The sequence below is a fragment of the Antrostomus carolinensis genome, unplaced genomic scaffold, assembly GCF_000700745.2.
Source record: "Antrostomus carolinensis isolate BGI_N321 unplaced genomic scaffold, ASM70074v2 scaffold11899, whole genome shotgun sequence".
Lineage (NCBI taxonomy): Eukaryota > Metazoa > Chordata > Aves > Caprimulgiformes > Caprimulgidae > Antrostomus > Antrostomus carolinensis.
Genome location: NW_010340682.1, coordinates 1 through 67,699, shown reverse-complemented (window position 1 = coordinate 67,699; position 67,699 = coordinate 1). Strand labels below are relative to the sequence as shown.

Here is a 67,699-nt window from a genome sequence, read left to right as displayed (position 1 = left end):
CCCTGTGAGATAAGCCTTCCCCACGTTTGAACACATTCCCAGTGTTCTTCGTAATGCCTTACAATCCTTTCCTTCAGATAATATAATGTCCAATTCTTCTTTTTTCTTTTTCCACCACATGTCTAGTATTGCTGAAGATGGGGAATATACGAGTAGCTTTTTTTTTTCCCTCTTTTGTCCTTAAGAAGTTGTACCAAATCTTTTATGACACTAAACAAGTAAATCTATTACTATACTAAATAGTGACCACTGTTGTTACCCCATAGTATTGTCTTTCAATGTAATTTCCGAACAAGTTGCCTCTCTGCTGTAGCAGACAGTATCAGGAAAGTGTTACTCCATGGTAATTAACAGGCAGGAAATCTTGCTCGAATCCCATGCCCATAATTTCCTGTGAGACTTCTTAAATATTCGGAACAAGATAACTAATGTGAGTAACAGTAACAGAACAGGCTACAGGAAAGTTTTTTTAAGAGGCTGAAAACATAAAAGCAAGTTTTATTGTAGACCTAGACATTTGCTGTTAGGTTTCTGAAGTTGTTTCTGTATTTATGCCTGTTCCCTTTGTGGAATGTTTTGCAGTAAAAAAAAGTAAATATGGGAAATGCTTTCAAAGTCCAAATTCTTACTGGCATTATTGGGAAGTCCATGTTTACCTTGTTAGCTCATTTCTTCTAAGTCAGACAGTTCCACTGGAGCAGACAAATAAAAATACAGACAGAAGTGGGACAACAGGAGCAGGTATGGAGTTAGATTCCATAAATTTTTCTCTTAGGTAACCAGTTGGGGATGCTAAGTGTTCTAGATCTCTCTTGTGACATTTGATGTTGAACAAACCTAGTTTGGAGAAAAGGGCCTCCTGCAGACACCTCACCTGATATGCATAGAGTGTGAAGGACTGAATCTAGAGCAGGAGTGAGAAGGTTACTGACTGTCAGATGATGCAGAATGTGTGGGATTTCTGGTCTTTTTGTGGGTTATGTTTTTGGCTTTTGTTGTTCGGTGGGATTTTTTTTTGTTTGTGGAGCTTTTTTGTTTGGTTGGGTTTCTTTAAAGCAAGAATGTTGTTCTTGGGATGGTGAATGAAATGCTTATTGGTTTTGAACAGGGATACTCAAGTGGCTTTTCAAGCACATGGAGAAACCCGAACAGTGCCATCTGCACAAACATTATTCTGCAGCATCTCACACCTGGAGCACAGGGATTAAAGCAGGTTACAAGAAAAAGAGAGATGTACACTTATAGTGTTAGTTAGTATTTAATGTATCATAGTGCTCGATTTGTATTTAAATACTCTCAGATTTTTTTTTCTCCCCGCACTCAAAATCAAAGAAAAGTTACACCATAAACAGGAGCCTCGCAGAGGAGTTAAATACTTATAATACTGGGAAGCTCCAGATGCATTATTTTGGCAAGAAGTAGATTGCTGCAAAGCCGTCCAACAGAGAAGAGAAGAGAAGAGAAGAGAAGAGAAGAGAAGAGAAGAGAAGAGAAGAGAAGAGAAGAGAAGAGAAGAGAATAAAGTGTCATGGTCCTTTAACAACGTGTATTCGGATACAGGAACTGAAGATAGCTTTTTGAGGTTTTTTAGGAGCCATAATGTGAGGTGAAACCTGTCTCCCTAATAGCCATGTTTCCTCCTGTGAGGATACTGATCAGTGAGCTTTTGGGGCTCCAGTAAAGGCATGAACAATTTTCTCCTGAGCACTTTGTAAACAGTCCTTCATGAGGACTTTAACAATCCTAACTAGATCCCAGCCTCTCCCCGGCTGTCTTTCTCATGTTTTTATAAGTCTTTCTGTCAGTCATTTACTACTCTCATGCCCTGCCTTTCTGTCTGGCAGCTTTCCAGTCTTAAATACATTTGACCTCAGCAGGTCAGTACTCACCTGTGACCTTACTATTTTGTCCTACTGGCTGTTGTTATCTTTCTTCTTCTTTATATTTTAATAAATTAAGAAAACAAACCAAACAAAAAACCAAAAAAACCCCCGACCCAACGCCCAAAACCGCATTCACATCCTATCCTCTTTCTACAAGTTCACTTCACTCATTTGCTTGCTGTTTAAAGCAGAGGTCTCTTTTCATTTATCTGTATTGCTCCAGTGGATTTGTAAGTTGCTTTTTTCCTTTGTTACATTCTACTTAACTGTTTCATACTTTACTCCACCAGTGGTATGAGTTTTAGATGTTTTTTTAAGTGTGGGGAAAAAATGATTGTGTATCAGAAGTCAGCTAAACAAGCAGGGTCAGATGTTCCTGTGAAGAGCTGAGAGCATCTTTATTTAAAGTAAACATACAGATAATTGAACACTTTTCCTTTCCCCAGTAAAATAATGGGTAATTTCACCGATATGAAATGAGGAAACTGCCTTAGCCTGCAGTGCAACGTAAATTTGAAAAATAAATTTTAGCTACTCTTTTGCAGAGCAAGAAGATTTCTTCCTTCCTCCTTTTATATTGTGTTTCAAGTGAAGCTTTTTTAAATATGACATTTTAAGTTATTAACTGCACTTTGCTAACGGGAAGTGATAAATCAGATACAAAAACACTCATGTGGGGTGTGATGTCCATGTTTTATCTTTCCAGTTCCACCATTTTATTATTTCTGCTAGTGTGGAGAACAAATGGGTGGTGATGCTGGCAGATTCTTGAAGATTTTGTGATCACTCATACGCTGGATAAAGGACCATAAATACAGGAAAACAGACTTCTAACATTTTTTGGTTTCCTTTCTGACTATTTTACTTCGGATATGTTTGTTGCTTAGTTATTTTGCTTGCAGAGTATATTGTATATCTGAAAGGAAATATTAATGTAAGCACACTCTCTGACAATGAAAATGTGAAATACGCTCAGGGTAACTTTTGTATGTAATAGGAGATTGGTGTTTATTTTAAGATAACGAGATTTCATACTCTCGGAATGGTTCTGACTTTCTCTGTAATTAACAGCAGTTATGTAAATACAGGTATTCATGCAATATAATTTTATACAGAAAAATAACATATATAAGTATTTCCTAGAGGAAAATGTTTGACAGTAATAGCTTCCAAATTATTTAATACATTTCTACAGAAGACATGGTAAGGTTATCCAGCATTTATTTCTGAAGTAATTTCAGACTGAAATATTTTTGTCATATTTTCCTCTGAAACTTTATGAAAATATTTGCTTCCCACATTAAACTTTCCTGGGAAACTCTGATCCAGTTGTGTTCTGGTTGTATTATGTAGTATACGACTAAAAATTCTTGAAATCTCATGTCTTCATTTCTAGTATCACACAGAAGTTGCTTGAAATAAGGTTTACTGCAGTGGATTAAGAAATCTTCAGCTAAAGTGAACCATCTTTTTCTCCAGGTTTTGTCAGTCTCTTGTTTAGTTTTCACTTCCTGTGTGGTAAAAATTACAATGTCTGAGAAGCAAGAAGACTTTGTCTTCAAATGAAATTCAGCTTTGGCTTAGAAGGTAGAATAATGTTAAGCAAAAGAGTTATTTTAAAAAACCAAAACAAAATGCAACCCCTTGGGGTTTTTTTTCTTTTTTTTTTTTTTTCACAAATATAATGTGTTTTATATTGTGAGATGTATTGTCTGATAGAGTTATTCACATAATTTCTTTCTGCTCTTTCTGAAAGAGTATTTGGCTTTTTTTTTTCTCCCTGGATAAAGTAGGTATAAAGTCTGCACATGAAAAGTTGATTACATCAGTTCAATCGCATGCTTACCTGTTTCAGACTATGGGCCCATACAGCTCCACTGTTAGACTTACTATTTGCTTCGGGTGATTACGTAGAGATGAGGCATGAGGCAGGAGTCCAGGGTTTTGCTTCTGGAAGAGGAGGCTGGCAAAGTGAAATCTAAGCATGACATTAGACATGTTATGTTTAAATTTTTTTCCAATAGCTTTTATAACAATCAAACTCAAGGCTGTAATTGTGTGCTTCAGCTTTGGCAAAAGAAGTATACAGAACTTCACTGTAGAGTGTTTAACGTTGTGGTGGACCTAAGATACTGGGTAGATAGGAACATTATTTATTATGAGCAAGTCACTTCTGTGAACAGTCTCAAACGTGACAAAAGAGAGCTTAATATTGTGTTGGAGGAGTAGTAACTACCAAGCGTTGCTTTTAATCCTTCCTAACATTTCTTTCTTCCGTGTCTCTCAATTTCCTTAGTCCTTATCATATATAAGAGTTTGTGGGCACTTGGCTGGGGCAAGTGTTGCTGTGGAAGAGCTGTTACGATTAAGATTTTTGCTTGTTAATTAAGGTTCTTTCATTATTATGACTTCCCATTTTTTCTTCATGTGTCCTATCAGCCAGAGTTAAAATTTGACTTATTGTTTAGTTGTTAACCTTCTAAGCCAGTTTGTAGATACAGTGTAGTTGCATGTACATATTTTTCTAGTTTGGAGTGTTACTTAAAAACTTCCAAAATCCAGATTGTGTCCTGAGTTGTTTGTGTTTGGAGATGCTGCTGTCTATTTTTAGGTATTTTTTTGTTTGGTAAGTGGTGCCTGCTGGTTTGAGAACTTAAGCTCTGTGTACATATTATTGGCTGTACAAGCAGGTAGATGAGCAATCTTGATGTGTGAAAACGTTCTTTTCATCTTGTCTCTAGTCTTTATCCAGCTGTTTTTTTTTCAACCGTATACAAAAGACTGCCAATTGTACATGTTGGATGAAAAGGTAACTGCCTGTCACTGGAGCATAAAGAAGCTTTGGGCACACCTGCCTCCCTCCTCGACTCCAGTACAGCCGTGTGCTGGGGGGAGGAACAGTGGGGATGTGCCACAGAAGAGCTATTGACACAGTCATTATCTGAGCCTCATAAATGCTATAATGGCATTCGGGGTTAATTACACTACTTCATGGCTATTTTGGTGGTGTTTTCTGCTTATCCAAAGAACAGAAAAACACAGGGATGAGATTTAATGTTGAGTCATTATCTAGTCTGTATCTGTTCTTAACCTACAGAGATTTTACTCTATATGTTGCAGAAGAAAAGCATCACCTTGACTTTGCAAAGTCTGACTGCAGACTTGTTTTTCTAACTGTAGCATTTGTAGGGCTACCCTATGTCATATTGCATTTGTGAAGAGCTTTAGAACAAAGTGGAAATTAGATTTTTATGTATGCCCTGCTATTAGTGCCTGTTTAGTCAATTATGATTATTTTTGAAGGTAGCTCAGTAGTTTCTTCTTTACTATTGGCTCTTCTCAACTTGGTGTTTGGAACTGGAGAAACATGGTAGCACCCATTACTCAAGACACCTTCAAGTATCATTTAAAGCAGAAATCTGCTGAGTATGAAGACACTGAGTAGTTTTTACACCCACAGGATTCACTAAGTATTCTCTCAAACTACACTGGCAACTTGTAGTTGTGCAGGAACAGGATTTGTGCCCCATGTAAGAATTTTAAGAGTTCTTCTGTTGTGATAGCACTTTTCTGCAGTTTACTAAAATACTGCTTCTGAACTGAGTGTACATGCAAAGGTAGCGTCAATTACCTGTCTGCTTTTTCAGTAACAGAAAATAATGTATAGTTTGGATTGGAAGAGGGGTTTTTTGTTGCTTTTGTTTTTAACTGTTTATTTTTATTAAGGGTACCAATCAAGGTGATACTTCATAAAAACTTACATTTCTGTGTCTTAAGCCATGACAAAATATGTACAAGTATCGTTTGAGAATAAAACTAAGGCCAGACTAATTCATTGTACATCTGAAATTGTACTAACTGAACCTAATTCATTGTGCATCTGAAAGCTAAACTCACTTCTTAAAGGTACCCATCACAATCAAGTAGGAAGAATCTTGAGCAATTTTAAGCTCTTAGAGGGTAAACTTTTCTTTTCTTCTCTCTCTCTTTTTTTTTGACCCTCACTCAAAAAACCCAGGTAATCAGGTAAAACTGTGATTCGTGGGACATAATGTTTTTGAGAAACTTTTAATGTACATTTTAATATAATTCCTTTGACCCTATGCATTTTTTTTAAAGCTGCTTTCATTCAGGCTTGGGATTGAAAGAGGACTTCTTGAAAGCTGAAATCTTTTGCAGTAAAACTTTAATTGTTTTTTTTATCATAAACCTAGAACTCATGGGTTTCCTTTAGTTGGTTTTTTCCTCCTTTTCTTTCTTTTACTTTCACTGTTACTTGAACTTTTGAATACTGCCTTGACCTTTGAAAAGTTGAAAGAGTGAAAATGAAGGATTGAAAATAAAGCCATTTAAAACAGTGCAAAAACATACTGGATATGTTAAGTTGTCTTGCAACCAGCAGTCTGCAAATAAAAAGGGCACGGGACATGAAATGTAGTGACATTTTTCAAAAATATTGTATGGATTTTTTAATTTAGATTTGCAGTAACAATTTGAGGAGGAAATTAACTTCAATACTTACTCTCTTTTTTGAAAAAGCTGGACTATTTTCAACCACTTGCTGCTTCATAAGCAGTTTTTGAAAACTCTTCTGCAGTAACAGAAGTTAAGTGGTTCTTTGATGATGATGGAGGAGCCCATCAGTACTGGCCTGGGACATCACTAAAAGACATGAAGAATGTTTGACTAGTGTATGTATGTACTGTGGTGTACATGTATGCTCTTTTATTAAAGAAAGTTAGAGTTACTTGTCTGATTTAAACTTATTCATAAGGGAAGGTGTTGAAGGATATGTATGAGGAAATTGAGGAATGCATGAATAGAGAGATATTCTTAGAGGCTGCAAAGGAGCCTGAACACGGATAATAACTAAGGTATTTCTGCAAGGGAGAACATAAGACCATACAGCTGGTTTCTAAAGTATGGTCAGGAAGTTTCTAAGGACCCTTTTGTGATTTAGAGGGGGTATTTCTATTTGGGTATACTTGTTAGTTTTTAGAAGCATGTTCTTTTAGAATTTGTGTAATGATACTCTGTTGTGTATAGTATTTTTTCTGCTTCCAGCCCAAGTCTTCCCACTCTTATAGAGGAATCTGAACACCTGTTGGCATTTTTCCAAGCTGAGTCTTGGCATTTTTTTAATTACACCTGTGGCTAGTTCTAGTGCCACTGACAAGGAAAACAAATTGTGCGACTTCATTATTAGACTTACTGTGAAAGGCCTAATTTCAAACAAAAAGTTATTCTGCAGGCAATATTTATAAATAAAACCACGCTAATCAGAGAGGAGCATGGCAGTACAGCCTTGTAGCTCATGTCCTTGTGTGATAAACAATGACTTGCACTGGCTGCCCTTGCCGTAGCAGAGTACTCATTCACTGCACTGCAAAATGTTTTAAACAGCACCTCCCTCCTGTGAAAAATTACAGAACTTTTCCTTATCTCTCAGAAAAGAAATGTACATTTTAAAATAGTAGATTTTTTAGGATCTAATATTAATGATTGAGAGAAGCTCTAGCTGTCTCACTGGCTCCGTCGTTTCCTGGTTCCAGTGGTGTGTGTGTTCCAGCTTTTACTGCTGTGTTTCTGCCTATCTGTCCCTTTTTGGATGCTCGTCATCTTTTGTGGTCTTCCTGTAGAGCTTCCTGTATGCTGCCGTCTGATGATACCGTATGAATCAGCAATGTGGGTGATGTTTTGCCCATCTGACAAGTAAGAAAACTGCAAGAACAATATTTTTAATTTTTCTTCATTGAAGTCAGTACTAGTCAGAGAGTTACTTTTTAAATTTGCATTGGTATTCATTTCTGTGATCCAGTACGTCTGGATAAATTGAAAAATTTATCATCTACTGACCAGGATATGAAGTAGAAAACAACCCTTTATGGATGCATCCCAAGCAGATGTTATAACTGTCTGGGTGTACTGAAACAGACACCATCTACAGAAACATTGCGAACATAAAATGCAATCAAATTCTGGCTGTTCAACATTTTAATGCAATTTTTCATTGTGTCCTGCATTACTGGTCCAAACTACATGAAAATTAGATTTTACAAATACTTTCCTCTTGCGAAAGAAATGAAAATTAGATTTCTCATATGAAGCCACAACAGTGAGAGGAAATTTAAGTAAATATGCCTTGGAGGAGGTTTGGTAGAAACATGTGTGAAGGGAGTGATACAGTTGATATGTAAGCTGAGTTGTCAAGAACCTACTTCTAAAGTAAGTGGTAATCCCTGAAGATAATTTTGTTTAGTAATGCTTCTCCTGTGTTCACATGGTCTTATTAAGTCATTATTCTTTGAACCTGGCATAGATAATTCTGAATTGGGTACCAAATAGGCTTTTTCCTTAAACTTTTTTTTTTTTTTTTTTTTTGGCCATTCTGGATTTGATGATTACATCTCTTTCTTTGTGGTTTGTGTTTCTCTTATTTATCTTTCACCTTGGGTGTTTTCCCTAGCAGTTTTATTCTGCTGAAGAGTATAAGAGGAGGATAAAAAACAAGAACTGTTAACAGTACTGGGTTTTTTACTGGATTCGCATCTTCCTTTTGAACTTACAGACTTTTTGAAATTTGGTGAGTTTCTCAGGTGAGTCTTAGTTTTTCTCCAGCAGTATGGATTGCAGAATTAATCAGGTGGGACCATTATTTGACATAGCTTCATACAGCTGGACAAAATGTGGTTAAGATGGCTGTGGAGTACCAACTTCCTGATTTAGTTGCATTTTCCAGCACTCACTTTGCAGAGACGAGGTTATACCAGCTGCAGAGTTCCAGAGAATTTTGCTACAGTGCTTGTTAAAAATAAGTATTTCTAGGTGGCTGAGGAACCAAACAAAAACCAATACCATAATTTTGGGTCTGCAGTTGGCAGCACTGCACAAAATACAAAACATCTCTTCTACAAGCGATGTGAAAAGAAGGGACAGTAACTGTCTCTTCCTTACGATGAGCAAAAATGTAATGCATGCTTCTACTGTGAAGTCATTTTGTCTTAGAAACTGGAGTTCATAGACACTTTTAAAGGCTGAATAAAAATGTGCTTAACCAAAACCCCACCATACCCAAAATTCAGACATCTGTATTCATCTCCATCTGCTAATTATACCTCAGTGTCATCAGCAGATGAATGTAGTGGAAGTAACAAGGATAAATCTTCACTGTTATGATATGTTACGGGTGCCAGCAGTGTCACGGTTTATAAATAAAATCAGTAACTGAGCAAAGCATTTTCCTTTGCACTTTGTAGATATTTTTTTCCACAGCACAACCAATTATAGAATAACGGAAAGGCTCACACCTTTTAAAATGTTTCTTCTGTGTTGAGGGAATCTTGCCTTTCTGAGCATTAGTCTGTGCTGTCTTTTCTCTTCTTGCAACATCTTGCTGTGCAGAGACTTGTGCTGTAAGAGACCAGTGGGTAGATCTGAAATGTTAATAACTAGTCCTTAAAATTAACTGGAAAAGTGCTCAAAGCTGTTCTTGGGAGGCTGTTCAATGGTAGAGCTTTTCTGCCCTCCTTTTCAGTGTGCTGGATTGTGGCTCCATCCAGTGCCCTAGCCTCTGCACCCCTTGCCCCGCTTGCAGGAGCTCTCTCATCATGAGCTGTCCCAGAATGACCCCACACCCAGTGTACAGCACGGAGTCATGAATGGAGAGCAGCGGCAGCGTGCCCAGCACATGCCACCGTGCATCACCATGAGCTACAGCTACACAGTGTCTTTGAGCTAGCTTCTCTTGCCCGTGTGGGTGAGCTGTGGTAGGCTGTAGGGATCCAGTCTTCAATCCGTCTCACTTTCACTGGCTCATGTGTTCACAAGAAAGTCAGTTTTAGTGGAAGTGTTGAATGTGCTTGCTAAATCTGAGTAATTTGATCTAAATATCCTACAGTAATGCCTTAATTTGGTTTACTCGCTTAATACTTCATTTTAATATCTAGCATAGCTGCCAATAAGTACATTGGAACAGCATACCTAAGAACCTAAATATGGATCTTGGATAGGATTCTACAGCATTTAAATTAACATTATTTACTTTAAAGATAGATATTTTAAGCAAACGAATTTGAGTATGGCGATTGTCTCTCTCTCTTTATTTTTTTTCTGCTTTTTAATCTCTGTACAAAACAAAACTGTTTCCTGCCTTTATAACATTGTACCAAAGTGCTAATCATACTAGTTTGGGGTTGCTTCAAAGCCTATATGATTGCAGAAGTGAATACTGGAATTGTGTTTGTGGCTCAGTGCCTTGTGCCATTGTGCAGGCATACAGAAATACAGGCTCTGCATACACAGGAGCTGGTTCAGGTAATTGGCTGCAGGGTTTTTGTATATACACTACCCATACCCAACCTCAGGATCTCCGCACTTACCTTCAGCCCCATGCAGTATTTATGTTGTGAGTGTACAGAGATGTGGTTAGGCCACCATGGACTTTGATGAAGTAGGAAAGCAGAGCAGTATCCGCCAGACCCATTAGCAGCTGATGAAAGTTAGGTCAGCCTGGAGGATGTTCTAGCAAAACTTGGAGTAGTGCCTGAAGCTAAAAGCTTCAGCAGTCAGGAGAGTATAAAGATGATGCATCACTACCTTCTGCTGGACTCTTTCCACCCACCCTCCTCCCCCCGACGTTGTGTGTGTCGTGTGTCCCGTCCAACCCCGCTTTTCCCCCCAGCACTTTATTAAGTGTGTTGAGCATATATTGCTTGGCTAGCTTTCTGGGTTTGACCTTACACCTCACACGCAACAATAAAACGTTATAGAAAATGTCAGTAAGTCAATACCAGACTCTTTTGGGGGGAATTTTTAATGTATCTTTATTTACTGGCTTCTGGGGTGTTGCAGGTAATTAAATATGCTTTCCACTGGTTAAAACAAGGAACAAACTTGTTTCCCTGAGCTAAAACAGAAAGTGGTCTACCTGGTAGTAAAGTAAGCAACTGAAGTTTTGCTACTAGGTCTCATTTCTTTCAGACCTGATTTGTTTGTTGAAGACTTCTTTTCTTTTTAATTTGTAGAGGTTGATATTACTCACTTATCATCAAAACCAGAATAGAAAAATCCTCTTTTTCCTCGTAAAAAGTTGGGTACGTTTTCGTCTTTGTTTTGAGATGGAAGGTATAAACTGTTGCCTGTCTGGAAATTTTCTCTGTTTATTAGTCTCTGAATGGGAGTTTCACACATTGCCAGAGTTGGGTTTTTTTAATGTGGTTTTTGGTTTGGTTTGGGTTGAGTTGGGTTTTTTGGGGGGAGGGGTTGTTTTGTTTTGTTTTTTTCTTTTTTTTTATGTTGGCAGAGTTACTTCTAAGAAGTGAAATTCTGTGTTCTGGATATGAAACAACAGTGATTTATCTACAATTCAACTTCTGAGTAAGGCAGTTTATAAAGAACTTCACTTCCAAGATACTTTTATTTTAATATTGGCTATATAAAAAGCAGAAAAAAAGAGATGCTAGCTTCAACAAGTACAGTTTTGCTTTGAAGAATCAAAAGACAAGCTGCAGTAAATTTCCTTTAATTTGATGAAATTAATGCTGCCTCTTCTGACATCAGTTCTTTTAAATATTAAAAAAAAAAGTCTGCACTCTTTGCTAAAACATGTCTGACAGCATTTTAAAGCCTTTTTTGAGAGGTTACTAATCAAACTAGCAGTTTCTAGACACAGAGAAGGGCTTTTGATGTCAAAGTTTTTATTCCTAAATCTGGATCTGGATTCAGCGAGAGGACACATAACTGAGCTGTGCTAAATCTGCTTCCAGTGACTCTCTTTTTTTTCTTTTTTTTTTTAAAGGGTTAGCAGATATGTCTTCTGTGAGAAGTTGCAACAAATAAGTCCTAATGTTGGAAATTGCAGGACTGTGCATAGTCAATTTGTAAAAAATAAATGCTAATACTTTCTGTCATCATCCTATTTTTTTCCCTGCATACCACCTCTTCTCTTTTTAATGCACTTTACTTGGTTTTTAACCTTCCACTACCAGTGTTTCAATTATGAGAAACCAGAAGGATACATTTCTGCAACTGAATAGAAGTCGGGCATAACAATTAGCAAGGCAAAGCTTATTTGCCTTGTCTTCCATCTCTCCTAATTGAATGCTGTTAACACAAGTGAATTTGTGCCTTGTAGGTGGAAGGTGAAAGCCCAGTGAGGCTTCTGAGAAGATACCTCTTTTTAATTGCACCACCAACCTCACTTTAGAAAGAGTCTGACTCAGCTAGCCAGTGTTTTTCTCCCTCTCCTCTGTCTTGTCAGTGTTGGTATGCAGTGTGTATTGATAGGGCTTGTGACTTCCATACAGGTAGCACACTCGCACAGACATCATCTCTAGTAAACAGGTCAGCTGAGCTGGATGTTCTGACTGGATGTTCTGACTAGAGTTGGGTGCACAAGGCAAGCAGACTAAATTGCTTCTGGTAGGAAAAAAGCTTGGCTCAAGAAACACCCATTTTTTACACATTTAATTTGCAGTTACCTGCTCGTAATTTCTTGGTCTTTTTAACCAACACCTCGCTACTGCCCCACACCAGCAGCCTATGGTTAGCTGCCGTGTGATTTGTGTGCAGTCAACAGGAACAGGTAGTTTACTCCAGAGCTCTCTCTTATTTTATAGAGATTATCTGGTGTAGGAGTTACTCTTGGTAGTTCCGTAGGGTTTAGCTGCTCATTCAGGAGCTGCAGTACCTGCATTTCAGATTAAACAGAGATGGTAAAAAGGCTTTCCTACTAATTTTCCTCAACAAATCAATGAAGATGAAAGATATAGTTGAAATTATTACAAAAAATGTAAGTGCTCTTTCCATTTATTCACTCCACAGGCAGCTCCCTCTTGACATCAAGCATCCTTCCAAGCATGCTTTACAAGTCTAGTGGAAGTCCTCATGTAAAAACCTAAACAAGTATTTGAAGAAATCTTTCAGCATTGTAGTATAAATTCAGCTAGGTCTGGACCATAATTATTTTTCTGTTTCTTCCCCAAGGGCATTGATGACTCAGCATTAAATATGATGAGTCTAGTGGTTGTCCTCTTAATCGTGTTCATGAGCACTTGTTCAAACTAATGCTAGATTATTCATGTAAGAATTCATGAGCATGAATGAAGGTTGCATAATTGGGTTCAGTATATTGAAATGCTTAAAAGGTGGATGATCTATCTGATTGTCTCCCTCTCCCAAAATATGAGACTCATTAAAGCCCTCCTTAGGGGACTAATGCATCTTTTCTATGTTTGGTGTTAAGACTGAGTCTCAGTCTGCAATATGCAGAGTCCTGTCTGTAATAAAATCTCTGTTCAATAAACTTGTGGATTTGTTTATTTCTATAGTCTGCATTTATTATATAGGAGCCAAATAAAATTAGGCTTCAGACTGTGCTTCAGTAAGACATTTGGTAAGCTGCACGAACACATTTTTTTAAGACATAGCTTGCCTGTTTTCTGAGGCTTGTCTTTGTTAAGCCCATGGGGAACAAAAACTGTTAATATTACTGAGTATCTTACTCACTGAAATGAAATATATGGGGGAAACAAATATCCAGACAAAGACTGCCAATAGTAAGTAACTGAAACTTAGTTAGTATTGTCTTTGACAGTGGAATGTTCTGTGGCTTCCATTTGACTTAGTGTATTTAATGAGGTCCTTATACTTGTGCTGCCTTAGTCCCTCTTTTACCTTGTTTATACTACCTGTGAGGGGGGAAAAAAAATCAGCATCTCAAATCATGTTGCCTGAACTGATTAATTTTAGTCCTCTTCCAAAGATGTAAGTTCTGAAATAGTGTTTCCTTTTTAATTAAGGGTTAAAAAAAAAAAAAAAGTAGATGTTTACTAACAGGAATTTTTTTTAAAGTCTGTATCGACAGCAATTGTTTATAGGGTTCCTTCCCCAGAAACACATTGCTCTAAGAACAATACTCATATCCCTGGTTTTATGTTTGGATACTTGATGGCAAACAATCTAGGAATAGCTAGTGCTGCTTTTTGCATAGTTGTGTTGTTGAGTCACTGTCAAGTTAATGGTGGGGGTTTTAATCTGTTTCATTCGTTACTTTTCCGTCTCCTAACTGTGACATGAAAACTTACTGTAATCCTTAATTGAATTAAATCTGATAATGATGAGTAAATTGTATAATTTCAATATGTTGATGTCTTTTTTTAAATTTTATTTTATTTTATTTGTGCTGTTGCTCCTGAGGCTCAAAATAAATGGTGAATCTGTATAGCCAGCAGATGAAGTAAGTGGGAGGGATTTGCTGGTTACCTGGTAAAATCATGTACTTTTTGATGGTTGATGCTCTCTGTGTTTCAGATTCAAATAAGCCTTTAGCCACCAGGCTCTCCTCATTTCAGTGAGAAGCATGGAACCCTATAGAAGTCAGAAGGCAGGGTGTTTTGAATCTGAGCACTGGTATTTGTGATGCTGATGTGAGAGGCAATAAATGTGGAGGAGAAGACAGTGAGCTGTGTGAGCATTAGGTGTGGAACAGCAGTGAAGGAGGGAGGTCACTGAAGTGATCTGTATTAGCTTGACAACAACAGTGTTGTAAATCATTACAAACAGTTAGGCAGAGGTCAGAAAACTTTCCGTACAGGTGACCAAGCCGTTGTTAGGTTATAACAACATAGCTGTTTTCATAAGTGAAAATTATTATAATGGTCACCTGTTAGGGTAGGATCTGTCTTAGTGGGTCTGGAGGACTGCACTGTTCCTTGGTTATCCTGTTTTGCTAACACTGATTAATAGTGGTCTCAGGAAGTTTTGTATTCTTTGGCTTTGTTAGTATAGACATTCATGTGCTTTTTTAAAAGCGAACGTGATACTGCAGTGTTGGCAGCTCTTCCGTTAAAAAGTTACCAGCTAGTTTGAAAATATGTATCATTGATTGTGTATCTTCAGTTAAACTTTTTTGTGGGAATTTTTTCTTTTCCACACTGCTTTAAATAATTGTGGTTAAAGTAATTTTGGAACAGACTGGATAAAACCGTGCGAGTCCTAAATTATCTGTGCTAAAATAATTTTATGTTCATTTGTTTCTAAATATGTCACTACTATAATAAAAAAAGTTGACATCTTGGGATGATATTGGTTAAAAGCATAGAGAAAACTTTCAGCACTGTACGATGTTATGAGGAAGACAATAATGAAAATAAAGCTAGGACCAAATTCCAGTTGGTATAAAAAAACTGTATGTTGGGCTACACAAGAAAACTACATGCCAAAATCTTCATCTGTTAAAGCATGCATGATTTGTAACAGTGTTTAGGGAATTTATGAGTAAATGTTCAGGAAATAAGGGGAAAAAGTAATTAGTTCATATAAATTAATGCATAAAATTCAGGAGAAAATTTTGACATTTGTTAACTTCTACACAATGCAGCAGCCATGTGCAGTAACTCACCCCTTCTGTTCAGACTCTTGTGAAAGTAAGTGTAATGTGTATTATTGCGTGTTTTGAAATGGTAACTAACAAGAAAGCAAGAGGGTGAAGGGTGCAATCAGAAGTCATAGGAGTTTATGGGCTTGTACTGTACAATACTGTAACTCTGCACAGTTGTATCAGTAGAAGTTGTCCCCTGTGTCCTGTCCTGTTGTGTCTCCTCACCCTGCTTTGACCCCCCAGTAGAGTAGAAATAAGCAGAGTAATCTATTCTGTGTCCCCTCTTGCTGATGGTGAGGTTGTTGGTCAGTATGCACGTGGGTAATAGGGCTAATCTTTTCCTCACACTGATTTGCAGCCAAACAGCTGCAGTCTATATACTTAACAAAGAAAAAATGTAGTTTACCTGTGATTCTCCAGAATGCCAGAAGTAAAAGGAGTAGGGGTGAGAAAGCAAGGAAAAGAAAAGGTTTTTGTACAAATGACCTTCAGTTTTCACTCAAATAGCATATTGCAAACTGATCCGAACTATGTATACAGGTCAAAGAAAACATACAACTTGACAACACTTACAGTGTTTCCATATCACTTTATCATTGTTCTGTCTTGTTTAATCATATGGAAGTGTACTTCCTAGTTGATATGCATAGGAAGTAGTCTGAGGAAGAACTCCAGGAAAAATGCAGCAGGTATTTGCCCTGTTTCACAAAATCTTTTTTTTTTTTTTTTTTAAACAAAACCAACAAACACATCAGTTATCTGTCCCGCTCAGAAATGTCCAGTTGCTCTGTTGGCATCTCTTAGTCTGCTGAAATTTCAGGCTTCTGTGGATGATCTGCTACTCTGAAAGGAAAGGAAGTTTCTTGTTTCTCTGCTATGGCATTACTGTGGTTCAAAACGTGTAGATTTAAAACACAGATGTATTGAACTGTGTTTCGTTAATTTCCAATATAATCAGAATTACTCTTAGATAACTTAGATTTAGTAACTATATGAAAGTCATTTAACATGTTCATAAAGTCTCACATTTACAGTTGCTGTGCCTAAACAGGGTATTACTGAATATATAAACTTACTGAATATGTAAATTATCTTAATAAACCTCCTGAAACAAAAAGACTTAGCTCCAAGTATGTAGGCTTTTTCTGGTAAAGTGTATGCCCAAATTTTAGATAAAATTGTACTATGGGTAGGTTAGCCTATATATGAAGATCATAAAGATTTTTTTTTCTGTGTCTTTGAAAGATAATTTAGAATTGTAGGAATTCCTTTTATTTCATTAGGTTGTGTTTGAGGATATTGTAATCTCCCGGGGAAGTGCTGGAAGCCCCTGATTTCTAAGGTTCAAATATATGAAGAGTTGGAAAACATGTTATAAACAACAGTCTTCCACACAGAGGTAGATAGATTTCTTACACTTCCTAATTTTCTCTTTCAAGTTTGGTGATGAATAAAGAGTAAGGTTTTATGCTGTAATAGAATATCACAGCAGGCTCATACCTGTTACACATGCATTTATTATGCAGATTTCTCTTTTCCCTATTCCTAAGCTTCACACACCTTTGGAAGCGGGAGTGTTTATAGGTAGTAGAGGGACTGACACAAATTGTTCAACAAGTTTGAGCAGCACCTTGCAAGAACTTGGAAGGCTACATAGGCAGAGGGTGAGAATGCAAAATGAGATACTTGGAGCAATGGAAAATATGTCAAACAATGAAAAGGAATAATAGAGGGGGAAAGTAGAGGTTGCAAAAATATGGTAATTGCAGTTTGTGTTACAGCAGCATGTGATCCAGTATGTAATGCTACTTAGATTTTTTTATTTTCACTGATTTAAAAAGACTTTTGTATTAATGTTTCTTTTTGTAAATAGATCTAAAATGTGATCACACTAACTTCATCAATATTTATGTAGAGTTGATTTATGTCAGTTGTAGTGTTGTTCTAGAGTTCATTTATATCAGTTGTAGAGTTCAACGGCCATTTATTCCTAATAGTGTTCTCAAAAGGATAACAAAAAAATAAAGGAAATATTATCAGATACAGAATATAGTTCTAAACTTTCCTTCAGATTTTTGTTTTGTTTTGTTTCAGCGTTCAGGGTCTACTAGTTCTTCTGAAGGACCTTCTGTGATCTGCTTTCCATCTGTCAAGGTGTTGCTATTGTATTTTTTTTTTTGTTGACAACAACCTTCTTCATGTGTCTCCAGAGACTTTAAAGCAAGAGCAGTTAGCGGAATCAAGACATTTCTCTCATTTTTCTCATGCAGCCAGAAGGTATCCTTCCACAGTAAGGAAGGATTCTTTTAAGAAAATAATTCTGCACCTGCCTTCATAATTAGTTGATTCCAAGCTGGGTTGTTCTAACAGGTTCCTCCGTGTCATTTCATCTGCTGAATTAACAAAAGTCAAGTAGGAGTGGCTTTAGGTTTTTGTTTTCTTTTTCTTTTTTTTTTTTTCCTTTCTCCCCAGCTTCCATGAGGCATTATAATGAGGAATTTATACCTGGTTTTATTCTTTCACTGATGTTTCAGAAAATTAAATTTCAGGAAAAAACCACACAACATTTCAGACAATTTAGCTTAATATTGTGAAATAGCTGTAGTTTTTAATGTTGTTTTCAGAAGTTGCTTGGATCATACCTAATAGGCTAAATAAGCTTATCTTTGTGCTATTATGTTTAGCTGTGCAGGTTTAATGTCTGCCTTCAGTAAGATGAAACGAGTAGTATGAAGATGATCTGAAATAAAACTTTGCTTTAAATGGTCAGTGCTCGGAGAAGAAAAAAAGTTTTTATCTATTCTGGGGAGTCTAAATTGAATAGTAAAGAAACAACTAGCACTTCCATTTTCAACAACAGAGCACGTTCCCCCAAGAAATGTAATGCAAGAAACCAAAAGTAGCAATATTTGTGACGGTGAGTCCTGTCTCATTTATGATTTTGTACATATGCACATACACCCCTTTTTGCTGAGCTTTAGTTAAGTTTTAGGTACTTTTTAAAGTAAAAGCTGTAAACAGGGAAACTGCATGTTGGTTTTATTGTTACTTTCTCATTAAACAGAAGTGTTGGCCAGGATATTACATGACGAACCTTTTTTTCCCTTCCATTTGAAGAAGTTAACATCACTAGCACAGTTTAAAATTTACACCATTTTTCCTGCAAGTGAGCTAATGCTGTTGCAGCACCTGTAGCTGTACATATAAAATGATGACATTTGGTGACAAATGGTGACAAAAACATTACATGTTTTTGTAATTGTGTTGTACACATTCTTGAGTACTATTAGTTCTAGTTATGTCTGTCTTCAAAGATACACAGTGGATGAACAGGAATTCTGCAGCTTCATAGGTTTGAGGAAATGGATCTGTTGGCTGTTTTGATAACTGCGTGGTGAAGATATTTAGATACCCTTCTTTTTCCTGGTTGGTTGGTCTATTTGGAGTGATTTGTTGTAGGATCAGATTACTTAGATGTAATGTTACTGTGTTACAGACCATTAACAAACTTAATTTTGCTGAGATAACTTGTCTAATTTCAGAATCTTGATGGGATAAAGATAGCTTTGTGTTTGCTGTCATTACTTGGGGCAGTGGTACCATATTTCATTATCACTCAGGAAGATATTTTTAATGCTTCTTTTAAAAAGAATTTTTTTAACAAATGAAAGAATAGATTTGAATTCCTAAGTTAGCTGGAAAAATCACTTGTAGCCTAGATATTTCTTCCGTTAGATAATGCGCAGATACTGGAAAAAAACAGATTTTTAAAAAGCTCCATTCCTTTGCATGCTGCAAAGCCCCCCTCCCCTAATTTATTAAGAAATTTTCTTTAGCAGCCCTCATGGATCATGAGACAAATTTGACACTGTAATCTGGTAATTCTAAAAAGAGCCCCATTTACCCTCCTGCCCCAAATGTCCTCCTGGTTACCTTCCTTCCTGAAGGTCTCGAATGCTTCATGGCGATTCTTTGCTTTGCTTTCACTTAACCCTTTTTCGTTGTTATTTTTACTTTTGTTCACATGTGACGGCAGTTTGTCTGTCGGAGCCTTCCCACTGGGCCTGGGTGGAATTCAGAATGTCCTCTGTGGGACTGTTCAGGCAATATAATGTCAGCTGTAGGACCCCAAGAACTCTATGGGAAAGATAATTTATGTGGAAGCTTTCTGTATCAGGAAATTAAATCTTCCCTTCCCGATGTTACCTAATGCATTTGAGACAACTCATTAACTCTAAGTTGTATCAACTGTTTATTGAAAGTTTACAGAAAATAAATGTTGATATAATTAATTATTTCATCTGAAAACTTCAGTATCTCCCAAAGAAACATCTGTCAGATTACAGTTGAAAAAAAATTTTTAAAGGAAATTTTGTGCAACTTTTCTTGTGTTGATGAAGCTATTGGAAAGTTTGTTTCTGCCTTAATTATAATGAAATTACTATCTTTGTCTGATTCTTTAATTCCATTCTCTATCTTTCCTGGTCGTTTTGGTTGGATTTTGTTGTTTGAGGTTTTTTTCTGCCCCTTACCCAGGCTAGCAGATTTATTTTGTGTTATTTGCAGATAAGTTTGGAGGGAGGATGAGGGGAAGACCTTCGTCAATCACAGATTGATCTAAAAGGAGGTCAAATGGAAAGTCATCTAATTATATATAATGCTAACCAGAACTGGCACCTTTTTGTGCCTCAAGTTCTCAAGCAGCTCTTTTTCAAGCCATTTTTTCTCTGCCTTTTTTTTCCCCTTTCCATTCTCTTTCCTTAAGATATAAACCTTCTGTCAAACTTGTGTCCTCACTTCAAAGTTTTACTGGTGTGAAGTCCAGGCTGGACATGCATACAAGAACATCCCTACTCAGAAGATGAAATACACCTTCTTCTATGAAAATTATTTTTCTCTTCTGATAATCTTGCTGATTGTCTAGCTCAGAAAACCAGAAAGTAATTCACTGGGAGCACTTTTCTTACTGGGTTGCAGGGAAGTAGGGAAGAGTTTAGCTCCTTGAATGGGACTTTTAGTTATTAATTATCAAACTTCTCCATAATGTCATATATAGTCTAGGGTAGAAAAACTGCTTTGTTTTGTTTACATTTCTCATTTTAATTGCATCTCCTATGTAAAGAGTTCTTCAAAGTGAGTTGATGAGTTATGCAGGAGCACAAAACTACTGGTAGAATAAGCTGAGAAGTATGCAAGTAGTTATGTAAGGAAGTCCAAATTGATGTTATTTCCTTTAGCTTCCCTCTGAGAATGTGTGTCCTAGCTTACTATGTACGAAGAAGTTGTGGCTGTTTGAAAACTTGATTCTGTAAATTTTTCTTTATCCACCTGCAGTTTTGTCTTGTGAAGTAGTGAAGAGCCTTCCTTTTTCTGTCTGCCTGTATTTAATATTTCTCCAAATGCATTAGATGAGCAGTATCATAAAGCCTTACTATACAAGTGACTGTACAATAGTTCTGAGTTATTTCATTTTTGCTTTCCATTAAAACAGAGAATTATGTGTACCTCTGGGAGTTGTTAGCCTTTGGACATCTGCCTTTTTTTGAGAGGAAAAAAATGTAATTGAAACAGACCAGGATGAAGAAAACTCCCTGCTGATTCTTACTGTTCTCTTAGTGAAATAACTTAAAATACGAAGTAAAAAGAATAGATAACTTAATTCATTATTTTAATTTAAATTGAACTGTTAATGATACTGAAAACTGAAGCTTAGATACAATTATCTCAGAGCACTGTATATGTCCTCTTTCAATGATTTTAAACTGCGTATGACTAGAGATGTGGAGCTGGAGAAATAACCTTCTCCACAAATTTGCAGACAGATAATCTTTAAAAAAATTTGATATGTGAAATTTGAGAAATATGTGAAAAACTGGGTTGTGTGTTCTCTTAAGATGATGCCATCCATGAAACCATAATTGGTTTTTAGTGGTTTGAAATTCTTACTACTGTATTGCAGCCCTGCAGAATATAACGGATGTGTAATTTGAATGAATTTACATTGTTTTGTAGTAGTGTTCAGCATTTATAGTTCCAGTAAACTGGAGGCTAAATTTACATGTGATCCTCATAGCTGTACTAAGCACATTGCAGTCAACATAAATGGACATAGCATGTTCCTTTCCCAGATCTTTTTTTCTACAGTATGGTTTTCTCATTATTTGCATATAACATTTGATCTCTATTGATTTGCTATTTCTGAGCTGAGTGGCTGTTGTCCTTCTAATTTATGGATCCAAGAGTAGCAGTGATTTCTAGTGTCAACGTTTTTTACTTTCTCTTGCTTTAGATATATGCTGAGAAGCAAAACTGACACTACTGTATGCTTATTCTCTTAATATTTTATGAAAAAGCAAGTATATTTTTCTGTTTACCATTTAAATTATACTTAACACTTTCTTAGTCTTTAAGAAGTTTAATACAACTCTTTTAACAAGTAGTTTCATATGTTTTACTCTTTTCTACGTATTTTGTATTTTCCCTAGGAAAAAAAAAACCTTTTTAAATCTTTAAAATGTTTTATTTCTGTGAAGCAATATACTGCTGAAGTCATGTTGAAAGAATACATCCTTTTTTATATTTTCTTAGTGTTTGTTTGTCTTCGTATTCTATCCAAGGTGAGGCTAAAAATTTGTTTTCCCCTCTAACTTTATGTCTTACCCTGATTTAATTGTTTCATAAAGTTAATTCAGAATCCATTTTTGTGGATTACGTAAAGATTTTGATGACCTAACGTGAAGTCAAGCGTAAATATTAACTGTGTTGAAGACCAATGTCTTAATTGGCATGTATTTCATATGTAGCAAAAATTTATATAGGTCAATAGCAGAGTAAATCGCCTTTAATGGAAAGATTTGCTTGGTATATAATGACCTTGCTTTAACTTTTAGTTTCGGATAACATGGTAGATATTTCATACCTACAGAATTAGTATGACCACTGAAAATCCATTTGACAGCAGAGATCCTGAATTTGTACCATTGGTATGTCTGCCATTTACTGGCCGGGGTAATATTCATCAAAAGGTGGTGCTTATTTGATGATGTAAGGAAATATTTTGAGTAAGAGGCTGGTGAAAGTTGGAAAATCCTGACAAATCCGCAGTCATTTCAGTGAGTCTACACTGATTCAGGTCAGTTGGACTCTGCATTTTAACAATTACAGGTTACAGGTTATTCATAAGATAACTTAATACTTAGCAAGTTTTGGAAGGAATTTTTTTTTATTTTCTAAAATACTGTACTTCAGCACAGTGAGAATATTTTTTTTAATTGCCCAAAGATATTTAAATAGAATTGCAACTTCTCAGTTAAAATAAACCTTTTAGTTTTTAAATTTATTTTTCTATTTTGCCGTTTACTTTCATTGTCACACTAACAATGTTTCCTGCATTACAGATGTTGTAATGCATATAAACAGTATTGCACTATTTCTTCCAGCCAAACCAGGCCACAGTGACTTAACTGTCTGATGTAATTGGTAATGTGGTGAAAGTCATCACTGTGGCCACCAAAAGGTTGCTTTTTAGGAAGGTAGTTCCAGAGTTGATTATGCTTCCATTTAGAAGTTTTATTATAGGGCTAGTATGCCCTCTCTTGAAAATATTTAAAAATATATTTGGATCTCACAAAATAGGGCTTACCTGATAAGGAAAGAAACAGTGTCAGAAAAATCAAACTGGGGTGGAGAGACTCCTGAACTCCTCCATCAGTGTCTATGTTTTGGAGATGTTTTTCAACTGTATTTTGGTAAGATACACATATATGATCAAATCTAAATACTGCTGAATGGTTACAGAAAGCCACAAATTACTTAATCTTCCTCTTTATTTATTTTGTAATGTACCATAAAAGATATTTATGGCATATATAGGGACAGGATCTGTTTCAGTTGCAGAATTTTTTAAGAGATCCCAGAAACACATCTACTTCATTTCCTTCAATAATATCTGGAAGAGAGAGTTACAATTCAAGACTCATACTGATTTAAAAAAAACGAAAAAGTTTGTCTGAAATAAGTATATTTTGTTTCTAACCATTCTATTGAACTATAATTTATGCTGTAATCTTCTAATAAAACTAATGCAACAAATCTCCATTTAAAGATTTCAGTTTGTCAAAAATGAATGTTCAGATTTCAGAAGTGAAATAAATACCAAACTTGTTTAGTGAAGTAGGAGCAATATCGATGTAAAACAGATCTCACTTTAGAAAATGGCAAGGATGGTAACTGAGATTGATTTATACAGGTCTTCAGCCTTGATTGGCTTTAGAAGGTGACTTTATATTATACATACAAAAAGGGAAGTGTGGTAAATCTTAATACAGATATTATTGTAGTTTACGTATTGGAAATAAGAACATATATGAAATTTGGCTAAGGATTGTGCGTTTCTAAGACTGTGTTAGTTTAACTTAGCTGGCAACCAAACAAGACACAGCCACTTGCAGACAGCACCCATCCCCCCCTGCCCGCGGAATCAGGGCAGGGGGGAGTATTGGAGGGGTAAAGGTGAGGAGACTTGTAAGTTGAGATAAGAACTCACCACCCACTGATAACGATCCCGGAGGAGCGAAAAGGAACCCTGAACCTGAAACTGCAATCCTGGAAAAGCGAACCCCAACGATTCCTCAGAGAATCCATCCCCTTTTCCAGTCAGCCCCAGTTAATATACTAAACATGATGTGACATGATATGGAATATCTTGTTGGCATATCCAACTGTCAATTCTGGCTTTTACTGACTACTACACTTTTCTGCTGCACCCCTCCCTTCCAGTCCCCTCTTCTTTGAAACTGCCCAAGCACAGTGTCCTTGTAGTTATCAACATTTCTTCTCATAACAATCCTCACTGAAACCAAAACACAGTGCTTTCTAGCTACTAAGAAGAAAATTAACTCTATCCTAGCAAAAGCCAGGACAAATACATTTCAGTCTGTGCTGAAATACTGTTAAAGCATTTTACAACGTAAGCAGCCTGGTTACTTTTCTAGAAAAAATCTGTGGGGTTTTTTCCTATTGCCATTTGAGGGAAGCATTTCTAGCAGATATCTCATAAGCAAAACCAAATGAAGAATACGGACACCACACAGGTTTTGTAGTGTTTGGCTCATTGGTGTTCTGTACAGTCATTTTTGCATCTTTCTTTCTCCATTGTCTTTGGGTGGGCAAAGATTGCTGCCATGGAGGTGACCGCAGGGGCTCACAATACACCAAATATTCCTGTTTTCCCACTCCTCCTATTATATTCCGCAGGGAAACAGAGTTTGAGGTGCTTTGTGCTGTTGGTCCCCTCTACTTGCAAGCTGCCTACCTGTGGCCTCCTGAATGGTTGATTCTCCTTGTGGGGAATCTGACTCAGGAGTACTTTTAGTCCTGTGAGTTATAAATCTGAGTGACCTAATTTAGCTACAAACTCATGAACATTTAGTGTAAAGTGCTTCTCTAGAGAAATCAATCTAGCACCTTGAAAATTGCAGTAGACCACAGTATCCTTAAGAGGCCAAGAATCACCCAGAAGGCTTTTCCAATCTCTCATTCCTGGGACAAGTAATTGAGAAAATTATAGCTAATGAGTCTCCATTAACACATGTTATCTGTGAACAACTCAAATGCCCCACAGTCAGGGTTCAAACTAGGGCAGAGCTCGCAGATGAGCTTGGGGGCGGGAGGTCCAGATACAAGCCAAGTCTCCATTCTAATACAGCCTTTTTTTTTTTTTTTTTTTAATCCCTTGGTAACTTCTAAGGGCAGACCTAGTTTCCAAAGTGAATTAGGCCCATCTGAATGAAGGATTGTTTACTGAATGATGAGTGTGTCTGTGCTTTAGTTAATTCTCCGGAGTGTTTATGTATTTACGTATGGGGAAGCCATTGGTTTTTGTAGTGCGTGGAACCTAAAATGTGCTGTAATACTGAAAGAAATCTTTTGAAGTGGAAGAAAAAGATAGAAACCACTTAGTTTACACTTAAAATAGTTTTATCAAAAAATATGTTCCAGTACTGTATTTCTCACTGTTCACAAAAACGTGCACAGAAATAAAAGAAATTATTAGAAAAATGAAATATGTTCCATAAGCAATAGCGTAAATTCATATAAGAATTAATCAGTGAGTATAACTGCAACAAACATAGCAATTAAATTAAGCTATAGCTGTGATATAAACTAGCCTGTATAATATATCTGAGAGAAACTCAAAGCAATTACTTCAAACCCCATTCCTCAAGAACTGCATGATAAATGCATGCAGATTTGGAATTCAGCAAAGCTTGTGAGTCAGTAAAAACTCTCATACTGCCAAAGAATGAGCTCAATTTAAATCTCCATTTCTTAGCCCAGAAAAGAAAGTGGCTATTCCCATATAAGGTTTTTTCTTCTTTTTTTCTTTTTTTTTCCCCTCTTTTTAATATGATAAGCCTGCGTTCAGGACCATAAAAGCAAGGTGGCTTCCAAGCTTTCTGAAAGAACGCAGAAGAGTTTCACATCTTGAAAGGAAATAGAGGCTTAAATGTCTTGTTTTAAAACTGTGTTCCAACAGAAAGTGAAGGAGTGTTAATTTTGCAGTGCAGTGACAAGTGAAGGTTGGGGTTTGTTGGTTTTGTTTTGGTTTGGTTTTTCCCCAGAAAGAGGAACAAATTTATCATCCTATCCACAAAATCTTCAACAAAGAAAACAGTTAAAAATTACAGTGTGTTAATCAGAGCTATACATCTACAATTGTTCATGTATGTGTGGATAAGTTTTAAGTGCTTAATATGGGATGAAAATAAATATAGAAGCAATGGTTGTCCTGAGGAAAAAACTAACAGGAGCACAGTGTGAGTGAAAAATATGAACAATACTGTTTCACCAGTTCAGTGGTGAAAGGTACATGAATGATGAATTAATGGGGTTTTTTTCCTACAGCTTTCAGTTTTGGCAGTTTGTCTGATTTCAGAAGATTTCTGTCTGGCTCCAGAGTAGCCAGAAGGGTCTTCCTCCAGCAGCCTACCACTGCATTAACACAATTCTGTATGTTTTCTTGGTAGATTTTTATGGCAAAGTCTTCTTTTTGCCAGCTGAATAGAATTAATGATAGCTTAGACATTAATCTCCAGGGTAACTGTGATACAGGCAAGGTGATCTATTCTGAATGTATGATCATTAATTTCAGATTTTAACTAAAGACTTTTTTTTATGTAGATCAGAATAGTGAAATCATAAATTCTGGTTACAGGATGGAGAATGCCCTTTCACCCATTTAACATGATATCAAGGAAAGCAATTTTTATCTCAAAAGCTTTTACTTAGTTCTTTTTTCCTCCTTTCATTATTTTTTTTTCTAGTCATCCTCTTCAGAATGTAAATGTGCGTATTTCTGATAAATCAATAAATGACTTCAGGGTCCTGCTTCAAGTCACTGGAGCTGTTTCTGTCTTCCTTTTGGCGATACTGTGGTGCACATATTGAGATGTGAGGTACTTTATAAATGTCCTAGGTCCTTTTGCACACCAGTTCCTGTCTTTGCTGTTTTCCAGTGTAGCTCCAAGTTTTCATTTGTGCTAAGGGTTTTGAAGTATTTCCAGATACACCATTTTAAAGTAGTGAAGCACATAAGCTGTATCTGGCATTTATTCTCAGTGTTAAGTGTTAGTCTTCTGCTTTTCTTTATGTCTGTTCTCTTCCTCTACATTCAGTGCTTCCTAAGGCCTTGTTTTCTCTTCCAGGGGCAGTGGTGCAGTACTGACTTTGATGATACAGATTGTATCAAAAAACATATCAAGCCTCATTCACGTAAATGGCATCCAGGGGAAGTTATTTTCATGACATGTGACTTCTGAAAATGAGGAATTAAGATTTATACAAACACAGAAATATCAGCCTGTTTTAAATTTGGAAAATATTCCACAACATTGTAGCTTGAACAGAGGTTAAAACCATTTTGTTACCTGCAGTGTACTGAACACAGTGACTAATTAGAATTGGTGTAGATCTTAACTACCTTTCAGTAAAATATAATGCTGTAGTAATTTTGTTTAAAATGTTTCTAAAAGGACTTTTAGGTCATACTGAGTTGTATTTCTGTGTGTGATGTTAGCATATGACTGCGTAACCAGACTGATAATGCTTATGTCTTGAGGATCAGCTGAATTGAATGTTTATCATTTCTTTGGCAAGTGTTTTTTATTTAGAACTAAGTAAACCTATTTGTTTAGTGTAAAAAGGAAAGATTTAATGTGTGCAGTATCATTGTCCAAGTTTTAAGTTAGTGTTAAGATGGGAACTGTAATGGTGATGTTACTTTTGGTTTAGAGTTGGTTTCAGCCTTCGTAGAAAGGCCATCTAAAGGCAATGGAAGCAAGAATGGGAGACGGAACATTTATTCTCATTCATAAATTAACTTTTCGTCTATCAGCCTGCTTCCTGGTTTCTTTTCTACGGTTATTAACCTCACCAGGTTCTTCAGTTTCAGCTTTTCTTTGGCAGCCTGACTCAGGCAGTGTACTTCAGGGATTACCAAATATAGTCCACAGTCAAATTCAATCTCTGGTATTCTGCAAAAGCAATTCACAATTTAATTATGAAAGTGTAGAATGTATAGGCATGCCCAACTTCTTCTGTTGTCTAAAGCAGCTGTCTCCTGCTTTGTTTGATGCCATTTGTGTATAGCTCACAAACTCATGGCAGGCTGCCACCATGACACTTGGATGAGTAATTTGGTTTCTCCCAGAATACTTGTTCTACTTGTTGCTTGTTCCAACATCTTTGTTTACTCATGTTGCAGAGAAAGACCAGTGTTAATCTGGGCAAGACCTCTTGATGAAAAGGGCTACTTATGCCATCTGTCTTCAGTTTTTCCAGGGTTATGAACCCTTAGCAGTCTTTGAGATTCAGCAGTTAAGTTTCTGTGTTGGTGTGAATGCTGTCAGTACATCATTTGAACTTTTAATGCTGAAACTGGACTTACCTGCAATGTGGTGCTGCCAGGGTTATATATTAAAACAGCCAATATGGTGGTGCCTTTACTATGAGTAATAATAATAAAAAATCTGTAGCGGTATGGATAGAGCTGTGTTTCTCAGTTATTTTTATTAAATAACAAATTCTTTACCTCACCCATAAAAGTGGGGGGACCAGTGTGGCAGCATCAGTTCAGATATGCTTCTGAAATATTGTTCTGGGAATGTTTTTAATACTTCCCTTGGCTTCAGGGTATACAGCCTTCCTGTTATAATTGTAATCATAGGACAGCAGGAGATGGCACTGCCCACAGGATATAGTCTAAAGATGCCATTTCGTTTACCATCTCTTCCTTCTTGTTGCCATCACTTTTTTTTTTTTTTTTAATGGTGGCACATGCAACAGGAAAATGTGCTCAGTAGCTGTACTTTGTAGTAACAAAACTAGATTTGTTGTAAATTAGTGCCAGTGAATTCACAGTAACCCTCACAGAAGGATTACAGTGCATTTTTATTATATGAAACCTGTAATTAGGCAACACAGCCTTTCAAACCACTTATCATCATTCATCTAATATATGTTGTGGTTAGATTTCCAGTATGGTCTGATACCAGGACAAGGCAAGGAGAACAACAGAACTTTCAGACCTTTATAAAACCCTGATGGAGTTTACCTGATTTATCTGGTTCATGTAGGGATAGTGACTTCTGCAGTGCTCGTTCAGTACAGACTACAGGAGTTATTCTCTTTTAGATTTCCGTAGAGAGATGAGGTTGCTCAACAATTTAAAAGGAGAATTCTTTTTTGTTGTTTATTCCCTCTCTATTTTTTTTTTTCCTTTTCTCATTTCTTTCTTGCTGTGGAAGTATTAGTGCCAGGCTGAAGACAATGCTATTGATCCTGTCACTTGTAGAGGTGAAGAAGGTTGGGTACATTTTGAGGTTGATAAAAATCAGTCACCTTTTTTTTTTTTTTTCCCCCTAACAATTATATCAGTGGAGTGCAGGGAAGTACAGTATGTATGACGTATCAAGACTTACAGACAAAAATTGTGGATTCCCATTAAAATAATCAATTATATGTGAGAAGAACAAACAGTGACATGTCTGAAAGCATTGAGATGCCAACCACAAATGTGTGTTTGCTTTAATTTGATGACGCTTCTTGTCAAACCTGTGGCCTTTGTGAGATCATAATATGATTTCTAATTGAACTTCTGTTTCCCCTTCAGGAGCCTGCATTTTAACAAACTTGGTTAACTTTTTTTCCTCACTAACATGTTTTCCAAATGGTGTGCACATAGCGTGCCTGTCGGAGCTGAAGCAGTATTTGTGACCCTCTCAGCGCTATACAGTACCTGTGACACTGTGGTGCAGGAGGCTGGGACAGCTTCTGCAAAGCAGCAGCCACAGAAGTGTGCACAGGCAGAGCCTGCTGTTCTTATCCAAACTGTTTTGTTCATTATGTGGTTTTTTCTCTCCGTTATACTTGAGTCATGTGCTGACTCTCAGGAGGAAACACTGCAAACATTTCTGGCTTTTTACTGCTTAAATTGAAAAGAGGGTGACCTACAAAGAGCGAAAGACTTGCTGACCTCAAACTAGTATCTTACTTTTTTTCCCTTATAGAATGGAATGATTTTGCTGCTCTATGATTAGTGGTTTGTGAAAGGTAAATGTGATTGCTAATCCAAATTTGCCTTTAGATAAATACTTCTCCTGGTGGTGAATTACTGGGGCCTCTGGATGTACTGATAGCTTTCTCTGTCATAGAGCCCCTAACTAAGGACGATACTTCTGTATTGTGAGGAACTGAATTCTGGAAATGATAAGGAGAACTATTTGCAATTTGTGATCAAAGAAGAAAAGGACTGATTACTGCAGAAAAATCTTACAGCAGAATTTGATAGACTATTTTCTAAGTTGTGGAGTGGGTTTGGGTTTTTTTGGGGCGGGGGTTTGTTAAAGCCATATTCTAAAATTTAAAGCAGTTCAGTGTGCAGGAGTTTAACAGCTACAGCAGCTACTGTGCTATAAAAGGAAATTTCTGAAAGGAAGAAGAGGCAGGGGAAACAGCACTGAAATCCCTGGAAGGCCTGGGTTCTGGGCCTCCTTTGTCCTGTGCCACAAAGAAGGGCAAGTTTATTATTTTCTTTGAACTGTAATGTGAATTTACTAGCGTTCCATTAAATGATTTTTTAAATTTCATTATAAAGTTGAAAATAATTCATCAGTGTGATACTGGGACAGTAAATTATTCAGCTACTGTAAATCCGTTATAATCCACAGCCAGTGGATTTTAGTCAAAACCAATTTTGACGGCATGACAGAGATTGCAACTGAGAGTGCTCCTATAGAGTAGGAGGTACTCCAACACTGTTATGTTCATATCTGAACCCGTATATGATTGTATTTTGATCGTAAAATTCATACTTTTTTATAAGGGACATTCCATATCTACAGGGTTAGCATGAATTGTTAAAGGTCCCTTCTGTCTGCGCAGTCTTGACCTTTTTAACTAAATCTGTCATTTAAATCAGTCATTTGAAACTACGTATTACTTAGAGCATAAAAACAATAGTGTGAGGGAAAGTGCACCAACATACAAGGGAAGTGTCAGAGCCACGTCTTTACTATGTGTTCTCCAATTTTCCAGCCTTTTGAAATTTTACCCTCTTCTGATAACATTTCCAAGTAGCATGTGTGATCATCTCGATTAAGCAGGAGTGTCTCATCTCACACAAGTCTCCTACTGTTTGCACGTTAGACTGCAGAGGCGGTTTAAGGACACCAGTGGTGGCGTGCCCAAGTGCACAGACTGCCAGGTGCTGACTGCGGCACTAACCATCGTTGCACAGAGTGACTGTGGGGCTGTGGTGCTTTTGCAGAAGATACAGTGATCAGGGCTTCCAGAGAAAGTGTTGGGTGGCTGCCAAATCACTAAATCAGTGTAAAGCTTCTTCTAATTCCTCCCCTCCAGGTGTGCTCTCTTTAATTTGGTTAATAATGTCCTGGCCTACCTACATACATGCGGAAGTGTTCCTGGTCTGAGATGTGTTCTGTCGGTGGGGTGATTACATGAAATCAAAGTACTACAGTTGTCCAGTGAAACTAAATTTTACTCACATTAATCCAGTTTGTGCTTCATTTTAGGCCAGAAGTCTGAATTTAAAAACTTACTCTTTCCAAAAAGAAATCAGGGAGCATTTTCATACTGAGAGGGAGTTTAAAGCCCTCTGAAGAAAACAGAAGTGTTGATGATAACGTAAGTTGGTACTTGGCCAGGGCAATAGTGCATTGGCTTTTTCAACAAAATCCTTTCTTGTTTCTTAAGGTGAATTTATGGTATCTTCGGTTTTAAAGATTAATTACAGACTATTTTTTGTAACCGTGTAGTTCAGTCTTAATACCAGCATTTGTGTTAATAGTGTAATTCCAATTCAAAATGTTTGTGTGTGTGTTGGCTACGTGCTGATTTCCTAAGTAGTTGCCTGTTCTGATAGTACTTGTGATCAGGGTAGATAAGGCCCTTCTGGATAGCAGAATGTAACACAAACAGCCTTTGTTTTCTCTACCAACAGCTTCCCTAATTAACTTGATAAATTTGTTGTGAAGATTTTCTGTGAAAGTGCCTGGGGAAAAAATATTAAGGGGGTCGATATGGAAATTTGTGGCTAAGGAGAACCTATGGACTCCAGGAGGCTTGAATGTGATATGTCAGTATACTACTGTTAACTTTGTCCCTAGATCTTCCTCTCCTTGCTGTGTCCTGGAGAATCTCCAGAGTATATTGCACAGCAGGATTAGGGGACTGAATATGGAAATCTTACTGTACTAATAAGGAAGATACACTGTTTTTCTCAATAGACTGTGTTGTCACTTTTCTGCCCATGTTAGTCAGTTCCCAGAAACTTCTTCAGGATACAGTTTAATCAAAATTCATTCCAAAAAGTCCTCAGTTTTGCTTTCCTTCACATAGATTTAACTCCTACTGAAAACATGGGCTTTTATAAACCATTTAGATTACTAAAAACATACTGCAAGCAAACGAACAAACAAGACCCTCCAAAAACCTATTTCCCCTCATTTGATGACTAATGGTACATTTATAAGGACCATGTCTTATTTTGGCTATTATCTTGGGCGGATAGTCTGTTTGTGCTTTGGCAGATAAATAAGCTTTCCCAAATGGTTTTAAAAAAGTCTGCTGTGACCTCTCCCTGTAAATACTGAATCATTAGTAAGCAAAATTAATCATTTAAAAATGCATATTAATTAGGTTATCACACTATGAATAAATTTTACACACACCAGGCAGCAAGGAAGAAGCTTTTTCAAGCTCTTACTTGAATAAAACTTGGTTCTATTATTTCTTTATAAGAAAGATCTTGTGTTTTATTGTGTTTTCTTCCTCCTTCCTGATGATAGAAGTTGGTAGTGTGTTTCAGGAGACTGGTATTTCACCTGAAGCCTTGAAAGAGGAGTCAGCAGTGCTCTGCTGTCCTTTAAATAAGCTCTTCTTGGCATCTGATTTGAGCCAGCAGAAATACAGTACATTTCTAGGAATGAGAAGATTCTACCTAATTTATGAAGAAACCATCACTTTTTTAGGTCACACATGGCATAATACTTTTTTTTTAATTCTCCCTCAAGGCATGTTTCAAATAGTTACTCATCACCGCGGTATAATACGTCTGTGGTTTCTCTAGAGAAAATAATGTTGGGTTGCTATCTTTAACATCTTGGGGCTAAATTCATTCTTTTGTGACCCTGTTCTAAACAACAGCTTTTCATCTGAGATTACATTTTGCCCTCTTACTTCAGTCCTGCCAATTCATTATTCTAGACTTAAAGAGATTAATTAAAGCACCCAAAAGAAGTAGATGATAGGATATCATGTAGCTTTGCATGCCTAGGGTAAGAGTCTGAAGCTAATTTTCAGAGTTTACTTCCAAGAAGTGAGGTAATTGTTTAGAAAGACAATCTTCTTGGTTGGACAACACACAAATGCAGCCATTTAAGTTAGTTGCAATTTTTGCAGAGGAAAATTCCTGTTTCCTGCTGGAGTCATTCATTATTTTGAAAGGGACCCTCCCAGTCCTCTGATATTTCTAGAAATACCAGTTTGAAGTAACTGCCTTTGCTGTTATGCGTTAGTCAACAGAGGGCACTCTCCTCCTTTAACATAGGAGAAAGAAAGTGTGGCTTAAAAATAGAGGCAAAATATTTTTCTTTGCAGTGCCTTTTTTTCTTAAAAAACTTATGAATTATAATTGTGAAATTTGATATGATATAATTCTGTACAGGAATTCTGCCCATCCTGTGTTCAGCGTAGGTTCTTCTCTAGATGATAAATGCAGTGGAATGTCTGCGGTTCCTTTGTGTATGCAAGTGGATGGGGGGGCTGTGTTTCTGGACTGCCTGAAGCAACTGGCCATAACCTCTACTCTCTGAAGAGGCGTACAGTTTTTTCAGTTCGAGCTATTTGAATCCCTGAAGCCAAGCAAAGCTGTTACTCCTCTGATCCTTAAAATATCTGTAGTACAAGACTAATTCACGCTTTGTACAGGAGTGAGGCTCAGCAGGAGTTCTGTGTATCTGTACGCTTCTTAAGTGAGAATTCACATACTGAAACGTCCTTTTATTTATTTTTTTTAAATACACTTACTGTTGTATTGCAATGGCTGACTGTAGTGGTGGATTCCTGTGGGATTTTGAAGTACAGCCATTTATTTTGCTTCAAAATGGAATGAAAATTTCAGCATGTCCATGTATGCATAACATTCTCTTCAATAAATTCAACTATACCACTATACGAAAATATTGGGGAAAAAAATTGCTATTATTCGCTGTACTGTTTCTGAGCACTGTTCTTCAAACACGGGTGCTCTTAAAGCCTGTGATGCGTGTAAAGTAGGAGGAGAACTAGTTAAAAACTTCAGGGATTTACCCTAGCTTCTTGGGAAGTTGCTGTAGAGACACTGGCAGTGGAATTTATTTCTTTTAACCTCTTCTGGTTTCCAGATAATTTTTTTAAAAATTATTTTTCTGTGGGCAAAGCAGGTGGAAGATTCCTTTTAGGAAAGATTGTGAGGGGGCACTTTTAGTTTGTTACCATGTAGTGCAATACTTTGAATACTGTTTCCTGATGATGAGCTTATCAGGCACGTGCTATTGAACCATATGCATGATGAGTTTCCATGTTTACCTGGACATAATTGAGAAGTAGGCCCATGTGAACCTCCTGAGGTTTAACAAGGCCAACTGCAAGGTCCTGCACCTGGGTCAGGGCAATCCCCAACATTGATATAGACTGGAGGATAAAGGGATTGAGAGCAGCCCTGTGAAGAAGGACTTTGAGGTCCTGGTGGATGAAAAGCTGGACATGAGCCAGCAATGTGCACTTGCAGCCCAGAAGGCAAATAACTGTATCCTGGGCTGCATCAAGAGAAGCGTGGCCAGCAGGTCAAGGGAGGGGATTCTGCCCCTCTACTCTGCTCTGGTGAGACCCCACCTGGAGTACTGTGTCCAGTTCTGGAGCCCCCAACACAAGAAATACATGGGTCTGTTGCAGTGGGTCCAGAGAAGGGCCACAAAAATGATCAGATGGCTGGAACACCTCTCCTGTGGAGAAAGACTGAGAGAGTTGGGGTTGTTCAGCCTGGAGAAGGCTCCAGGAGACCTTATTGCAGCCTTTCAATATGTTAAGGGGGCCTATAAGAAAAACAGAGAGAGGCTTTTTAGCAGGACCTGTAGTGATAGGACAAGGGGCAATGGTTTTAAAGTAAAAGAGGGTAGATGTAGACTAGGTAAAAGGAATACATTCTTTACAATGAGGGTGGTGAGACACTGGAACAGGTTGCCCAGAGGGGTGGTAAAGCCCCATCCCTGGAAGCATTCAAGGTCAGGTTGGACGGGCAGCCTGATCTAGTTTAAGGTGTCCCTGCTCACTGCAGGGGGGTTGGACTAGGAGACCTTGAAAGGTCCCTTCCAACCCAGACCATTCTGTGATTCTATAAAATTGAATATACATCCCTGACTATGGGATTGGCATTGTTCTCTGCTCACTGTTGTTAAAAGCAGCTCTACGTTTATATTAGTTGAATATATATATAGAGAGAGATCTTTGAGTTTCCCAGATGCAAGCACACCCTCCTGCCTCTGTATTTACTGCATGTAAGCTGGATGCAATAGTTACTTGATGCAGACATTTAACTGAAGTTTCAACTGAAGTAACACTAAGAAGCAGTCCAGTAGTTCACATTTTTGCTGGGTGTATATGAAGTGGTTTATTTAGCTTGAGAAACAATGGTCTTTTTTCTTATGCATGTGTACAAACATGTGTAGGATTACTGCACTCTCTTTGTTTGAAGATCTCAGGTTGAAAGTGGTCCTCGGGGGGTGAAAAAAAAAAGAAAAGCCTAGGACATGGATATTTTTCTGAAAGCATGCTTGTATACATGCTTGAATGTGGTTTTGAAAACATTTGTTGATAATGCTATCTTTAAATAGATAGAGCAGTAATTTGGGTAATTTGTTAACTACAAAAACTGTTGGGAGGGGAGATCTTCTGGGCAATTTTTGCTTATGCTGGTTCAAATCTGAAATGGTTTTTTTTCTGTCATTGCAGATTTTAGTTAAATTTGAAAGTAGTTTTTATCACTAGAAAAAGCTTTTATTGACTTAGGCTTGTTGATTATTAATCATGAGGACTTCATGAGGTTGTACATTTTTGCAAGTGACTGTGTCCAGAAGTTTGGATTTAGTTTTGTGTTCAGATTAGCAATTTTACAATGCAAATGCTACAGTTTGTTTTAAACTATTTCAGAACTTCAGTAGATATCTTCCATTAGTTCCTTGAGAATATTAAGGATTTATCTGAATGAAGGTGTGAATCCCAGAATTTTGACACCTATTTAAAATCTTTGAAAATTTGACAGTAAAAGTAACATTTGGAAAAAAGTAAAAACATGGCATTCTGGAACTACATAATTTTTAAACCTAGTAGTAAAGTAAATTTGCAATCCAGTGCTCTGGATCTCTGTTTACTTACATGGCCTATCTTTTACTTGTTCCTTTGTTTTCTTCAAAGCAGAATTAAGCAATGCCTGGAAAACAAACAAAGCTTGCTGAATTAATGTAATACAGTCCTATTCAAGCAGTTAAATATATATAAATGAATTCGGTAATTAAAGAAGTGGAAGTTACTCTTCACAATTAGAATATAATTGCATGTACATTTAAAAAAAAAGTATTGAAAGTGAATGTAATCAAGTAGGATGTTTAGGCAGATTATCTTGAGCAATTTCAGGGCAGAATATCTAGCCTCCTAACAAGACAAAAACAATCACTTGGAGGTGAATTGCTAAAGCAGTTGGAAAAGACGTGGTGGTTGGCTGATCCGTAAAGAGGTTTCTGAAAGTCACCAGTAGAATTTGCCCAACTCTGCAAAACAGAAGTGTTGTTCAGACAGTAAAGCGGTTTCTTATTTCCAGGATACTCAACAGTAAAAATGACAGCTTTTTACAGCATGTGTCAGGTAAGTATTCACTATCTACACAACTTCAGGACCAGTGTGTAAAAATTTCAGCTAGGGTGCTACATTTATTCCAGTAAGAGATGTGAAAGTGCCTAATTTATAATCTATTGCAAATGTAACATGCCACACACTCAATAGTAAATATTAAATATGATTTTTTTTGGAGTAGGTCTTTGCAAACCACTGTTCAGTTTTTGGACAGTGATGTCATCTTCCAGCTCAGGTTTCCTAGCCGTGGAAGTATTTGAAGAGTGTAACAGCCTATGCAGTCATTAACAAGCTAAGTTAATTTAAGCTAATGCTTAAAATGATCTGACCTCATAAAAATGTTATCTAAGAAAGCAAGCCAGAAGTCCCTTAGAAGTCTTGAGGACCTGCCTGGAGAGTTAGGGCTGTGAAACCTTTAAAAGAGAGGATAAAGGAGCCTACAATTTTTGTTTAACAGATCTGATACTAATATAGAGCATATTTTATTTTATATCTAAAAATGAAGCAACTAGATCTAGTGAAAAAAATAAGGGGAGAATGAATAGTTAAAATCTGCAGTTGAAATTTCTGTTTCTTTCTTTCAGCTCTGTCATCACAGAGAACACAGGGCAATTGAGAAGTTACTGAGTTATCTCCTGTGAAGCTTAGTTCTTCTGTAGCCAAAAGATGAAGTGAGAAGTTCCTCCTGTCTCTTCCAATGACAAACATTTCTGGTTTTAGCTGTTCTTCCTTCTCAGGCCAGGAGCACAGAGAAGAAAAGATGTTTAGAAATCACTGTGATGTTAGTAATTAAATTTAGTCAAGTATTTTCAAAGACTAGAACACAATTAAGTTGCATTTTGCTTTTGAAAAACAAATTTATACCTGTAATTTTCATCAAATCTGAAGTGTCTGAAATGCTGCTATATCTGAAATGGCACTATATACCTGGTAAATTTGCTGGTAACTGGACTCAGGCAAAGCACTAGACATACTTTGGTAATTAGGACTTCCATGGCAGATAACAAATGCTCCAGCATACTACAATTATGTGTCCCCTTCCAGGCAACCTGGAGCTGTAAGATTTCTGAGCAGCTCCTCAGAAATTCCATACGATTTCCGATCTTCATGGAAAAGTTTGCCTGCAGAGCTGCTAGCCTTTGCTTATTTTGTATCTTACTTTTGTGATGTATTACTTCTTGACAGATTTGTTGTGAATTATTAAAGGACACTTTAGTGATGAGAAGTCAGTGAGGATTGTGTAGTGATATAAGCATAGTGTGTAATGTGTATGCACTGTTTTCATTTGAGGATTTTTGTTGCCTTGCAAGCGTTTGATCAGCCAAGTAGGAGCATTACAGAGGTGATTATATATAGAGTCCACTTCACAAGTTATCCCATTTGGGCAGAGAGATGTCAAGATCGTTGGAATATATTATGTCAGGAGTATACTAAAATTTAGTGATAGTATACAGTACTGGCACTATATTGATAATATTACATGTCATACTATGGACTAGGACTCTGTTTGCATGCTTATTTGCCATGAAGTGGTGGCTCTGTGTAAACTAGTCTGAAATTCTAGTGGATTTCAGTTCACCCAGCTGAGGTTTCACCCTTTCACTGTGAAAGAATTAAGAAGCTGTTATACACCCTTATTTCTCCCTTTGTGCCTGCCTACTTGTGTGTGCCACATTGTGACTGGAGCCATGGTGATGAAGGTGCTGCTCTAAAAGGTTTTGCGAGGCTCTGGCTGCTTTATGTGTAAGTGACTATAGCACGTACTAACTTAGAGCTGCAGCATTCTCACTCTTTAGGTGTTGCAATGCACATTTTTAGTTTATGCATTTAGATTTAAGCTACCAGAAGCCCCTGGGATTACTGAAAGTTGCTGTGGCATTGTCTTTCTGTAGTTGAGACTTTGGAATACATAGGTGAAATAAATATGTCTTAGTATGTTTTAACAAAATGTAAAACATTCAATAAGAGAAGTTTAGTGTAAATTGTGGCATGATTTTTAGGCAGGAACATACCAGGCTTGTGTTTATGAACACTTACAGTTGTGTCTGCATTTTAATCTAATAATATAAATACAGAAAGATTGCATGGTAGAATGAGAAGGAAGCCATTTAGCTATCAGTTAAATTATAAATGTTTTGGATCAGGAGCCGTTTCAAATCTCTATTCTGAGATTTTCTGTAATTTTTTGGATGTTATAATTTTAGTTGTTTGCACATATAATTCTTGGAAATGCACTTACTAAATATGCTGTCCAGGTAGGTTGCAGATTTTTAAAAATACCTACCATAGAAAAATAGAACTTGCTTCATGCATGAGATTGAAAATATAGCTTTCATTCATATCTTTATGTCACGTGGTATGAACTAGAAGCTAGGCGTTGCTTAAGGAAGGTGATATTATTAGATTTATTTTAGTATCTTTTCCATTCTGAGTGTGTTGATAAGGTTCTCTTTTTCCCACTTTGTCTTGTGACCTGATCCCCAGGCTGGGCAGTGAGTGTTTTTTAGTAATAAAAATAAATAATAATGTAACAAAACAGTAAGGCAGTTCCTCACTGTACTTTGTCTTCATTATCGATCAGTCCATTAAAATTAGTTCAGTCTTCCAGGGGGTTCACAAAAGAGCCAACATTAGCAGGCATTTGGCAGCAAGCAGATGACTTGTTTCTTGAAGTTTCTGCTGTTTAGTCTGTTTTTTCATTATCTGGCTGTCTGCTAGGTCTGAAATCCCATTGCAGAGTTTTCCTGAGAGACATTTCAGACTTGATAGCAGTTTCTGACTCGTAATTCAATTCAATGATGGGACAACAGTAGTCTGTGGCAACGTGGGACTTTTGGAGTGTGCATCCTCTCTACTGGATTCCCTGGGTGGTACCTGCTTTTCACAGGAGAGGGGCATGTGAACAAATAAGCTAACAAAACAAAGAGAACAGAAGGTCTCTGTCTTTTCCTGTACCATCCTTATGTACCCACAATTTGGAGTGGCTTCCTTGATGCCGCATGTTTATCGTGAATCAGGCAATTGAAAAACATACTGTGCTTTTTGGCTGTTTTATCCTGACCCTCCCTCCCATTTTCTGTGGGGTCAGGAACTGTCCAGGGGAAAATGCCAAGCCAGTCTTCTGACTTCCAAGATTTTGGGATGCTCTGTGGGCTTTCTTGCTCCATACAAAGGCTGCAGATAAGAGGAAGTTGCATTAGTATGTTAACGGCTTTTTGGTTGATGAAGCTTCTCCTTAGAGATCTGGCTGATGTTTCATCCTGAAGACTGATGCTGCTTTACAGAAAAAATGTGACTGATTTAGTTCCTCCTCTAACTGGAAAGATGTAATGGCTATATGGTGTCAAGTGGGTTTTTTTCCTGAGTTTATTCAGCTAACTGCTATTGTTCCCATAGTTAACCACTGTGGTAATTCAGTAAAAATTACTTTGAATAAATTAGTAAAACCCAGGTTAATTTAAATGTACAAAAATAGCTAAAGAAAGGAAGTACTTTGTAGTAGTGTAACATCAGCTCACTGACGTAAGGGAAGCTTTGTGCAAATTCTAACCACCATTAATGTCATCCTGCAGCGCCAGACAGCAGTCTTGAAAGTCTGAACGTTTTTCTTAATAATAGTGCTGAATTAGAAGAACTTCTTCAGCAATTATGTTTCCCTCTTGAAGTAGATTGTGTAGGATCAGGTACCTCCAAGTACCTCTGGAAATACCATAATTTTCCTATTACTGTGAAAATAATTTGAAGTACTTTTCCTTAAGTCTTAAGTGCATTCCTTCCTCACCCTAGCAATATCAGGTTGTGAAAGCCATGTAGTTTCATGGGGTATTCTTGTCTGCCCTGTGTAGGTTTTAAAAACACATATATGGTGTGTTGAGGCGGAATGAATGTCATATCTTCACCTTATCTACTGGAAGATGTATAATTCTACCACGTTTTGGTTAAAGGGAATGATAAGAATATATAGTTTTGCCTTAGAATTACCCTTTTTCCCATTCTGGAGACATAAATGTTCTAAAACAATTCTCTTAAAATTAAATAGTATGCTTAAATAATATATGATAGCAAAATTTAAAAATTCCTTGGAGCAGGTAAGAACCAAACTGAAAAACAAACAAGAGGAAAAAAAAAAAATACTATTAGCAAAATAAAATGTGGTGTCTTAGGTTCGACAGGGGAAGCTTCCTGAGTCTTCAACAAAATAATTTTTTTTTTTTTCCTTCAAACCGTTTAAAAGGTTAACTGGGCCTGGATTATTGGCCTGTAGAAACCTGTGCTAAATCTGTGAAACCTGTTACTTGAGAGAGTATTTTATTGAAATAATCACAGAGGCATTTCACTAAATTGAAGTGATAGTTTATATGAAGTGTATTTTTTTTACTCAGGGATGTGTAAAGATGTGTGAGTGTGTGTCTGTGTGTGGGCTTCTGGGTCACATGGTATGGTATGCCGTTGAAAGCTCCTGTGACTTGTGATGAAGACACATCAGGTTTTGTCTTCCCTCAGTAACATGGTTAGAAATGCTTAGAAGAGTTATTGCCATTTGAAGGTACCAGTTACTTTCTCCTTCAGGACTGAGTCTTAGTCTCAAATGTAATAATAATCTAACGGTAATTCCTGTTAACTGAACACTAATATGATGACACTTCCACCACTGAAAATGATTGACCTGTGTGGTGACAGTTTTATGTAGTGGTACTTAGTACGTAAAACTTTTGTGAAGTGTTTGAAGAACTTTAGGTTAAAATACTATGTTATATAATGCAAAAAACTGAAAGTCAGTATTTGAGGGTTTTTTTAACTTACGAGTTCAGGAAGATTTTTATCGTATTAACTGTCAAATTATCTGTTCTTTTACCAGAGTTTTCTTGTAAATTACTCTGCTTAGATTTACTACAAACAAAATGAGGATGCATGTCCAAAACCTAGCCTTCTTCGTAGAGGGAGAAATGGCAAAGACTTTAGCAGTTGAAGTTGTCTAACACCACTGCATGATTGATTCATTTTACTTCATCTACCTCTTTGTCCTTTTGCTAGGGAATGGCTTATGGATGCTTCATTTGTCTTTTTCTCCATGTTTTTCTGTTTTCTCCTTTGTTTTGAAAAAGGGTTTGGTTTGTTCTGTAGAGGTTGATTGCCAGAAGTGTTTGTTGAAGAAACTGTTTCAGTTGATGGAAGTTTTATGAAAGGTGTGGGGTTTTGAGAGGGAAGGGGTGAATAGCAATGAAAGTGGTAATTTGGGCTGTTACATGGAATTAGATATTTTGTCCAAGTTAATGTTAATGTTCATGTTTTTATGTTGTTTTTATTTGTTAGGCAACAGCTTAACAGTGATAGCCAGGCAACCTAAAGTTTATATATGGAAAATAGAAAATCTAGGTAGTAATTAAAAAAGAGATCACACCCTTTTTTTTGCCCCATACTATGATTTACCATAGCAGAACAAGTCTGTGTTAGTGTTAGCTTTGGGCTTTTTTGATCTATTTAGTTCTAAACAATGTCTACACTGTGCTGCAGGAATTGCACCGTCCCATAGCTTTCCTCTCCCCAAATAAACAGTGCATGTGTTCCATCTCATATGATGGCATCTTGTGTTTCATGAAGGGAAACTGTTTTTTATATACTTAATTTTCTAACTCAGCTAATTTTCTGACAGTTATTCACACTGGGTGAATTAGTTATCAGAGAGGAAGATAACTTTTTACTCTTCTGCCTGACATAAAAAAAATCTTATTTTATTGTTATTCAAAAATTATGTTTATAAAAAGAGGATTGGAAACTTCGGGATAGAATAGTAGGATAACTGTAACAAAGTACATTTATGAAGATTTGGATTCTATGTTTGAATTGTACACCTAACCTGCCCTGTTTACCTAACCTCCTCCTTTGGCATGACTCAGTGTCTCTAACACTTGCAAGAGAATCTGCTAGGGTGACAAGAAGTTGTTTCATCATATTTCTCTTGCTGTGTTTTTAAAACAGAAGCCTTTTCCCATTATCTGTATTGAAATTTTGATATAGTCTTTGATAAAAGCTTGTTTAAATGTTCTGGTTGCAGCCCTGTAGTGGTGACTTAGTATTATCTTAGAACAGTATGGGTTGTAAAGGACCGTAAGAGATCATCTAGTTCCAACCCCCTGCTATAAGTAGGGACATCTTCAACAAGACCAAGTTCCTCAAAGCCTCATCCAGCATGAGCTTTAACACTTCAGAAGAGGGGGCATCCACAACTTCTCTGGAGACTTAGTCTTCTATGTCTGGTGCAACTTAAAAGTAAATAACACAGCAGGAAAATTCAGGGCTCTGATTGCAGTGTACAAATAAAATTCTTATTTATTCACATACTTCCTAAGATTTTTCTGAGCCCTACTGAAAAAAAAAACCCAAAACCCCAACAAAAAAACAACAAAAAAAGCCCCCAAACCAACCAAACTGCATGTATGTAGACATTCATTATTCCAGTGTTTAGATATGTAAAAGTATTACAACTAGGGTTTAATGATGCATTTTAAGTAGATTAAACTTCCAACTTAAGTCACAAGATAACTTGTTTAAATCCTTATAATTTCATTGTACTGCACATAAGACATGGGTTAGGGTCCGTTATCCTAGGCTTTTTACAATGACCACTAGCAAAAAAAAAATTTTCTCCATGCAAACTCGTCTTTTTAGATTGTGTTACCTGTCTGTGGAATTCTTGTTCAAAGAGTTTATGCTATTTTTTTCTTTCCAAAGTTTAGAATGTGAAACAGGAAAGGGTGATAGTTCTGATTTAGGTAGTTTGAAGGATTATTAGCATTACACCAAGACTCAGCAGTTCATAGCACACTTTATGAATTGAAATGCAGTTCTTTGGTATAGCACCCCATGAAATCTCCTCCCTGTTTACTCTAGTCCATTCTGTGCTCTCAAGTTGCTCAAGGGAATCAACATCCTCTTTACAGTCATCTTACAAACTATTTGTGAGCTGCTGTGTAAAAACACTTTCCTACCTTGGACTGATTATCAGTCAGAAGTTGCTGTTTTCTGACATATTAAGGAACACATCTCCCTGCTGTCTAGTTTTCAAGACAGTGAAGTAGACTGGTATTATTCTCCTTGAATGTTATACCTGCTTCAAATACCTGCATGTTTGCAGAAGTCTCCAAAGCAGTATATCTTGCTATACAGCCCTATAAGGCAAAGTATTTGTATGAACCACACTTGTAGGTTACAAGTCACTGGGGTCTGAATCTGTAAATGGCTCATGTTGTTGAGCTGGCATAAATAATCATTTCTGCTTTTAAGCTGCATTATCAACAATTTCTCCCCCCCCCCCCATGGTCATGATGATGTCTTTGGAAGACTTCCATTCAGCTGCTGGACTGCTTGGATCTGATCACATGCCATTGCTCTCAATTCTGCAGTCAATGTAAATGATACTGTCCAGGCTCAACTAGTATCACTGTGCTTGTTCCTTTAGTTACTGACAGCCAAACACTACGGCCACAGGCTTTTTCTGTTTGTTTTGGGAAATCCTGTTGCAAAACAGATATTCCCTCCCACGTAAGAGAATTCTTTAAATGGGCACCTGAAAATCAGCTAGTTCACAGAGACCATTGCTACAAAGCAACATTGCCTGCTGCATCTCAAGCATGCTGCTTTCTCCCGTCGGAATTTATTGTGAAATAGACTGTGCTTTCTGCCTGATCTTCCTCATACAAATAGTTCTGGTAGGTTGGAGTGCTCATTTGGGAAAATCGCAGAGACTATTATCAAAAGGAATTTAAAAACATGGAACTTTTCTCATGCTTACTACTTTGATTGTAGCCACTGTTGCAGTATTAGTGAAGACTAAGTACTCAGTAACGTTTATAGTTGCATAAACTGGATTAATCTTGAGCCCTTAGATTTATTAATATTTGAGTCTAAAATGAAAAGTTATGTTCCAAATTTGCTATTTTTATTAGTGAAAGAAAACTAAAGCCAGTAGTTAGCAGTAGTGACACCACATATCATGTATGGTTTATTATTCTTCTGCATTAAATTTCTGCTTCTCCATCTCACAAGGTTTCACTAGAATTACTTTTGACTTCTACCAGGGAAACGAGAGAAAAAATGAGCTAGCTAATGGATGAGATCGTGTCTTTTCATCTCTCCAGAAATTAGAAGCCAGCAAATGATATTGCCTGACAAAGACTCTCAAAGAAAGAAAAATTGTTGTCTACAGGAAAGTATAGTACCTCTGGGAACAAGAAGGCATAGCTGAGGATTAATAAAGATTTGAATTCTATGTGAAGGGGCATTACTTTTTTAAGAGAAGCAGCACTGATGTGAAGAGTTTTATAACAGTAGGGTACAAGCTGTCATGAGTCTGCCCAAGCAAACCCCAGGGAAGCAGAAGCAGTGTTCACTGAGGAAATGCTGTTTCTTTTTAAAAAAATTGAATCAGTTTTTCAATGGATGCAACTTCTTGGCATATAGCATAGTTTATTTTTTAAGTTTTGTCACATAGTGCAAAGCCTTATTAGTTGTATGACAGAACAACAGGGCTGATAAATAAAACAGTGCAACATCTTGGACAACTTCGTAGTAATAAGTCTAGATAGGTACCTGAATAAAGTAATTACCTTTTAAGATTTTCTCTTCTAACAATGTAGAATACTTGAGCACCTGTTATGAGAATGTTTAGGGAACTATTGGAGAAATAACTTCTGTCATGACGGATTTCAGATAAAAGCTTTTGGATAGTAAATTAGTCTTTTAGCTATGTTAGCATTTTGACATCAGTTGACTCTAATTTCAGAGCTCAAGTACAAATAAAAAATAAATATCTGAATTATATTCTTTTATCAGTTTGTTATAAGCTGTGGGAAAATATTCAGGGCATCATTCTTTTGGAAGTACTGAAGGGCAATAGAATACAGAATGGAGCTTGATAAGTTGTAAGATAATAATAAAAAGAAAATTACCCATTTTCACAAGAACATTGGCATGTGTTCAGTACAGTATCATTTCTTGTTATTTGCTGTGGGAAGGTAGGGACCCTTTGTGATTTGTCCAGACATCTTGTGAATGCATGGACGTGATCTGGAAGAAAATACCCTTTATTAGAATTTAGGAGATTTGTTCTGATAACAGAGAACATACGTTCTCCTTTACCTCTAAGACACACATTTTTCACATTGAACTTGGAGGTTTTTATTTCCTCTTGAGTAAAACAGTTCAAGCTTATAACATTTTATTAAGTAATAAGCAGTAGCATCATTCTTCTGGACTGTCTGAAAAGGGGTGTCAGGATTGTATGTTATGTAGAGAATAAATTTATTAAAAAATAACAAGAACACTCCTTCCTTCACCTAAATTAAAGTGGAAAGATATTTGTGTCCTCACCTCAGATGCAGACTAGATATAAGTTGAATCCCTCAGCGTTTTTGCTTAACCAGGTTTTTGTTGGTTGCCTTCTCTGAATGTGTGTGTACGTATGCATGTGTATATATTTCCACACAGATGCATACATTCATGTATTTGTTACTGAAATGTGTACATAATACTTCCAGGACAAATTAGAAATCATTTTGCTGTATTTCTTTGGTAGTTCTGACTCCATAGGCTTTAACTAAATTTTAAGTATTTAGGAAGGTGATGGATTTATTAGGATTTTTTTTCCTATCAGCAACTCCCAATTTTAGACGTTACTTTTTAAGAATCTTCATAATTCATAGTACCAATTGAAACTAGACAATATTTCTAATAATCTTGCTTTTCTGTTTTAGTAGTAACCTCTGTTATGTTTGTGGTAACATTAAAAACTATTTTTATCAATCTTTCTGAAAGGCACATTCCTTCCCTCCTTTCCATTCTCTCAACTGCCATCAGAGTCTAAATCTGTCAAGTTGGTTAACTAGTCATAATTTAAAAAGCATGTTCAATTTACTCTGAGATTGTACCTGAAAAATTACAAATGAAACCGTTCTTTAAAAATGAACTTAATTAAATAAAAAGTCTAATGTGAATGCTTCATCTATTTCATACAAATTGTACTGGATTAGAGAAAGCATGTGGGCCCTGAAATAAGTGCCCATATGTAGGTTTATTAATTCACTTTCTGTCCTAATATTGTATTCAGCACTGTATGTCTTTGAACACACTGCATCATCACTCATTCATAATTTACTCGGTACTTATTCATTCACCATTTACTTTAAGGTCTTCCCCAGTAAATGAATGTTTCTTTTTACTTCCTACACCATCAACAAGTTTGTTTGCACCAACACAGCTTTCAGTAAAATATCCATCTATTAATATTTCGGGGTTTTACTGTCTTCTCTGTCTTTGTTGTGCAAATATCCTGGGTTCAGTTGCTAATGAGTGGTTCAGTTGGTAGAATGGATGGTGGGTATTCTCTTTAGCATGAAAGGTAAATAATAAGCATATCAATGTTGAGATCTATATACTTTCCATTCAAGTGTAAATTTTTTTCTGTTCGTCATTTCTGGAACTTCTGATAACGGTTGTCTCCTTTTTCATTCTTCACAACCTTCCTCGTGGTACTTGATTTTTCAAATTGCGTATACACATTGATGATATGACCAATATGAAAAATTATTTCTGTTAATCATGTTCACTGTATATGACCTATCTGCAAACATAGAAAATGAAGTAAATTTTACTGTTTTGTTTGTTTTGAATTAGGCTCATGCACAGTTAGTTCGAGAAGTTGATGTAGAGAAGGTGTCAACTTTTGAGAACCCCTATGTAGATGCAATAAGAAGCCTATGGAATGACCCTGGAATTCAGGAGTGTTATGATAGAAGACGGGAGTATCAATTATCAGATTCCACTAAATAGTAAGTACATGGTGGCTACAAACAACTATATGTTGTTTTCTGTTTCTAACAAAGTAATTTTTACTTTTTTAGCTTCTTTCGCTATATGTCTGTGTACATGTTTTATATGCATACGCAGCACAAACATAGTGGAATATACACTTACTAAATTGAATTCAGAGAATTTCAGAATTCACTTTAAGGAGTGGAGTACCTCTAGTTTAGGGTTATATCTGTGTTTATTTGACAGAATGACAGTCTGTGATAATTTTAAGTGTTAAAGTAAGATTCTGACCCAGGATAGTTACTCACTGACGTTTTTGTTTTCTTTTGTTATACCTGTTCAAGCCCTTACTCTCCTCTGACATACACTCGCAAGCGCAAGCTGGACAAAAATACTTTCATGTAGTATGACAGTAGTGAATAGTGGGAAGTACCATCACAGTAGACGTTCATACAATTAATAAAAATCCTGATGCCCCAGAACTTCGGCTTTCCCAGGTTATCTGCTTTTCCCTCAAGAGAATGCTTTTGCAGTCCTAGTGGTGGGCTAAATAGTACTAAGCAAGAATTTTTATGCTTTGTTGAGCTGCCTTTCTTTTATATAAACAAAGATTAAACTTCAAAGAACTTGACTGACGGGAAGACAACAGCAAAAGTGCTTCAAGTTATAACCTGTTTGTTACAGATCAACAATAATAAAAATGTGTATGTAACTAAACATATCTGAAATGTTATGCCTTTAGTTTCTTGGTGCAGGAATATGATAAAATAACCCTGTGAAATTTAACTTTGGAATCTGAGGACTTCTTGAAGATTGACTCCATGGAATTTAGTTACTCTTGAGTAATGTAGCATATATCTCAGATAAAATTTCTAGTCTCTTGTCGAAGACATGGATGATGGTAAGGGATGATGACCTTTTGATGTTGGCCAATGTTAAAAAATAATTACATAGTTAGTTATTAAAGCTGCAGCAAAAACCTCCATGGTGTCCACATTATTTTTTGTATTGGCTATGAAAATTACTCTGATGATATCACTCCAGTCTCCATTTGTCAGGTGTACATGAGTGGAAGCCTCTCACCGAGGAAAGAACTGAAAAACAGAAAGGCACCATGAAGCTCCCATTAAGCTCATTGGAACAGGGCTATAGACACGAGAGGTCTGGGATGACATTTATCTGCACAGTAGTCTGAGGATTCTTACCTAACACAACACTTCATATGTGATTTATCAAGACAAACTTATTAGTATCGTGCTGATGCATTTTAGGCAGCTGAAGAGCTACAGGTGCATGTTGTTTTTATACTGAAATGAGCATCAAGTGTAAGTAGAATGTGAAGCAGAGCTTGTCTTATACTTGAATTTCTTGGTTTTGTAGGTCCTAACTTTGTTTCCACAACAGATGTGAGACTGCTTTTAAAGTTGAAATAAATTTATGTATTTCATGTGCTTGTCTTAGAGGATAAAAATAGAATTACTTACTCTCTAAAGTAGGAAATAATCATGTGATGCTACTTCAGATCAGATAGTGCTGAATACATACTTTTTATCTAGTTCTAATGAAACTGTAACCATAGTGAGTCTTTTGAGTAGTATTAAAAATAGTAGGAAATAATTGATTAAGTAGCTGCAGACACAAAATTGCCAGTACATTGCCTTGCAAAAGGTAAATGCATTAGTTGACTGGCTATTTTTTAAGCTCAACACGTTCAGCAATTTAACGTGAGTTCTTGCAGATTTGGTGATACTAACTATAACCTGTTATAGTTCATACTATGGATTTCTGCATAATCTGTTTTAAATTAGAATTGTGAATCACTGTATATGAGTCTTTAGAAGAACCTCTCATATATTTATGCTTACAACTAGAGTTTTTTCAGGTATGTAAGTTAAAAGCAATTAGCAGAAACTGAAGACACATTGTTTCAAAAATGTGTATGTTTAGCAATAAAACACCCAAAGAGAATTTGTTGTCTTTAATCCCTGTTACAAAGTAAGAAAACAAAATGCTTAAATCACTACTGGGATTCACAAGGCAGTATGACAGAAATGAACACCCCAGTGCCCATTGACTTGGTGAGTCTTAGTAATTTCTTCTGACTTGATGTATAAACCAAAATGATTTATTGTCCACCAGATCTCTTGTAAGCATATGTGTCAATATTTGTAAGCATGTGTCAATATGTCACACATATTCTTCATTCATCCCTTGTATGAGCTTCTCATCTTCTCAGTAGTTTTCCAGTGTTTTTTATAGCAAGTTTTTTAGTCTGTTCCCTGTCAGTGTTTTTTAACCTGTCAATGTTATTTCACTGTCTTCCTAAATCTCTTCCTCTCTATTTGCTGTTTCTTTTATTGTTTCTAAATTCTACTTCTGGTTTCTAATATATTCTGTTTGTTTCTATGCTTTCACTTTCTGTCATCTTTTGACCTGCTTTGTCATTGTTAGTTACACTTTTGATATTTTTATACCCACTGCTAGTGCCTTGGAAGAATACATCAGGTGTGTGTTTACCAGAAGAGGTGAGGATAGGGTGTAAGAAAGAAAATTTCCTACATCGTGGGAGTTGATTTGAACCTCTTGGAGGCTCAGCAAGTACGTTCCATTCTCTTCCCTTGCCATTGGATGCTCCAGAGTTTGAGTTGTTTTGAAAAGCAGTTTATAATCTGTGCTAAAGTCAAGAGCACATCACATAAATAGAGATTATTCCCTTCTCATATACATTAAGGGGTGACTTAGCCACTTAATTACCACTAAACCACTTCCCTTTAAGACACCTTTCACAATGTGAGACAGATGTAAACCAACACCACACTGAGGATTGCCTTAGATAATACCTATGTGAGATGAGATTATTCAGTAGGTACTGTACAGGGTGTCACGACCTTAAGCCAAATGTAAACGGGTTACCAGTCAACAGTCTGATGATATGGCTTTTCAAAGCCTAAGAATGGCAAGGCAATGGTCTTACTGTTGTCAGTAAGAGAGACAGTTGTCATAAGTAACATTTCACATTTATTTTACAACTTGAAGAATTTGGATTGCAACTAAAATTTGTGGTGATTTATCACCATTTTTCCCCAATATGACACAAAGGGCTTTCCCTTAATAAAGGAAAAGTAGGAAGTGTTTAGGACTGGAAAGTGTCCCAGAGCCTTGCTGAAAAACTTTTGTCTTTCTCTGGCCTCATGAAATGGAAGGATTATGTCATTATGTACCTCCAACCAAGGACTTCCTAGTTGCTACACAATCACTGGAGATACCTGTTTAGTTTCCCTTCCCATGGCTGTGTTCTCTAACACTTCGTATAGTTAAATACAATTTTCCCTCAAGTTCCTGCCCTACTGTGTTAACTGTGCCAGTGGGTATTGAATACCCCACTTCTGTATTATGTAATGCACTGCTTTATTAGTTGTACATGCTATGACTTTCTCATGCTTACATGAGAGTTCTTCAGGCTTTTGTTTCTGCATTTGCTATCACCTTTCACAGTTTAGTTCCTACAGTTACACAGCTGTGCATATACTTGTGATCATGTGAGCTGAGGTAGCTGGACAGTTAGTACAGAAATGCAGATTCCAGTGTTTCACCAGAGCTTCAGGGTGTGACTCTTAAGGACATCTTCAGAATATTACTGATTATTAACAGGGAAGAAGGAGATTAATCCTAATGATGTCTGCTCGTTAAAGTTCATGTTTCACCTTTTGTAAAACCATTACATGAATTGTAGTGTTTTGGTCATCTAGTAATTTCTGTATGACTATATTCCATCTGAGTTTGAAGTTTCTTATAACTGGAGCTGAACAATTAATTCCTTCATACCTGTCTGGTAAAAATATCATTTTGCTTCCATGTTTCACTTGTGAAACGGGTACATTTTGATGGAATTACCATGTGCTAAATAGGATGTGCTTAGAGACATGCAAGGGGAAAGATCAGTGTATGAATCTTAAGTTTTTGCTACAGCAGTTTACTCTGTTTGCTGGTATTGCCTCTAGCAATCAGAACATTCATTCTTCTATTTCATAAAGCTATGGGGAATTCTTAGGACATCGTGGGTCTATGTGAGCCTTTCAGAAGGACTTATTCTGTCCTAAATTGAGATCTGCTATGCAGCTGACACTGGTGTAGCAAATTATGAAAAACTCTTATGTGGTATCTGTGTGACAGTCATTTGTTGGGGATGAGAAAGACATATTCTCATAATTTATTAGATGCATAAGCACATCATTATTTAACAAACATTTTAATAATGTTAATTGATTCCTTCTTCCCTTCATTTGTAAAAATATACTTGAAAGGTTCTAAAGCTGTATTTGGGGGCAGTTCGGGTTGCAGAATGGTAGATTCTGCTTGTATATGTTCACATTTTACACAGCCTTACTTGTTTAAGGTTGGCAGTAAGATAAAAATGGCAAATAAAAATGGAAGTCTGAAGATGAAGATCAAGTGCTAGCAGCAGAACCATGCTAACCCTACCTTATACCTTAGATGGGACATGAAATTTGCTGCATACTAAAGCATTACATCCTATAGAAAACTTGAATATTATGCAACAGAGCTAGGGTAATTCAGAAAGGGAAGGGAAAGTATTTCTTTCAGGATCCTTTTTTTAGTGCAGTACTGAACATGGTTTTAGTATCTGTATAAATTTTAAACTACATTTCCTATTAAGAGAAGTTTGCACAAATACTTTTTTTATTTGATGACTTGCTTTTTTTAGCCTTTACTAAGGTTGGTTTTTAGCCATGTAGGAAGTTGAGGGAGACAGCTAGGTAGGATTTGGGTGAAACAAGGATAAAAAAACCACAGTGCAGATTCCTTCCTACCTCACTGCAAAGATCCTAGGTTTACTCTGTTTACTTTAGATGAAGATTAGAGAGTTCTGGAAACTGGTAAGCATGCCTCAACTTTTCAGTAGTGCTGTAGAGGCTCAGAAATGCAAACCTCTACAGAAATTCTGAAAACACGGCCAGTACTTGGTTACACTTAGATTTGTTCATGGCTCGTGTTTGTACGCCGAAAATTGATTCTGTTTACTGTGCTGCTGCAAGTTAGCAAAGAGGACACTTGTGTCAGTAATTCTTGCAGCTCCGTGAGGTAGGAAAAATCCTGCTACAGCAACTTAAACATTGTGCACATGTGGAGTTTAAAGATAAGCAAGTTTTATGTGTTTTCAAACATGCAAAAAAATGTTTTTCCCTTTCAAAGCTTGTTTTCCTGCACATGGTCGAAATTAGTGCCAGTTCAGGGTAGTCTCATCAGCCAGTTAAGGGTTTTGCAAAACAAACAAATTCCAGAATAGCCATGCTTCAAAGGACAGGGGTATATGAAATCTTATTAAAATGTTTGCCTAATTAGCCATAGCCACGGACTTCTGTTAGGATTTTTTTTCACTTGCACCATTGCTATATGTGTATGAGAGAGAGCATTTTGTAGAGGGTCATACTATCCTAACTTGGAGAAAAATACATTTTTTTTTGTTAAGCCTCAGAGCTTTTGGGTTGAAAAGATCTAAATGTTTATGGTTGCTATCATACCTGGAAAAAGTCATCCATGTGGTATTTGTCATACATGTGGTTGAACACAGTGAAAGCATTTGCATATGAAATGTTGCTGGTAAACCATGCTTTTGTAGCTGTGGTTACACTGAAATCACGCAACAAACTTCCTGTTAAACAAGTAACTTGGTAGAGTTTCTTGGGGTTTGTCCCTTTCCTCTTTGCCTGTACTCTCATTCTCCCTCTATAGATTAAGAAACAGTCGTGTTGTTTGCTGGCTGGGTGGTAACAAGTCAACTTTACTGGTTTTAGACTGACCCTTTTACCCTTACCTCTATCTCAACATGTCTGGTTTTGTTTTAGAGATTTCTCTTGCAGTATTACTGATGTGGTGCCAGGCAGATCCCTTCCACTCAGCAGTGGGTTTCAGAGGCACTCCACTCGCCGTAAACTTCTGTGCTCACAAGGTCTTGCAGGCAGAGTCCCTTCTAAGCCCATGGTTTATTAGTGTGCTAGTGAATGTTAATTCAGCATCTTCACAAATCACAGAATCAGAGTGGTAGGGGTTGGAAGGGACTTCTGGAGATCATCTAGTCCAACCCCCCTGCCAAAGCAGGTTCACTCAGAGCAAGTTGCACAGGACTGCATCACAGGCAGGTTTTGAACATATCCAGAGGAGACTCTACAACCTCTCTGGGCAGCCTGTTCCAGTGCTCTGTCACCCTCACAGTGAAGAAGTTTTTTCTCATGTTTAAGCATTGTCCTGTCACTGGCCACCACTGAAAAGAGTCTGTCCCTATCCTCTAGACACCAACCCCTTTAGATATTTATAAACATTAATAAGGTCCTACATTCGTTTTGCCTGCTGAGTTTGGGAAGAGTTATTAGACAGTACTGATGAACAGAGCAATCTTGGTTTTAACATCAGAAAGTGAAACAAGTGTTAAAGATAGGTTAAGGTTGTAGCTTTTCTACCCTTGCCCGTGCCTAATGCCTTCTCTTGTTTAATTAGGCTATATACTGAACTGAGCTTAAAGTGGGGAAATTCATCTTACGGAATTATGCCTGAGAAAATACTGCTTTATCACCTGATTAATTGCAACAAAAATCTGACCTCAAAGATGCTGGAAGGTAGTAGGTCATGGCTGGAGGAGGGTGTCTGTTTGAAGTGCCTCCCCCATACTTCTTCATGTTGAAGGTGCTTCAAGACCTTACTCACTGAAAGTAGATCAAATAAGTTTAGATAGTCTGTCTTTGCTAGGTGATGCAGCTCTGGGAAATGAATGAAGGCTGAATGGTGAGCTCCCTGTTCACAGTGATGGGGGTTGTATTTAGCTTCTTGAAGATGGTTATTGGTTAAAACAACTCTGGTCTGTTTATTAAGGTTAGGAATCTCACTTCTTTGCCTGATTTCTATATGGGAAATGCATGTAGGAAAGTACAGAGCCAGTCACTTTACTCCCATGATCCTCCTCCATTTATTTTGAAATATGGATAGACAGTACTTTCAAAATATGCTGTCTCTCAAGGGCGTTGTTAGCACCTCCATAACCTGGAAGCTTCCTTGAGGTTGGCTGCAGGCTTGGAGCTTGTCATAGGTGATGTAAAGTGCCTTAAAAATAAGAACTTCTCTCTCAGCGCTGACTGGGAAACAAAAGGCTTTCTCTGCTTCTGGTCAGTGTGCACATAACAAGCGTGCTGCGAGACGGTGGCAGTTTCTCCTGACGTCAAGGGAGGGCCACTGCCAACAGCTCATTGCACACACATCATCTTGGTAATGTACCTTCTGCCTGTTGCTATAGCAACCCCCTGGAAAATTACTTCAGCAGCCACTAAAATTCATTTTTACAAAACCAATTACAGGTATAATTAACTTTTAACACTTGGTCTGTACTATAAATTTACTCAGACCTATGAGGTTTGGCTTTTTTTTAAAAAAAGTAATTTTATGCAGTTTTCCCTTTTTTGATCCTTTCTGTTGTGCATAGCTGAGTAGGCACTGTTTGGGTGAGATGCCATATAGTTATGGTATGTCTCATCTAAGTAAGACATTTCTTAGCTACTGGTAAAAATAAACTCAGAGTGCTGTGTAGTTGAGACCTAAATGGCTTTCACAGTTGCTTCTACCCTTACAATTCATTTCCTTTGATAACACTGGTGGTTACCCACTTTTGGACTAGACCTCAGGACAAATGCCAGGGTATTTCCAATTTAAATATTGTTATTGCAATTTTAAATTTTGAAGTTAATAAACTGAGGAAACATCTGGTTTGGGCAACTGTTGGCAACAGTTCTTCTTGTGGAAGTTGATGTTTACGACAAGTCTTGTGGTTTGTTTGCAAGAGTGCATGTGTAGCCATTTCTAATATAGGCTGAAGAGTTAGTTGCATTGCAAAGGCTGTTTGTAGTATTTGTGCATACGTTTTGAGTTAGACACTTACCTTAAAATACCCTGTGCATATCTCTTATGTGCTTAATTTTTTGTATGTGCACAGATTTTGTTAAGGTGAGCATTATATTTGTTAGTACATTATTTAGGGCTGTGTTAGTTAAGTGCTTCAAAGCCATGGTGAATTGGGTTTTTAATAAGCAGAAATACAAAAAAGTAAATAAAAATCTTAATTTTCTTTCACTCCTCACTCATCTGAATTCAGAAACTTGAGACATTTCACATAGCGCTGGCTTCATAAGTCCTCTTCGGGTTGCAGATAAGCCAGCTGAGGAAGTAACTCCACCCCACTTTCCTGCTGGAGCGTATGGACTTCCCACACCCCAAGCTGTATCCATGAAATAAACTAGCTTAATTTGAACAATTTCAATAGTGTTTCTTCACTATTCCAAATTATTTTAGACAGAAATGTGTTATCAAGCCGTTGCACAAGCAGAAGAGCTGGTAGCCGGGGATGGACAGAGGTGTAGCTGGAGTGAGGCTTGAGCCAGCTGAAGGTGGAAAAGAATTGGCATTAGCTAGCCTGTTTTGATGTTTTTATTTAAAGTTGCTGCTTTCTAAATTAATTTAAAAATAAATAAATTGTTAGTTTAATAAGCTGTAAGTTTAATGAAGCCTGTGTATGCAGTGCTGCATTCCCCTGATCATCAGAGATTTTTTAAACCCTAGCTTTCATGTGGGGGGGGAAAAAAAAAAGTTAAATTTCCAACCTTTTTTGTATAAGGAAGATTTGAAAATAAAAGTCTTTATTGTGGCAGTGAATTAAACTATGATAAACCAAATAAATGAAATTCTAAATTTGCAATGTTATGCTAACAGTTGTAATAGTAATATGTGAAGATTGTGTGTGTTGGTGGTATGTCTTTAAATACTAATTTCAATTGTCTTTTCTTTTTATGTAAATAGTCACCTATATTCACTTAGGTATTCCCTCTCAGAATCTTGAAATAATGAGTCAACCCAACAAATCAGTTTTTCATTGAAAAAACAGACTGTCACCCTACCTCCCCTAATGCAATGTAAAAATCTATTCTTGTGCTTTAAGAAGAGAAAACTTACTGAGTCTTGTCTGTGTGCTGCTATGGACATAAAAGTATAGTGTTATGCAGTCACTACAAAAGTCATGAGAATGTATTAAGCATAGATGTGTTGATTTTCTCCCACTGCCATTTTAGGAGGATTGCACCCAACTGAAGATGTTACTTTCTGCAATATATCAAAAATCTTCAGATATGGTATAAAGCAGTGGGTACAGTGAAAAAGAAAGACCTTGATGTCAGTTGCAATGATACATATTCTTACCCCAAAGATAAGAGATTTTTTTAATCAATTGTGTTACTTTGTTTTAGATGTTACATGAATTTTAAGAGAGACTTAAGGAGTTTTTAGTGATTTTAGAGTATCTTGAAAGGAACTTAGTGTTACTGCTGCAGGCAAAGCTTTCAAAATGATTTTCAGAAACATGTTTAATCCCCCTGAATTTGATAGCAAAATATGAAGTTACATGTCATCATAGGGTAACAGGAAGTGTAAATGATACACAGAACTGTTAAACTCAACAGCAGAATTTATCTACTCCTTTGCTTCAGAGCAGCAATGCACAAACTTAATCAAAATCTGAATTCTAGTGCAAGTAATTCTTCAGCAGAAATGTGTGTTAAAAATAATAATCAAAGCTTAAAGGAAAAAAGATTTTTTTTCTGCTTAAAAAGAATTTCATTGACTATTTGCTGTACGCTAACAGCATGAAAATTGAAGTAATAGAAGTATTAAAATAAGGTTGTGCATCAAAGAACTGGGACGTTTTCATTTAAATAAATGGATACAATAATATGTTGGTTTAATAAGTTTTAGGTTAGAAGGAAAAGTGGTAGGGGCTAAATGTCATTATTAAAAAACAAAAAATGCAGGACATATTTGCTTTTGTTGGACTGTAGATTCTGGTTATGATTTGTCAGTATCACAAAGATTTTCTTTTTAAGGGATTTTGTGTGTGCTATCTGTTTTTGGTTTGTTTTTTTTCCTGTTAAGTACTCTTACTGGTTTTGACACTGCTTCCTTGATTCTGGGTTTGAATGTATAATTTAGGACACCTAGAGAGCCCAGCATCATTTGATCTGTTAAGTGAAGAAATCTAGAGAAAGAAATAGGATTCCATCAGGATGCATAAGCACTCTTCTGTGGACTGTATAGGCTCTGTGAGGTGCTAAGGGTGAAATGAGTGAGAAGGTTGCTGTTGAATAATTGAATGAGGAGAACTTGAATGGGAATGAGGAAAAGATAAGTATTTTTTAAGGATAAATTAATGCTTAGAACTTAATGACATTAGTGATTTGTGTTAGGACAAAAAATATACTCATCTGCCTGTTTAATGGTTTCCAGTAACACAAATGAGATTTAACTATTGAATAATATCCCTTTGCATTATTGTCTTTCTAAGATCTGCATTACAGCATATGTTAGTAACATGTCCACTGTGTTGATGGTGCAGAAGTGCAGTAACCAGGCTCACACTGGAGACCACAGCTGAAGCTTGCCAAAGGAATGCAACAAGAGGATTGTGTGAATGGGCCACCTAACAGTGTATTCAGTCAAAATTCTCCTGCTTTCATGAATAGCACTATAGCATGTAATGACCCACAATGCTTCTTTGTGCTGTTCCAAAATACAGTCATGAAGAAAAACGAAACTCAGTTTTTTGGGGGGTGGGAGAGAAACATAGAATCATAGAATGGTTTGGGTTGGAAGGGACCTTAAAGATCATCTAGTTCCAACCCCCCTGCCATCAGCAGGGACACCTTCCACTAGACCAGGTTACTCAAAGCCCCATCCAACCTGGCCTTAAACACTTTCAGGGAGGGAGCATCAACAACTTCCCTGGACAACCTGTTCCAGTGTCTGACCACTCTCACAGTGAAGAATTTCTTCCTAATATCTAATCTGAACCTGCCCTCTGCCAGTTTAAACCCATTTCCCCTTGTCTTGTCATTAGTTGCCCTTACGAAAAGTCCGTCCCCAGCTTTCTTGTAGGTCCCTTCAGATACTGGAAGGCAGCTATAAGATCTCCCCAGAGCCTTCTCTTCTCCAGGCTGAACAGCCCCAACTCTCTCAGCCTGTCCTCATAGGAGAGGTGCTCCAGCCCTTGGATCATCCTCGTGACCTCCTCTGGACTTGTTCTAACAGGTCCATGTCTCTCTTGTGATGGGGGCTCCAGAACTGGACACAGCACTCCATGTGGGGCCTTACGAGGGCGGAGTAGAGGGGCAGAATCACCTCCCTCGACCTGCTGGCCACGCTTCTCTTGATGCAGCCCAGGATACGGTTATTGGCCTTCTGGGCTGCAAGCGCACATTGCTGGCTCAAAGGAAAAGAAGCTAGTTAAGGTCCCTGTCAGTTTCTTATTGTGGTGGTTATTTTATTCACTTATACTTTTTTTTTTCCCCACCAACAAATTGATGATGTGCTTCTCCATTCTGCTTTTTGTGTAGAACACCTGAGGGCAGATGAAATGATCAGACTCTCAAGCCTTTTTCTTATTGACAGAAAGTAATCAGTGTTCTCAGAATATCTTTTCAGAGTAGTAGCTTCTGAATTATCTGAGATATATGGTTTAATAGATCTTTCTAACTATGCGTAACTTTCTCACATTCAGTGTTTACTATTGGATTAATCTTTCATTGATAAAATCATAGTGAGGGAGATTTGATAATGTTTTTGCCTCCTTGTCAGACCTAACAAATTAATTCTTCTGTATTTTTGCTGTAAGGTAGAGAAATCAAACTGTTTTGTTTTTCTCATTGTCCAGGATAACTTTATGTCTCTCACTATTTCATTAATAAATCATTCAAAGCATCCAGGAGTCATCTAATTATTTCTTGGATAGGTCTATTTAAAAGAGCACCTCTATTAGTAACTGCAAGGAAAATAACATGTTCAGAGTTTAGTGATATTTCATCATCACTGAATAAATTACAAGACCATTGGTCTTCTTTTCTGGAACGAATGAGGGCATCCGTAACTTACCTTCTCAGTGGCTAACTCTAGGTTGTTCTTGTGCTGGGAAGTAACCAAATGCCCAAGAACTTAATCTCCTGCAGCAGTCTTTCTCCAAGATGTCTGTCATGGGGAGAACCCAAGCTGCCTGGTGCACTGATTCCATGAGACACCCAGCTCCTGGACCCAAACGGGCTATCGCATACATATTGGTACACTTCTTTTTTGAAGCATCTCTTTTATGAGAATTGATTGAAACCTCCAGTGCACTGGTAGTTGAAACTCATCATTAAGCAATAGCAGAAGAGTCTAGTGTTGTAGTCAGTGAACCTTTACAAGCAATATTATAGCAATTTTGGGTTATTTGCTAACTGACTGGAGTGTATTTCATGATTACAGGCTTATTAACTTGATCAGAAATTGCAGTGTGAATACACGACTTCCAGGTGCCAGAGATCCCACTAAATAATGAGTGTTGCCTTCTGATAATAAGGATCAGGAGAGTTTTTTAATTTGTCAGTGGGTGGGTTTTTTCCTTTTTATTTTTTTTTTATTTAATCCCCAAACAGTACCATTTATCCTGCTATTATCTATTCTATAGTAGTTCATTGTTCCTCGTGAGATTCATGTTTGTCTGTCCATGTGTCTGTGTAGACACTGTAGAATTATCAAGAAATATGTATTCAAATAAAACTCTGCTGTTTTATGTTTATATAAATTTTATAGTATTATTTGTCTTTAAATTGTCTAGAATTATGTAACTGAAAACTCTGAATCTTTGGTGAATTTACTTGTTAAAGCCAAGCAAACCTGTATGAAAAAATGCTATGCTACCCTTCTGCAGAATTTACTTTAAGCTATGGAAGTGTGCACGAAGGGAAGGTGGAGCACATTTTTATATTTTGTCCCCTCTTTTATGCCAGTTACGCTGTTTTTTCTGTTCTACTTCTTCCTACCCCACAGCCCATTTCCATTCCCAAGTCTTCCTTTCTCTTTTCCTCAGTGGGATGATGGTGTCACTGTCTTGCATTCCTGTTGTTTCTCCCTGTCTGTAGCTATCTTAATGACTTGGACCGCATAGCAGATGCCACCTATCTGCCAACTCAGCAAGATGTGCTCAGAGTTCGAGTCCCAACAACGGGGATCATTGAATACCCATTCGACTTACAAAGCGTCATTTTCAGGTAGAAAAAAAGAATTAACACCCACTTCCTTTTTTCTTTTGTTTCCTTTTACATTAGTAATACCATGTATTGGATAATGGTTAAAAGTGCATAAAAAGCAACTATTCCATGTTTTTTAAATTTGAGCTTGGTGATTGTATTTTCATGCAACTGTCCAAATATAATAACGAGCTGATGTTAAGGATGTCAAAAACATGAAAGACAATTAGATTTCTTCTTTTCTGAAAGTAGTTATTAGTGACAGAAAACCTGCAAGTCACTTTTTAAATAATATATATCAGAATTTCTCTATGAATAATAATCTGAAAATACAATCATGTGTCCTCATAATTCATATAAATTATGGAATACAAAGTTACCACTTGTGTGGTTGATTTTTAGAGAGAAATTACTCTCCTTTAGAGAGAAGTTGCCCTGCTTGAGTGCAAATACAGTTGGTTAAAAAATAACTGTGCAATTGGAGTTGCAAGTTAGGAACCTATGTTTAGTTACTCTGAGACACAGGATGAAGTGGGAATACACTGTGAGCAAATTTGAGTTTTAATTTTGGCTATTCAGAATTTTAGTAGATACATATTGTATTCTCTTTGTCCTCTTAAAAGCAGGTGGCTTTAGCAAGTTGAGTATTTTGACTATGGTAACTTGGTGGGGGGGGAAGGCAGACCACCAAGTCCATTCTGTTCACATCTGTTTCTTTTGAATACACAGGGCATTCATTGCTGCATCATAGCTTATGAGACCTTTGTATCTTGGAAATATGAGGGGTTTGGGACCCACAGTAATTTAAATACAGAAAACACATCAGACTTAAAAGCAAACGCAATTAACTGTCTGCTTACAACAGAGTCCATTAAATATCAATGGAAAAAATCATTAAGAAAAACAAACCAAACTGTGTTTTCAACTGAATTGTTGAATTTTGTCATTGTGTGTGTGCTTGTGTGTTTATCTGTTGAGATGTTCATGGAGTTGATGTGGATGTTAATTTTGCAGAATGGTGGATGTAGGAGGCCAGCGATCAGAAAGAAGAAAATGGATACATTGCTTTGAAAACGTCACATCTATCATGTTCCTAGTAGCTCTTAGTGAATATGATCAAGTGCTTGTGGAATCAGACAATGAGGTAAGCAAGCGTCAGCAAAACCTACCAGTTTTAAAGAAAAAAATAATTTCACTTTTCCAGTCCCAGGTGTTTTACGAATGTGTTTACCAGCAGTTGTACACAACTGTACCCAGTGGAGTGAGAAGCACTACAGGGATCAAGGGAGGAGAGGATCAATCTTCAAATATGGCAAAGATGGTCTGCTCTATGGAGAATTAAAAAAAAACTACCTATTTTGTGTTGAAAGGGCATACAGTTGAATATAGAGAAATATTCTTAGTGCAGCTATATGTGCAGCTAGTGTTATGTCGCAGAGCCACAAAAATGGGCAATAAAAATGAAGACAAAATTTACAGATTCTTTGCTAGAACAGACCCTGAAGTAGGGTACTTCATTCATTTGACTTAAAGCATAGGATGTATATTGTATTTTTATTTAAAAAAATAGCAGAATATTATTAAAAAAAACAGAACAATATGAAAGTAAATGAGCTCAGAGGACAAAGCACACTGGTATCCAGTATTTTGAATACAGTTTTACAGAGTAGGAAGATTATTTAATATTTAGGGGGTTTTTGTCTTTCTTGAGGACCAATTTTAAGTTATTCATCAAACTCACCAGCACTGTCCCCTGCAAGTCTTTTAACACATACTTACAAAAGTAAGGTGAAAAAAATAAAGCATTTGAATGTTCTTCGTGGCTGCATACATGTTGATTTCAATGTTTAAGAGCATGGTTGACATAAGAAGGTAAAACAAGTGTCCCTGGACATTGATGTTTGTATACTGACCTTTCTTCAGGAGTCATTTTTTGATAAAGTTTGTGAGCTCTGAAAGCTTTTACATTTGTAGTCTTTCCATAAAAGAAAAATATTGTTACGTTGTTATGTAATCAACTAAACTATATCATTCAATGCTGAATTTACAAAAATGGTGATGTAAACTGCACCAACTTGATCTCTTCTAATTTTGGAAGCTAGACACATGTAGATAAAAAGAGAACTCAGTCAGACTTGTCTCATTTCAAGCCAAGCCAGAAATGTCTGGTTCTGTCTTTTTCTGTTTGCATTATTCTTTTGTAGCCACGAAGTCAACACAGAAGTATTAAGCATTGTAATTATACAAGTCAAAAGAAAATATATGTGAAATCACATAAAGAAAAATAAGTTTTGATAATTTGCAAATGCTTTTCTAACAATCCAAAATAAATTTCTGAACTTCCTGATGTTAGCTGTTTATCACCGTGTCTTCATACTGTCTTACAGGGAGAAGTTCTCGTAGTAGCTGTCTCACAGGGAGAAGTTTACCAGACTCCCTATTAAGTGTAGCCTGTTCTAATTAGATGGCTTGCTCAGATCCTTGCTCTGGTTTGTCAGATAACTTCAGTGTGCAGATCATGACTTAGAACATCCCTACTGTAGAAGACAGAACAGTATCTTCCTAGGCTGAATCATGTGGAATATACAGTCTTGCTTTGTGTTCTCGTAAGCTAAAGGGTTCATGTGTTTTGAACTGAACAGAACAACTGACTGAAGATTTCCTTTATGTTTTGGACTCTCCAGTGACTGAAGTGAGGCCTAAAGTTGTGATAGCTTTTATGTAGCTACTTTTCAACTATTATGAAAAAGATCACTTTACTCATAAAGCTGTTTTGATTTTTCAAGTTTTCACTTTTGAAACACTTTCTGGAGGCAAAAGCTGTAAAACACTCCTCATTGTCTTGCAGCTGATTCTGCCACCTCCCTCCTATGTTTCTTATTAGCAACAGTGGAAAACTTCAGAACCTTTTTGTCCTTCAGTTTAAAATATGTTCATAACTTTAATTCAAACAAATTTTTTGTTTTCAAGTCATACATACCATAGTATAGCACTTTCCAGCAGCCTTAGGCCTGTGTTACTCTAGCCCTGGGGTGGATCCAGACTGTCTTAGAGCTAAGCACACATCTGAGCACCTTAGTTTTAAGCTTTCAGCCTGTCTGTCTAGATTTTGTTGCTATACCAGAGCACTGCTTTCTTCGCTTCCTTTTCCCTCCCCTGTATCTCTAAACATTGCAGTCCCAGAACACATGGGAGAAGAATGGGTTTATTTATTCTGCATAAAGCAAAGCATAGTTTATCTGAATGTGGATGTGGCAGAAATATGGGAAAAGGTTTTTAATGTGTTAGTTGACACCTTGAATTAAGAAATTTACCCATAAAATAAATATTTTTGTTCTTCACTAGGGTGTGACAAGCTCAGTAGGGAAGACAGTAATTGCACTTGGACACTTTGGTAATCAGCGAAGAGATACTTTTTCACACATAGCTTTACATCGTGAAACAGTATTAAAATTTTAGCATCAAAGTGAGAAAGTGTGTGTAAATGCCCTACTTTCTTCATATGTATGCCATCAGTGTGATACTATGATAGAATCTAATCCTTCTTTGTTCTTTGTGCCTCTTACTGAAATTAAAAGATCTGACTCAACAACTTGCAGTGTTCTGCTACTCCCTTTGCATTGCTTTCATGGCCTGATTAAATGGTATGATTTTTGTAAGATGGCCTACTTTCTTTTTCTAATTATTCCACTGCATGTTATTGCCTGAAGTCTTTTTCCTCGTAGTATGTTTTTACAAAGAGAACTATACCTTCTAATAGTTTGTGGCATTCTTTTTAGTTATTACATTTTTTACTTAAACTCATTTTCATGAGCAAACATAAATCTGTAAGAATTAATATTTGCCATTTGGTGCTCTTGTGCTTATATGACCCATCATCATTATAAAATGGGTTTAGAGCCCTTAAGTCTCTTGATCTGCATTTCAAAATGTAGTGCCTGATAGACTCTCAGTTATAAATCCATTTCTTGCCTTGTTTAGCTTATTCAAGAGGAATACATTTGGATTATAAATCAGATAAGGCTATACTGAGTTGAGAGGCTTTACCTAGTGTCTTTCAAGGGCTTTTACTCACTGGGTATATATGTGGGGTTGAGTTGGGAACTGTTTCTGTCTTCATGCCGTTGGAGGAGTTAGCTATTAAAAGTTCTGAGGAATATATTATAACTATTCTGTAAGGGGACATCATACACAGAAAATGAGGTGAGTGTTCAAACTGCCTGTTACTCAGAGTCCTGTTTAGGATGACTCTGATATATCCACGAAATTGCACTCCCATGACAAAGTTCTGAAGCTAAAGAGTTGGGGGCTTAAGTCCTGAAGAAAAGCATGCATGGCTGCCCAACTGTATTTTAACTACAATTCCTGTAAGAGGCAGTACTTGGAAACAGCATTGTCTTTCCTCTTTTAAGTATGTATCTAGACTGTTCATTACTAAGCATCTGATTTTGGTACATAAATACAAAATGAGAAGAATTGGTAAGGACAGTACATATCTTTCAAAAATTTCAGATAATATACAGTTTTAAAATGCCTTTCTCTTCTTAAATACATGTAAAAGGAGCAATAGCTAACTGTTCCAAATTATGCCCTTAATAAAACAGTAAGTCTGTCTAGATTCATTGGTGGAATTGAGGACAAAATTTGATCCAGAGGACATAATATACTAATTACATTAATAGTACTGTAGATGAAGTAAATTTTCCCTCAGTCTGATGTAATGTGATGAAGGGGAACATGTTGTAAGTTAAATTATCAGATGTTTGACCTTTTTGCTTTTTCAGAAGAGTCTGACAGAACTAGAGGTGAGATAAAAAATGAAGGAATCATGTCTCTCTAAGTGAAATTTTGAAATTTCCTAAATTTTCCTGAGATATCTTTAAAGGCTGCAAAGCTACAGAGGCATTGGACAGCAGAAAGTATGCACCGATAAAAGATATTTTTAGAAGTAAATCAGTGTGAGCATTCTGAACATCCATTACACAAAATAAATTGGGGGGAAAATGCCATTTCAGATTATTTTGGTCAGAGCTGGTACATTTTGGTTTCAAAAAAAAAAAAAAAGAAAAGAAATACACTTGTAAAATGTGAAGTTTTAACAGGATTGGAGATAAATGTTGCTAATATTTACAACTAATATTTCTTCCCCTTTGACTCCTGAGTAAAGAATTTCACTAGCATAATATCTTATATGTGCATCTCTATGCCTTAGGAAAACAGTGATTTTTTCATTATTTTACTTGTTAAGCAATTTCTTTTCATTGATGAATGAAACCACTTATAAAAGAATCATTGAAATATCTCTCCCTTTATTAAAATAGTAGCATTAATATAACTTTCAAAACTTGTATTTCATAGGTGGTTTATTTGCTGAGTTTTCACTGACCTTAAATAGCAAAACAAATAGAACCAATTTTACTGTTAAGGTCCAATTTGTTTATATATCCTCTCCAGACAGGTAATTTGTAACCCTTTTAAGAGGCTTATTAAGAACCATTATTGGTTCTTTGATCAGAAAAGGAAAGGATTCTTGTCAAGTAGAGTACTGCTCTTTTTAAAAAAAAGCTTTTGTTTAAAAATTTTTTTTAAGCTTTTGTTTGTTTTCTAAAGGCTTTTTTTAAAAAGCTTGTACTATGTCTTAATAAATTATTTAATTTAGCTGTGGCCAAAATTGTTAGTTTTAACATAATAATTTGTAACTTAATTTCTCTTAAACCATTATTTCCTTCCCTTCACTTCCCTTTAATCATCAGATTTGTCATCTGATTTGCATTAAAGCTTTACAGAAATTACCACCTCCTTATAATTTATGTATTTACAAGTTTGACCCGAGATTGCAATTCTTGCTGAAAATTTTTGTAATATATGAAGCAGGCTGGAATGGCTTAAGAATTCTGAGTTTTTAAAATAATAGAAAAAATTATTCCTTGGCTTAAGAAATCTTAGATCCATGCCTTCAAGCTGTGTACAATATTGCCATTGCTTTCTGTGATCTTGACAAATGCCAAGCAGCAGATCAATAGTCATCCACAAAAATGATTCCGTAAAGATAATTTTCGTAGCTTCTTGCTTTTGCCTTGTGTGCATCTGTCCAGTGGCTTTCACTTTCTTACCACATGGAACCAAATGGTTTGTCTGCTTTAAGGACCTGCATCATCTAACCTGATATGATAACGAGATCGAATCTTTTTTGTTCCAGTCCTAATCAGTCATTTAAAAAATATTCCAACAAATACTTTTGCATGTGTTACCATTCTCCCATTCTGAACAGAAAGAGTTTCCCAGAAACTTGCTTAAACCTGCTCCTTTGCTGCTCTGTAATGTACAGTGGTGTAGCCGCTGGAGTTGTGCGAAGACTGCTCCTCGCACTGTTGAGAATTCTGCTGCTATAATGATGCTCTCTCATTCTGCGTTCAGCATGCTGTTGTCTTACAGATTGATCCTGGGTTTATAAACTTTTAAAACAGTGGCTGTTCCTTAGAAGCAAAGTGCAGCTGTGGTCCCCCATCAAGTCTTCCAAGTTTCTGAAATGTAGAATAGCAGGTTTGTTTACCAGTAGCAGAAATTTGCATGGCACTATCAGTAGGAGAGCATAACATGTTTATTTTGAGATGTGAACAGAACCAGTCCAGTAGATCTATGGGTGACTCAAGCAACATTTGCAAAAGCCATTGCACAAACCTTGCAGGAATTCAAGGCGCGTACTTGTGGTGATTTGACCCACAGTGGGACCATGCGGTCCTGTACTTGCTCCCCCCACCCAGTGAGATGGGATGGGAGACACAACAAAGGGGGCACAGGGTTAGGAATGAAGGACAGGGATGGCTCACTCACCAGTTATGGTCATGGGCAAAACAGACTCAAACTTGGAGAAGAAAAATCAATTTAATTCATTGCAAATCATCTAACTGGACATAACAACCATGTCTTACAACACCTTTCCCCACCCCTCCCCTCTTCCCGGGCTCAAATCGCTTTGCTCACAATTTCTCCACCTTCCCCCCCCCAGCAGCACAGGGAACAGGAGTTGCAGTCAATTCACCTCTGACGCTCTT

The 67,699-nt window shown here is 36.8% G+C and overlaps 1 protein-coding gene across 1 annotated transcript; it reads left to right on the top strand.

Annotated features, from left to right (window-relative positions):
- Positions 1-36,711: 36,711 nt before the first annotated feature.
- LOC104531373 (guanine nucleotide-binding protein G(q) subunit alpha-like) lies at positions 36,712-64,088 on the top strand (the record flags this gene model as incomplete). Its single annotated transcript, XM_010176235.2, has 6 exons — positions 36,712-36,738; positions 38,931-38,981; positions 47,398-47,552; positions 60,537-60,665; positions 61,659-61,788; positions 63,990-64,088. Coding segments are annotated over exons 1-6 (591 nt in total), but the record flags the coding sequence as incomplete, so codon positions are not given.
- Between the last annotated feature and the right edge of the window lie 3,611 nt (positions 64,089-67,699).